The following is a 68622-nucleotide window of genomic DNA, read 5'->3' as shown; positions in this document are numbered from 1 at the left end:
CTTAGTGTCCGTGAATCTAAATGTTGAATCTCCTGGCTGTTTCACTGGGTCCATCACTGTGCAAGAAATAACAGACTCCAGACCTTTTAGCTTGATGGCGACCAGGACGCGTGCTGCAAAGGGGCAAGTCAAGGTGGTGTATAGATGATATCTATTGGCTTCTGGAGGAAATCGATGTGATCCCACCTTAATTTTACTGCAAAAACTTGTTTCATGCCTAAGAGTAAAAAGATTTTAAACATTTTTAATAAAGAGAGAGCTAAGAAAATCCTGGCATGAGAAGGAAAGGGAAGGGTGTGGGAAAAGGAGCGCGACCATAGCTAGCATATGTGAAAAGATTCTTTTGTCGCTAGTGGGCCCAGGGGCCCCTGCCCCCTCCCCCTATCTACACGAACAGTCGTTTGACAAAAGGTTGTCATCGACCAGCTTCGCGACTACCTGACAAGCTCGCATGTAAGCATGGGTAAAAACCACTAAAGCACTTAGATGCATGTATTAGCCACTGCATAACTTCAGACTTAGACGTGGTAGCAGTGGCTAATATATGCAGCTAGGAATATTAGTGGTTTTTACTCATGCTTACATGCGGACTTGTTGCATAAGCCGGTTGACAACAACCTCTTGTCAAACGACTGTATGCCTTCTACCACACTCACAGGGCCGTAGCAAGGGCGGGGCACTGAGGGAATGTGCCCCCCCCCCCCAAAAAAAACGGCCAGTAGGGCGTGGCTGTGCCCCCAATACTTTCTTAATGTTCGAGCTTTGCAACTGCTCTGTGTATCACTAACTACACAACTTTTTCTTATATGGCACATAAAAATATAGCAAACTGGGAGAGTAAAGTGAGTGACTCACGGGCATATGTCTTCTATTTCGTCTTCTTCGCTTTCTTCTGTAGTAGTAGTTGTGGTGTAATTTGCACACTGCTTTCTCACGAGTCTAGTAAAATTATCATTTTCCCGGGAACCTAAAAAAAGCATTCGTTGCCGCCCTAAATTACCATCAAGACAAATTCTGTGTGAACCCAAAAATGCACCAGGTTTCCTATAAGTAGAAGAGCTTGTCCTATTTTGCCGGGATGTCCTGTTCTCGTCGAGGTCATAACCTGTACTCATCGAAGGAAACCCTTTACCGGTGCGAGAAACAGCTACTTGGGAAGCCCCATAAAAATACTTGAATATCCATCTACGGGGCTTGAGCAGTGACGGTTGATGATGGCACTGTGGCCCGATAAAGAAGCGATAGCTCATGGTTGTTGACTTCGTTGAGGGAGAAGCCGATGGATGATAAATAAGAACGAAAAAGCCTGGGGACGAGTAATACAAGCCACGCATTTCGTTTTTTCATTGACGTGGCGGAATCTGTCACGATACTTTAATGTTTTACTCTATTGATAGCGTACAAAAAGGGAGCATAATTGTTTCCGATTTTAAATGTTAATTGCCTCCTTGAGTTTGCGGGCATTGCGACGTGGGATTCACATCCGGTCAGAATGATTTTCATGCTACCGGAAGTCGTTAGTGTGCGCATGCGTATGGCCGTGTTCGCGGGGGGTCGCGGGATGCTATATGTCTTAGGCGTTGTTCGCCATCTTGGTTTGACGGTTTTTAGCATTGATTTGAAGCCATTACAGCTTGTGAAATACTTTAAATTCTCTTGACACATATTGGAGCATACTTATTGAAGACGAAAATGTCGATAAGACGGCAACTGAAAAACGTTGTGAACAATTATTCGAACTCCGAAGTGAAAGTACGCGAAGCGACTTCGAATGACCCATGGGGGCCATCGAGCTCTCTCATGTCCGAAATTGCTGATGCGACATACAATGTCGTAGCGTTTTCCGAAATAATGGCTATGATTTGGAGAAGGCTGAACGACCATGGAAAGAACTGGAGGCATGTTTACAAATCGCTGGTGCTTCTTGATTATATTATCAAAACTGGGTCCGAACGCGTCGCACAACAATGCAGGGAAAACATATTTGTCATACAAACTCTAAAAGACTTCCAATTTATCGACAAAGACGGAAAAGACCAAGGTATGAACGTAAGGGAAAAAGCAAAACAACTTGTGGCATTGTTAAAAGACGAGGAACGACTTAAGAGTGAAAGACAACGGGCATTAAAAGCCAAGGAAAGATTCGCTCAAGCTAGCTCTGGCATTGGTAGTGATTCAGTTCGAAGCGGGCAGACGACGCTAGGTTCCGGTGGCAGTCTGACAGATATGAGAACCGCAGGAGCTGACGGAGGGGCTCTGCCTACGAGCAGATCATGGGAACCAGAGAGAAAGGTCACTAATACAGAAATAGAGCATTGTAGACCATCCAATGCCAATGAGGAGGAGTTACAGCTGCAACTTGCCTTGGCACTCAGCAAACAGGAGGCTGAGGAGCACAAGGAGTTAGATAAGAGAGAAGATGAGAGACTACGCTTGGCGTTGAACCAGAGTCAGACAGATTCATCCGTGCCCGGATATCAAACAGAGCAGGATGGATTTGGCGTCGATGCTTGGGGGGCTCCCATTTCACAAGCCCCTTCTCAGCAACCAGTGTCTGACCCCTGGGCTGGTGGTGCACAGGCAGCAGTGCCTCCAGATCCCTGGGGTGGTTCCATGCCGCCTGTGCCAGCAGCAGATCCTTGGGGTGGCATTGGGGTCTCAACTGCTGCACCCATTTCATCCGCACCTATAGTGTCATCAACTCCTCCAGTAGCTGACCCTTGGGGTGCTCCCCAAGCTGCAGCCCCTGTCGCCGCCGACCCTTGGGGAGCCCCAGCCCATGTCAGTAGTGCTGGGAGTAACCCATGGTCATCCACCAATGGCCAGTCTATAATAGCACCTGCAGTATCTATAAGTGACCCATTTGATCCATTTGGGCAGCCAGCGCCTGCACCTTCTAGTTCCGGCGACCTTTTCATGACACCAAGCCCAGTAGGAGCTCATCCAATGCAGCCTGCCTCAGACCCCTTCAGTATGAGTGATGTAGGTCAGTCCCTTCCCTCACAACAGCAGAAGAAGCCGGACGACTTCCTTGGTGGTCTTCAAGGGCTAGTGGATCTTGACAGCCTTGCAACGAAATCACATTCAGAACCAAACCCATTTTTACCATCTGTGAGTGACTCTAGTAAAACTAAGAACCCATTTATGCAGGACAAACCTCAGAAGCCAACATTGAATCAGTTGCGCTTGCAAGGACCAGAAGTTGGTGCAGCAGCGGGACCTGCATATTCCGGGGGAGACATACTGTTGCCAGCTCCCCTGATACCCAATACTTCTACAGCCAGCCAACAAGCTGTGAACAACCCATTTCTATAGGGCATCAAAGATGGTGAGTTTATTTTCATTTTACCTAAATCATAAAATTCTTACTTTTACAAGTATTGTCTGAGTTTTGTTACAGACATTACAATGTATTTTTCAAGGTCTTCTACAGCAAAGATAGTTCAATTATTATGGGTGCAATCTTGAAAGTCAACCTTCTATAGAAAACATCTAACATAAGATTGATTAGAAAGATAACATCCACATGATTTTAGATTCATAGTGTTTTCAATTTAAAAATAGTTTTTGACAAAGGCAGTAATGATGTAATGTCTGTAATGCTAACAATTTAAAAATCAGAAAATGTAGCTTTACTTATTTTTTCAACATGGGCATCTAAGGTTGATACAGCCTAAACAACTTAAAAACACAAGTATAATTTAAACACTTAAATGCAATATGGCAAGATGAAAATTAAAAAATGTGTTCCAAATGTAACATCTGTCATGAAAAACTGCTCATATAAGCCAGAAATTAATAAAAATTGAAATTAAAAAAGTCTGATACTTCCCTGACAATATTTGATTGGCAATATAGTATCAGGTACTCACTTCAGAGCCAGTGGAAATTGATGCCTAGGGGGACACGGATTGTTCGGGTGCCTAAAAATGGCCATAAATGTGGATATTTTTTTTTGTATTTTTTCTTTTTTTTATAAACTTTTAAAATGTCCAAAAAATGTTTTTTCAGACTCTATGGATTATTGATCTGCAAGGGTCTGAATTTAATTTAGTTTAACCAAAATAAATGGAGTTTTTTTTATGGCATCTTGTTATTGTATTGCTCTACTCCCTCTGGGGGGATTAAAGTATAACTGAAATAAATAATGAGCAATGACTAGACAGACTGTAGGCAAATGTAATCTGTATCAAGTCAAATGTCAAGTTCATTCCATCGAAACGTTTTATTTTTAACTAGGAATTGAGCCATTTCGAGTTTTTTTTAGTTTTTATAAGGTTATCCAGTAAAGATCAGTGCATTAGTAAATAATGCATGCTTTCATATTAAAGATGCTCACCTATTTACACTCATCACTTAGTACATAGACACTTAAAGAAGTAAGAACAATGGCATTGCAAGCAACAACTGCTAAAAAATTGAGGCGCAAACGTAAAACTGCACTCTTTCTGATATATCTTAAAATATAAAATAAAATATTAAAACATCAAGTTTCACGTTCTAGCCCAGAACATGAACATCTGGGCTGAAAACTCCACTATCCTTGTTGGCTGTGTTAGAAATAAGGTTCTATACGTTTTTGGACTACAAAAACAAGTAAATTTTAGGAAAGTAGCTAGAATCAAGCGGTATTCATGAAGTCTCTTTTGGGGTCACAGTCTTCTGTCGTCACTGCCGTATGTAGTCGCTTAATTTCCCTAGTAGGTTCAGATGGTGAGGTTCCTCTGGCAACTTAAAAAACAAGACATACAAAAGGGTGATGATGATGATAATGATGATGATTAATCATTATTATTATCTTGCAGACTTTGTGACTTGCTTTGAATTATAACCCAGGCTTTTTTATATAATTTTAGTATTAGTTGTTCATGTTATTAATAAAAAAGCATCAGCTCTACTGACTTATTTCTTATCACTCATATTTAATTACCCTTGCAATTTTGGTTAGTGAACTATTGTGGTTGACTAAAGAATAAAAAAAAAAACATTTTACAGTCTTTTGATATACATGCACAAGTGAGGAAAATTATTAAATATTGTTTACAACACTATTGTTGTATCGATAACTAATTTTGTGTTTCTATTCTTTCTAGTGCTATTATGATGCTGGGCTTAACACCATTTAAGTGGGCAGGGCACTGAGAACAACTGCTAGAGGACCCCTGTGCTGGTCCACAGGACAGGCTTATGTCCATTACTGGGCTTCTTTGTCCTTATACAGCAAACCTTGTATAGTAACAAAACATGTTTCCTGGGACATCAACCTCAAGACAGAACACAGGGTTTGATTTTACCTGGCTTAGTCTAGGTAACCTCAAATGTGCTCAGCATTAGCTAGCAAAGGCCATCCACCCTTTACTTGTCCTGTTTTCAAAAATAGGCTCCTTTGCTTCTTCATTTCTACTTGAATTTTATAAAGTTAGCAAAAATGTTTAAATAGCACCCTGGGATACTAGCAGTGTTTTGGTCTACTTGCGTTTTGTTTATCACCTTTAATTGTAAAAGTCAAGGATGTTTTATGTCAAAACCAGGAGATTTTGGCTTAAGACATACCTAACTGGGTATACCACCAGCTGGTAAATTTTGATTTAAATCTGGGGAACTACGCGTGAAGGCCAAAGTCGAGGAGAGTTGACATCCTTGTGGACAGAAGGGGACTCCACATTGTAAATATATTATGAAAGGTAATATATCTCAACTGGCGTAAAATAATGCCATAAAAATTTTCTGAAAGCTAGATTGTGGATTTAATAGAATGCTGTGATGGAAACGCCTTAACTCTAAATTCTTGCGGTTCCTCATTGAAAGTAGGGAACTGTTGGCAGTCACAGTTGACTCTCAAATTTTTTCTGCGAGGGGAGTTCAACAATTTTTTGTAACAAAATAAGATGGTCAAGGGTGCAAACTTTTAGGCCTATGTCTAAAGTAGCCCATGTAAATTCATGTGTCTTACAAACTTAAAGAACACCCTGCGACCTGCAACCTTTATAACTGTATCAATATCGACCTATATGCCTAGACCAAGCAGTAGCCAGTGTTTTGAATGTTGCTGCTTGGATGGGCCAGGATGGAGGAGTTTAAATAAATACTGATTTTTTTTAGATGTTTGTTTAACTATGATATTGTTCGTAGTAGAACGTAGAGTTAGAAGCAGCTGCAACATTTTGGTCCAGATTTTTGTGGGGAGTTGACTGTGACATGAATATTTTATTACGGTGTTTTTCCACTGCTGTCTGTATGTAAAATTCAAGGGTCCAGTCCTATTTAGTGCTAGTCCCTTGAATTTCGAACCACGATCTATGCTCTCAAATTAGACAGTAAAATGGAGGTAATAGTTTCACAAGAAGCTATTAGCAAAATTAGTTAAAGTAAATTAAGTGTTCTTACTGTAGGGTTAGACTGGGTGGTATTGATGTTATCACACCACAAAAAGGCTAGAAGAAGTCTTAGTGCAACTGGCCTTCTGCAGCCAGAGTTCCCTGTTCTAACACTTTTTGATGTGATATGGTACTATACTATTGAACCTGTTGGCTTGTAAAAAGAAAGCTTTAAGTGATGTGAAGTGACCGTCCTACCTTTGCTGCTGTGGTCACTTTATAAAGAACCAAGGGCCAAAGCATATGGACAAGGCCTGAGAAAGATTAGGGGAAAGATTGGACTTGTCCAGGGACGAGGTTAGGGAAAGGAGAAGTGTGTGAGAAGTGAAGGAAAAGTTTTCTTTCCCTACATACTCCCAAACTGCACCCCTGCCCCACCTTGCTCGTTTTTATCCCAATTATTTAAACTTAAAACTAGAGTGCACCAACTATATCTCAGATTTTTTGTGCATTTGTGTGGCTGTCAAGTAGTTCAATTATCTCATTTATACTGTATATAGAATGACAAGTTAACAAATAAAGTATAAAACAAGCTGCTTACTTGGCTATTTAGATTCTAAGCTATCTCCCTTTATATGCTTGGTAAATAAACTAAAAACTCCATAGGATAAATTAACCCCCCCCTCCCCTATCCTCTGCCAAACTCATAACTGTAGTTATTTTTGTTTCCCTTGCCATCCATATGCAGTAGCAAAACAACCTTAGTGTTGAAAATGGATCTTGAGTTATTGCATGCCTTATATTGACCAGTTGCATACAAGCACAGTTGGCATGTCAAAAATAAAGAAAGTTTTTGTGGTTTTATAGAGAATTGTTTTCCCAAAAAAGTTTGGCTTCGCAACAATCCACATGACAAAAAACAATGCAATTCCACAAAGAAGCATAAAGCACAGTCAACCTACTTTTAACCCCTGCCTTTATCCCCAAACAAAGCCATACCAAAGGAGTTTTTCAGTGTCTAAAAGAAGTTTGTCTGCTGAGGTTTTCTAAGAAAGTAAAGCAGACATTAGTACCCTGGTTTCCAGAGGTTATCTAGTCCAATACTAAAACTCTCCTATGTGGCTCAATCTACCTGTGGGGTAGACCAGAGGTTAAAGAGGCAAGGACTAGAGGTTCTCCACCACCAAACAAAACCAGAGAAAAGAGACTGAAAGAGCTTTAAGCTTGACTTGTGTTTATTGCTTGATATATAACTACACTAAATCCCATGTAACCCCTTTCTCTCTCAAGGCTTGACAGGGCTGTAGCAAGGGGTTGGGCACTGGTTGCACGTGCCCCCCATATTTTCAAAAATTATAAGGAAATGACCTGCAAGGGCGTTGCTGCGCTCCCCCCCCCCCCCCAATATTTTCTTAAATTTTCTTTTCTTAAATGTCCCAGAACCTTGAATGTAGCTTGTTAAGTTTACAAAAAGCTTTAAGACTTATACGGCATAGTTTAAAAAGTACTACTTTACTAAATGCAACATGCACGCAAATGAACAAAGTCGATTGGTTTATCTTTATTTGCATACATTAACATTTGTAACAGCATATGGAAACAATGGTGTCTAAACCAGACCTAAGGTCAAGGTCTGCTCTAATGAAATCCACAGAAAAGTCCAGCCACTTTCCTAAAATCCTTCTCACTTCTTCCCTGACTGGCACTCCTACTTCCACCCGAGATGCCACCATTTTCCCCTTGTAAAGACACATGAAATTATTTTACATGTAATCTGAAAAGAATTTGAAATACAGAATGAGGTCTGTAATAGTACTCTACATAATTTGGGTCTTAGAATAAAGTTCTGTGTAGAAACATGAATAAAAAAACTAGCCTGGGCTTCAGGCTTCTCAGGTATAAACTTCATAGGAGACCGGACCGGACACTCAAGATCAGCATTCTAAAGATGGCTGACATACTTTGGGGACTCCACTAAACATGTCTGGTATTATAGCAGAGCCAGCGTGGCCGTAGTATCTTATCCAGAACACCCTCTGCATCCACACACAACACATTCCACAATCTTGCCCTGCAAAAAAGAAAAAAGAAAAACAAATCTATATCGATCCAAGCATTGCCTAAAATTGAAATTGCATTTTATGGTTATTTTAAGAGATTATATTAATAACTTTATTAGATAAATTATAGTTTAGATATTCTAAAAAATATTAATCTGTAAAAAAAGTAAAACACCCTACCATAGCCGCAAATTTTATGTTCAAATTAAATGTAAACAAAGAAATTTGTTTTTTCTAAGGCCTTGGCTCTGCATAAATGACTGGTCTTTTTTCAAACTCTTTTAATAGGTGATTACAGTAGTTTTATAGTCATTGTTTTTTTGTATACTGTAGGTCATTTGACAATAAAAAAATAAACATAAATTGAACGGCATGTGTCGTTGAGCATCAAAACATGTGTTGGCAGCCCAGCAAAATAATAATAATAACAACAACAACAATAGTAATAAAACTCAATTTTAATAGCGCCATTTCCTAAAGCTCAATGGCGCTTGTTGATTCCCCCATATTTCATAAATTTAAAGAACGACCTCATCAATTCCAAATATCGAAGTATTATACACATGCCATCTACAAAATCAAAATATATAACATCTCTACTAGCACTGTACACCCTTCCTCACCTCCTCCAACTTGCTCTTGGGGACACGGCAGATACAATTAGCCCCAAAGTTAGTGTCATGTGTCTGAATGCAGCGTAAGCAACACAAGTTTTCATAGCCCTGTTTCTTCCACTTGGCAATGAGATTCTTGTCAGCATGTCCCTCTTTTAGACAGAAGTCATACAGCTCTGTAATGTGATCAAAGCCACTAGATATCAGTGCAATAGAAATACAGTAGAGGATTACCATACTGTAAGTGCTATGCAGGAAAATACACTATGACTTGGGCTATTTGCAAGGCAATATGGCCAAGAATGTACATGCTGTAGCTTTGCAGAGGGATTTAACTCTCTGAATGAATCAACCAGAGTAGATGAATGCTGTATTTCACATACAACAGGAAAAATAAACTTACTAAGGTCCATTAACTATGACTGAGGCTATTTGCAGCGGCTTAGCCAGGATTTTAACAGGGGGGTCCCGAAATGCCCTTTCAAGGCATTTCTGTATTTTAGATAATGTCTGATACAATAACTGTATTTGGGCTGCCGGGGGGGGGGGGGGGGGGGGGGAGGGACGGGCCCGCTGGCTACGCCCCTGATTTGCAAAAGTAATAGAATGGACATTGCTTTATACAAGTGAATTGAATTTGTCTTGCCTGAATTTTGCAAAAAAAAATAATAAATAGCAATTCCCACCTTTACTAATGGCTTTCCTTTTATAATATAAATCATAAACATATCTTGACTTCTGGTGATGAATTCTGGAATAAATAAAGGCATAAGGTCACAAAGCATGCTACAGTACATTGTGCTTGCCAAATGTTGGTGTGTGACCTCTGACATGTCCAGCACATCCAAGATAAAGAGCATACTGCCTGTTAGTATGTATTACTAGAAGAGCTAAAAGCAGGTATTTCAAAACTTGACTGGCCAAAAAAGTGGTTGGTAGCTAAGTCTCTCTTCTTGTTTCTATAGCAACATGAGTGACAACTGTAAGAGCACAGTTTTTTAAATCTATTTTAAAAAAGTAATAATATTACAGTAGCTGATTGCAGTTTAGACAATAGTATCTTGGGTTGATTTATAGCTATTTATAATACATCAAGGAAAGTATCTTACAAGGAATGAAAATACATACAAATCAAACTATATAAACATTCCAGGGTAGTGTGAGCAGTTTTCACATGACAGTCATAAACTCAGCAATTTGCTCTCAGCTCCAAAAACATATTTCAACTACTGTGCAATATGTTGTTTTCATACCTAAATATAGGCCATAATGCTTCCACCTTTCTCTTGCCCTCATGGGGGTCTGTCTCAGCTAAAAAAAAAATAAATAAAAATAAACAAGAGTTCTGCCAATTTTTTTAACACAGTTTTTACCAGGTAATAGCCAGCTGAATTACAGAAGACGGCAAACACTTAATAATAATAATAATAATTTAATATAGCATTATAAAAGTCTCAATGCTTTACAAACATCCTACTCTATTCTACTCAATAATTTCGCTAAAACCCTATCTTACACATATATAACTGATGCAAATATATATATATATATATACACACATACATATATATATACACACACACATATATATATAAAATGAAATGAAATGATGGTTGAAGGCTTTCATAGAAAGTGCTCAATACTCGAAAGTAGAGCGGTGTATAGTGTTGGTTTGAGAAAAATACAAACTACATAGGTTTCCCTACAGGTCTGTTTCATGGTTGCCCACTCATCAGGGGATGGTGCTATCCCCTGATGAGTGGGCAACCACGAAACAGACCTGTAGGGAAACCTATGTAGTTTGTATTTTTCTCAAACCAACACCATATATATATATATATGGCGGAGCTGGCGATCTCGGTAGCCGACTACCACTACCAACAACAAGACATGCAACTGCCGACAGAAAGACACCTGCCCTCTAGACGGAAACTGCCTACAGACATCTGTTATCTACCAAGCTACCGTAACTCGAAAAGACAACAACACCTCGGAAACATACGTCGGGCTCACTGAAAACAGCTTCAAGACCAGGTACAGAAACCACACCGCATCATTCCGACACGCAAAACACAGAAACTCCACCGAACTCAGCAAACACGTCTGGACTCTCAAGGACAGCATGATTGAGTACTTTATTTCATGGCGCATTCTTTCTTCCCACTCCGCCTACAACAGTACCACTAAGCGTTGCAACCTCTGCCTCAAGGAAAAGCTGACGATCATCTGCCAACCCAAACTATCAACTCTAAATAAACGCAATGAGCTTGTGTCCTCGTGCCGCCACAGAAACAAAGCCCTGCTACGAAACAATTAGAACTGTTAATCCCGTCACCGTTAAATTTTCGCGCTATCAATTTTTCACACGTTCCGCACTGTTAGTTTTCGCCCCGCATATTTAATGTAACTCGCTATTGTTCCTCTTACCGCCTTAGCTAAAACTATCAGTCTATTATTATGTAAATTTCAATGTTAATAGTATATATACGATGGTAGGAATATTCTCATTAAATCCCCTGATGAGTGGGCAACCACGAAACAGACCTGTAGGGAAACCTATGTAGTTTGTATTTTTCTCAAACCAACACTATACACCGCTCTACTTTCGAGTATTGAGCACTTTCTATGAAAGCCTTCAACCATCATTTTATATATATATATATATATATATATATATATATATATATATATATATATATATATATATATATATATATATATATATATATATATATATATATATACATATATACCTACATACATATATACATATATACATATAAACATATCATTCCAAAGTCAACTGACAAAGAAAAACCCTATGTCAGCTAAATGATTCCAGGGAGAACCGTAATTAACCCCATTCTTTTTTTTACTTTTTCAAGTACTCTTGCCAGTCTTTGAAATGTGTTCTGTTATATTTATGCTTCTTAGGGGAAGGGAGGCTCACTTGATAATATTGGTTTATGAGGGTATTGGAGAGGGAGATTACAGAAAATGGTTGTTTAATAGAGCTTTTACGATTACAATAGTAGTGTTCTCTTGTCTACCAATGTCTCTCATATCCTCTGCACTTCTAGATTTGCCAGTGCTCACAAAATTTGAGGATAATTAAGCATAAAACAGAACCTTGACGTGCGTTACAATTTTCATTATTCTACACACATTTACAGACTCCCCCTCTCTTTGGAAAAGTATACAGAGAACAAAATAAAGAGTGCTGGATCCAACAATGCTGAGCCTATAATAACAATGATCATAATTACAGTGAGCTAAGTTGACGACAGAAACAAACGTTTGTCGAATGATACGAAATAAAATACGTCAAACATATGTATCAAAACACTGTAGAATCGTTACCTAGAGATCCATCATTAACTTCAAATTTAGTGTCTGAGCGAACACAACTATTCGTTAAAAGAAGACAACAAGTCCACGTTGGATTTAAGTTTGTCAAATTGCGATTGTCATCGTTTTTATAATTACTTACCCTCTCGCATCTTTTGGTCCAGTTCGTCTAATGTAGGCTCGATAAGTTCCCACCCCTCTGGTGGAGGTTTTCTGCTTCTTCGGACTTTAGGCATGCTATATTTGACGAACTAAGCGAGTATAAACAGTGAGAGAACTCCGAAGAAAACGTGAGAATTTTGCTCAAAACTTCAGGCATGCGCAAATGTTTACTGCCGCTGTACAAAGCACACTTGCACGGAGAAGCACGGGCTTTAGGATCATTAGAGCAAAGGCCACCTCGACTAGATAGATCGAAACCTGAGAATTTGATGAATGGAAATTTAGTATCTTATTGTCGTCTCGAAATGCGACGCAGTATACATTTGAGAATGCATTTGAAAATTTGTGGATTAGCGTATTCTTCCCTCAACTGGTTGTACGGCTTGCTCATTCAGTGAACCCTGCCCGTCCTCTTGTCCTCGACCCTCGTCTGCCTTGTAAATGAGCAATTTGACCCCTAGCGAACAGTTATTTTCCTACCTCATTTATTTTATAGTTGGGTGATATATCTATAAAGACTACAAACAATCTCTAGATTAACTAAGTGGTCTGCGTAAGGATAGTGGAACCAAGGAAAACATCAACACACAAAAGGTTTGGTGTTTTGCGCCTCTGTAAAAAAAGAGTGGATTTCGCTTTAGTTTCAAGCGTTAACGTCGGGTCCAAAGGACATAACAACAGCTGGCTGGATGTAAGAAACATCAACTTTCCAGGCAGGGCAGAGGACCCCATAAAAGTAAATAGGGGTTAGGATCAAACTGGCAATTAACCAAAGTGAGTCGTTTTATAAACAATATAATATGGTCTCCATTGTTTATGGCATTTATTATTTCACTTCTAAACGCAAAGTAAACAAGAAGACCATTTATGCCAATTATATTGTTTAGACAAAATATTTTGATGCCAAATGAGAGGGCCATATCGAATATCTGGATGTATATCAGGATATTAAATTGGTGGCAGCCTATGTGTATTTAATATCCTATTCCAATACACCAAATGCTATCTGTTTGTGGGTAAAGGACATAGGCTAGCAAAGAGAACCAAGTCACAGTTGAGCTGGAGGAGCTTTAAATATGTTTCATATTATGGTAAATTTGCTGTAACACCCAAAATGAGCCATAACGTTAGTATTGTTTAATTGTTTTCATTGTTCATGGCAATTATTTCGTTTTTTAAGTGCAAAATAAACAATTAGATCTACTGTAGTTATGTTATCATACTGTTTGTATGTATAGAACATATCAAACACAACAGAATCCTCTATTTCTTACTGCAAATGTTTCATTTTTCATTAAAAATGTTTCATTAAAAAAATATGACAGCCGCCATCTTGGATTTTGAGCGAAAACGAAGAACGGGAAGGGGGGGGGGGGGGGGGGGGGGGGGGGAAGGAGGGATAGAGTTTGGTTGGTATTCGTACCCTGGCCCCGGCTGTGGCTGTGTGGGGTGTTAAAATGTGTGGTAATGGATGTAAGTGCGTGGGTTAAAGTGTGCAAGTGTGGTTATTTCATATGGTGTATTGCATTGGGGGATATTAGGGTTAGAGTTGTGGCTATAAATGGGAGGTAGAAAACGGGCTTGGAGTGAAATGTTAGCAGGTTAGGGGAGATTTTTATTTGACCTTCGGAGGAAGGTGATAATTACCTGTTTGTAACTTCTTGTGAAAATATATTATTCAAACTTGTGGAGTGTAAAGTGAGCTTGTGGTGGTAAATCAAGCAGAATGACAAGACCGGCGATGGGAAAAAATATATGAAAGCGTGCAGGGGGTAGGCGTTTCCAGATAGTGTTCCCAAAAGCCCAGAAAAGTGCCCCCAAAAACACCCAAAAAGTGCTTCAAAAGTGCAAAAAAATCAAAATAGTGCTCAAATAGTGCTCATTGGCGAAAAGAAAATTACCGTATACTTTTAAAACAATTGAAAGATAAGTTGTGTTCCAATTTAAATTTGAATAAAAGAAAAAAATATTGCTTTTATTAAATGTATTAGAGTATTAGAGTTATATTGTTGTTCATGAACGGGTAAATCACACTTTAGTGTATAACAACTTCTAACTGTATTTTAAATGACTTTGTTCTCTTTTCTGTTTGTTTACCTTTGTTATTTGGATACTAATAAAAAACAATGTTCATTTACAAATCACCAATGTCAATAATGTCAAACCTAATAACATACCTTAATTATAACAATATCCTAACGAGAAATAATTACAATAGATGGAAAACATGGTTTCCAATTTGCAAGTAATGTAGTGCTAACAAAGTAAAATGTTAGTAGCTAATAATAACTCATTTAGAGGTTTCTCTGGTTGCGATTGTATCTCACCATCACAGATGCCTCTATGTAATCTTTTACAGCTGCTTTAGAGCTGAACTACACAGGCTACCCAATATTTGTGGTTACCGTAGCACAGGCTACCCATTAAAATGTCGAAATCACCAGTCTTCAAGTTGAGATAATATCATTTGGTGGTTAAGGAAACTAGAAATGTCTATACTAGAAGTTTCTAATAGAAAGCGAATGCTCGGAGGACGGGACGAAGATGTTTCAGTACAGGGGTTCTCGAAAAAAGACCGCTGACAAGCATAAAATCAAAATACAAATAAGCCGACTGGGAAGCCTGTGGTGTGGACACGAAAAATTGCATCAACTATTTGAAATTCCCGCATGCGCTAAAAAGACCGCTGATCAGCATGAAATAAAATACAAATCAGCCGACTGGGAAACCTGTGGTGTGGACACGAAAAATCGCATCCACTATATGAAACTCGCGCATGCGCTAAAAAGACCGCTGATCAGCATGAAATAAAAAATAAAATTCAGCTGACTGGGAAGCCTGTGGTGTTGACACGAAAAATCAGGTTTTCGCATATGCGATACCAAGATTAGACTTGTTCTCCGGTCGCTGCGCTCCCTCCGAGCAATAAGACAACAAAATCTAGTAACTTGGGTTAAAAAAGCTAGTTGACTTGTTTACCCAAAAAGTGCTCTTTGATCAAAATAGTGCTCACTAACCCAAATTGCGCTAAAATAGTGCCCAGCACAATCTGAAAAGGCCTAGCAGGGGGGATAAAAAGTAAAAAAATGATGGCGAATAGGAGATACATAGCGGTTATATAAGTATAGGACAGTTGGCTCCTTGAGTACAGAGGGTTTTATTGTGTCGTGTAGAGAAAATGTGTTAGGGTACGTGCTCTAAGAAAGTAACTGATAAGCGATGAGCATATTGAGCGAAAATAATACGCGGAGATACAGGCAGAGAAACGGTAGGAATACGAAGCTACGAGTGAGGTGAGCATATGAACCTGGCGGGCTGATGAATGTAGAAACACAAACACACAGAAACAAAACAATAATGTGAGAGATTTCATAAGAGTTCTTAGAATGTGCCACCACTAATTCTAGCCGCGACTTACAAGATCGACGGCTAGTCAGACGCGGTTAGCAGGCCCGTACCCAGGGGGGTGCAGGGGTTGCGAACGCATCCCCCCCCCTACACACACACACACAACGGCCGAAAGTCCATTTTCGGTCCTCAATAGACGTGCTATTTGTAAAAAAAAAAAACTATAAAGCATAACCTAGATTCTGGTATGTCTTCAATTCATAAGTCAGACTTTTTTTTGTAGCCAAACCCGACAATAAACGTCCCTTGGAAATACTGCGAAGGCAAAACAAAAATCCCTTTTTGTTCTTTCGTGGGTGGTCAGATTTTTAACAGAATCTTACTTACCCCTCCCCCGCCCCCCCCCCCCCCCCCCCGCCCCCCCCCCCTCCCCCTCTCCCCAGGAAATTTAGGTTCACTCCTGGGTACGGGCCTGGTTAGTGAGGGGGATTGAGGTAAAAACTGATGGGGGCCGAGGGTATGATAGACGTGGACTCTCTCCTTTCTCTTGTTACGAGGTTTTGAGGTGCGCTCTTTTATGGTATAGGGTGGTAGCTGGGGATCGTACAAGCTGAGCAAGGTTTGCTCGTCTTCTTTGTTTTTTATTGCACCGCTATATTGTTAACAAATGGTAGAGCTACCAATGGCTAGCGGATGCTGAGCTTCTTTGTTTTTTATTGCACCGCTATATTGTTAACAAATGGTAGAGCTACCAATGGCTAGCGGATGCTGAGCTTCTCTGTTCTTTATTGCACCGCTATATTGTTAACAATTGGTAGAGCTACCAATGGCTAGCGAGAGCTGAGCTTCTTTGTTCTTTATTGCACCGCTTGAGTGTTTACAAATGGTAGAGCTACCACTGGCTAGCGGGAGGTTGGCTGTAGGAAGGCAAGTACTTTCGGAAGGTAGTGAAGGAACATCTCTTTCCCGGAAGGCGTAAACAGCGAATACGGCATTCTCTTCTACTTTTCCCCGCACTTGAATCACTGCAAGTTGAGATAAATAGCTTTGAAAGCACATAAACACATAGTACCTACCGAAGAGAGCACCGCTTAATCTTATCGTTTCCAAGTTTTCGTATTTCGAGCTGGATTCGTGCCGTTTCCATTTATCAACCAAACTTGTAGTTATCTATTTCTATGCATCTCTACAAGATTTTCACCAAGCTTGGACAACAAATCAAGTATCCATCATGTCAGGTGACCGTGTTTTATTTCCCAAGTCGAAGAAAAACCCCTATAAACGTCTATATTTTAAATAAGTCCGAGCAGGATTCACAGACCTCATCCGACATGTACAATTTGTGGGACTTTTGTGGGACATTTGGGTTGCATTTCGCTGGCTTCTTTTTGCTGCTTTCTGATTGGATATTCGTGCGCGCGTCGGATCTATGAATTGTTCCTGTTATTCGCATTCCTTCTTTGCATTCCTTGTACTATCGAAGAATAAAACGTTTTTGATTCAACACATCCTTAGACAGAGAAACACTCACTGAACACCATCTTGGTAAGATTGAAGGTTTGTGCAATTTGGGATTAAGAAGTGCTAGTTGTTATGACTGAGATTTAACCCCTTGATGTTTTGGCCATTTGCCACTAGCATACCTTTCAACCTCCGAAAATCTCAAGGCTAGAGGGGCTGGGTATATTTATTTTTTTTGGGGGGAAGGGGTGGGTTTAACCTTGCAGGCGTTTGCCGTATAGAAAGCTCCACGAACAAGTCCACTTATAGATCTCACGAGGGTGTTAGATAAATTGCGCTAAGTAAGGGAATTATTGTTTCAAATATCTTCAGAAAATAGGCAAAATGACGATTTCCCATAGAATAATTTTTCGGAAGCGATAAAAATCGCTAAAAAGCGGGAGATTTGGTGCTCAACGCGGGAGAGCGGGAGAAGGGGCCCAAAATCTTGAGACTCTCGCCTAATGCGGGAGAGTTAACAGGTATGGACTAGTGCTTAGCCAATGTGGGACAGTGTTGGACAGTATCAGTTTTGCTGACTGTGTAGTATATGTAGCTTGATAAATTATTTCCAGATACATTGTTTACATGAATAAATACAAATAGCCCAAATAGTCGTGTTCGTGAACCAGAAGAATAAATACAATGTTCCCGAAAGCCGAGTTAACACCCGATTAAATAACTCTGCGTTAACTCTGGGTTAGAAATGGCTTCCAAGCTAGAAACCGGCCATAAACCGGTTTGGCGGGATTTTCCGAGCAACCACAGGACTCCCAAGACGTAAACAAAACTACAAACGCGCTCTTTTCGCGCCCTTTTCGACTTTTTCGGCTTTTTAATTATTGTAAACATGGACTCCAAGAAGTCAAAACGCAAACCAAATTTTCCCTTTAGGAAATAACCATTATCACGGAGTCGGTGGCAGAGAAAAAAGAGATACTAAATTCAAAAAGTTGACAAATGCTGTCACAAACAAATTGAAGAATAGTGTGTGGGAGGAAATAAAGGATAAAGTGAACGCGGTGGGAGTTACCCCACGAAGCCTTGTAGACAAATGGACAAAACCTCCTCAACCAAGCGGGAGCGAGAGGGGGGAAACCGGAGGAGGTCTAGCACCCAAGCCTCCTCCATTCACCGCCGCCACTTCCAAAATCATAAAGGAGTACCGAGACACTCCCAGTTTTTCCGGGTCGAACGATTTTGAGACCGGTAAGACTAACATTTGTTTTTAGAATTATTCATTATCTGATTATTTGAAACATAAAAGGGTAGTGTCACGGCGATAAGTTCTATTAAGAACGAAGAAGGAGATAAGTTCTTTTTTTTCAGAACCTTAATATATTTTATATTTATTTCTTTTTATTTATTTGCTTATTTAGTTAATTTATTTTTCAGTCTTGTGTTTTCCTTGAGAAATAATTTCTTCCGTGCCGGCAATCCTCCCCTCCCCCTTCTCCAAATAAAATATAATTGTTACCAGTCTCACACGCTACAACTGTAAAACTGTCGGGGCCTGGAGCTTTACATACAGTCGCGTCAATACAGCCGATAACTCCAGGGAAGCCATGCTTGTCGTAAAAGGCCTGTTTTATCTCCCTTTGCCTCTCTGGCGAAGGCCATTTGATGAAGGGCCATGAAGCGGTCAGCTTTGCTAACAAGCGCGCTTGTCAAATCTGTGACGCATCGGAAAACGGTAGACTTTGAGAGGCCGAATGTAGCCGATGATTTGCAAGAAACTGTCCCCGAAGCGTAAAAGCGTAGTGCGACTAGAACTTGGACTATAGGAGAAAGTGCGTGGTTTCATCGCGTATCTATCACGTATCCCGGCTTAATTACTCCCTCAAAAACTCTGTAATATACTCAATTGTGTCTTTCCGAAAGAGGAACCTCGATTTGACCTCTTAGTCGTTGAGGAAGTCATCAAGGCTTCCGTTAAACAAACGAATGCGGCGAGCTTGCGGGTAAGCTTCCCCGGCCCGGCAAAACAACAAATCCGCCATGTTTTTTGCCAGCTTGCGCTAATCCATGGATTAGCGAGTTAACCCACATCGCGAGCAGTTGATAAACATTGAAGAAAACTTGAAGACATGTACAAAAGTGTAGACAGAATATTAGAAGATGAAAGCGAGTTGAATTGAATTGAATGGAATTAGTCATTAATTTCCTGCAGTACCAGCCCTCGCCAGTTAATGCCCTGCAACTCATGGGCTCCGTGATTAAAAGGGTTGAAAGCTACAAAATCCTCGGCGTCCACATTAGCTCAGATCTATCGTGGAATAAGCACGTAGACTATGTAGTTAAGAAGGCAAACAAAAGGCTCTACGCTCTCCGGCTCCTTAAGAAATCTGGAGTACCGGTCCAGGATCTTATTGCCATCTATTGTGTACTCATTAGATCTGTTGTGGAGTACGCAGGTCCAGTATGGGCTAACATAACAGGGTTTCTTGTCGACATTGTTGAGGGCATCCAAAAAAGGGCCCTCCGTATCGTTTTACCCCATCTACGATACAAGGAGGCCTTGGAAACCAGCGGGCTCCAAAGTCTTGCTGACCGCAGGCGCGAGCTTTGTATCAGTCTCATGACCTCCGCTAAGGAGCTAGAACCCCTTCGATCTGTAATTACTGGAGGCGTAATTAATAATGTGCATGGATACTCACTAAGATCCGGCAGTATGAATACCTACAAACATATTTCTGTAACTAAACGCTTTGGTGACTTTATTACTTATCGATTTCTGTAATAGTATAACGCTATATGTGCTGGCCCTTTGCCTTAATTCAGTCTGTAATACTGCCATGGCAATTGAATAAAACCCCTATCTATCTATCTATTGAAACTGAACGTCCAGAGGATAGTTCAGCTGACAGCACATGCAAGAGGGCAGCAGCAACATTCCAGAAGATTGATGGTGTACCCAGCCTTCACAAATCGCTCCAAATATCAAAATAATAATAATTCTTCGCGCAATCGAGGTGCTCTTGATGCATTTTCACGCATTCGGATTTTTCTGAATCGCCCATATGCGCAGCTTTCTGAAGCGTTAGAGTGTTTGACTGGCATGTTACGCACAGATCATTTCTGGGTTTTGCTACAACGACGTCCGGGTGTAACTGGTCCCAAAACTCCAGGAATTTCGTGTAGCACACCTTTCTCTTCCCTGCTGATTGGCTGACCTTGTTGTATTCTCTCAAGACGCTCTTTTTCGTCTCCAGGTCGTCTCCAGGCCAGGTATGCGTCCTAGTAGCGTGATGCCATTCTCTTCAACATAGTTCAGAGGCGGAGGAAGGGGAGGGGCAGGGGGGGGGGGGCAGCCCCCACTTTTCTGAGCGGATGTTTCTTTCGATATATATGAACTTTAGCCCCCAACTTATGGGACCACTCCGCCGCCCCTGATAGTTGGAAATAAAGTTTTTTACTTCTGTGGTGTATGGATGTGTGCCACGGCTGCCGTCATTTGTTCCCGTGTTGTCTGGGATAAATGCCACACGCAAGATACTGTTCTTTGAGCCGGTAGTATGGAATAACAATGATTTGTTTCCCTATCCATATTTGGCAGCCAAACACAGGGAACCCGAGTTGGAGCTTACAAATTCTTTGTTTCCCTATCCATATTTGGCGTTACGTTAGTGCGAAGCATGCTCGCCAATGCGACAATGAAAAAGTCAATAAACTCAAATACAGTGAGGACACTGCAACCGAGTAACAGGCCGAGATGGCCGCCGACAGCACCAAGTAAAGACTCCACTGGAAAGGCAGGAACTTGACGATGATGTTCGTACGAAAGCGACTCCATACCAACTTGTACGAGCACCAAATTACGCCTGGAACAAGAACATGAATTATGACATACAGTGTACAGGGAGGGAGGTGGTCCATGGGGATGCATCCACGGGGGGAGAGGGGAGCACTTTGACATTTTCAAGCATGGGAATTCCTTGAGTATGCCTTGGAGAATTATTTTGACATTTTCAAGCTGTTAAACAGCATCTTAGCTTCCTTACATAGACTGATTTGAGGAAACATGTGATAACTTAGTGATTAGTTTAATTATATTAGGAAAGCGCAAATTGGTATTGGTATTGGAATGCAGAAATTATTAAATGTAAACAATAACTAAGGTGTGGTTGACAAGGAATCGTCGCCATACTGCGGCAAGTTCACCTGAAATACTCGGCGCTGTAGTTATATGACGTGGTCTCCTGAATAAACCTGATGATGTACTGGTCCGGAAACCGGGCATAGGACACCTTGGCGTTGTACATAGTTCTATGGCAGGCGTTGTTACACATGCACCTCTGTGCGTCAAACGAACCTAGAGTAGAAGGGCCAGAAGTGTTTTAAAAAGGGGGATCAGAACTGATCAGCAACACCCAGCAAGGAGTAGCCTGCGAACAGGCTCTCTTTGTGATGAATCGGACTTTTAGCCTTTCGAGTGTTCCTCTTTGTGCTGAATCGGACTTTTAGCCTTTCGAGTGTCCAGGAGCCCTGTGCTTTGCACGTAAAGCGTCCACAACAAACTGCCCACACAAACAAACTTTTCGCTCGGCCCACACACTAGCGCCTGTGTGCAGGCTAAGCAAGGAGGGTATACGTTCCCGAGTTTATTATTCAATCTACTCCTTGTTTCCTGTTATCAGTGTTATCCAGGTGAATATATGTCCTGTGTTTTGTCTGTTCCCCTAAGCCCCTCTCAACTATTGTGCACTAGCCCATGGTACCCAGGCGACATGACGGAAAAACCTGGAAAATTCGCAATTCGAGATAGAGAAAGAAGACACAATTTCTTACAATAGCCATCGGTTCCTTGTATTCCGGACTGATTTTTGAAACACAAATAACGTGAGGCCGAAATGCACATACCGAGATTTTTGCTTTTTAAGATAATTTTTGCTTGATCATTCTTGTGCTATGTATAAGCTCAGGGACAAAAAGCTCAAATTTCAATGACACTTAACGAAGAGTCGCATCAATTTTAAAAAAGTCGCATTTGATATTTTGTTTGCTATTACTCACTAAGTACAGAGAAATTTTCCGCCTTATTAGATGTGAAATGAGCTTATTTGAAGCGTCAAGTCCGCGTTTTTCCGTCATGTCCCCCTAGGCATCATTGAACTCAAGATTCTCGCTAACTTGAGCCAAACTGAAATCCCTTGGTTTTGCCTCATCCATTTACAATATTTTGCCTACGGTAACTCGAACCTTCGAACACTCGTACCACTCGACGGTTAATAATAATAAGTTTAATTCAACCTTTCGCAGTAAATACTGGATTACAGGTGAGTCAGAGGTACAAGTAAGCACTACAATAAAGTACAATTAATCAAATGTAATCAGCATATTTAACAGTAACGAACTCGTTAAAGCGACTCTTATTAGTAGGCCTCAGATACGATGTAGATTTAGACCAGAGGCTATACCCTGAATCGTGTGTAATGTCGCCTTTTAATGACAGTTTACGGCAGTGTAATTTTTTTGGCTTTCAACGATAATTTTGTTCTCGCACATCTACCCGTTTAAAATCATTTAACTTGCTAGTAGCTAGGCGTCTATATATACACCATGACCGAGACCGCATTGAAGGGGGGGGGGGGGGGGAGGTGCAGCAAGAGTCGTGGTAGCGACTAACAGATTCCTTTTCTATGCGGTGGTGGATGAATCCCTTCAGCTCTTTACAACTGCTACTGATATGCAATACATTTGTGACCTATTGATAACATCAAGTACCTAGGCGTCGATATATATATACACCATGACTGTAGTCATACCCACCGAAAGTATCCATTGCACATGTCTCGTGTTTGAATGAACATACAGAAGCAGCATCGACGTCTGAGATGGAAGAATCGCACTGCTAATATGGTTACCACATATACATAGCACCAAATAATACGAAGGGACGTTCAGAACGTAGGGGCGCAAAGATCATTTTCTTTGACAGTATGAGAACAATACAAATGGGGGGGAAGGGGGACAAAATTAGACCACAATCTTTAGCAGTTCCATCCCCTCAGCTGGTAAAAGATGTTTAAGTTGTTTCTGGGACAGATACAGGAAATAACGAGGGGCACAGTAAAAAGTTTCCATACATTTCTCCTTTAAATTTCAAATGTACCAGGAGAGGGGATAGAGCAGCATCTCCCGGAAATGTGTTAAAATCGTGATCTGCACAAGGCTGTGAGATTCGTGGTCGCAAAAACTTTGAGAGACTTACATGGTAATCCCACTGGGCGACAGCCACATCTCCTCGTCAATTCTTGTGACGCGCAAAGGGCTACGCACCCCTCCATTGAGTACAACCGCAGGCCTGGTTTACTCTCTGTACAGTTAGACTTGTATGGAAGAGGTAGTGTGGTAGTCTAGTAAACGCACAGGCCAAGAAGAGAAACAAGAAAAGTCATGGAGGGAACACGACAAACACGGATGGACAGATGATGACAGATGATGAGGGCAAGCGGGCTAGTATTGCGGCAGATAGAGGGGCATGCAGGTTGTCTATATATAGCTTAGAATGATCGAAACAAAGGCTACAACGAGTGAGCTCAACTCGCGTCGCAAATGGAAATTATATCCGAAAAATAGTGGTGTTAGGCGGTGGTACTACAGAACAACACGAACAACGCTTTGTTGAATTGCGCAAAACATGTATGGATGAATACCTTTTGAGCGTGCACCAGGATAGCTGCATGTGCTCCAGGCATTACGTTCACTCCATGATCAACACTGAAGTACTCGCCAGGCTCGTGCACGACGGCCCGAACGCCCTCCGAACTTGTACCGATGGTATTCTCGTCCACTCGGGTATTCAGCAACACTGTCAATCCAAAATCTACGCCCGAAAAAGTCACTTGCTTTCTTGGCGCTGGGTTTCCATGGGAACCTCGGAATCCAGAGTTGAAAGTCCAGCACAGTGATGTAGATGTTATGACGGGAACAAAGTCTTCCTCGTTGCAGGGTTTTCCACGAAATGTGCAGAAGCGAGGTGTCAAGAGGGCTTTTATGTCATGACCATACTTGAGGGTAAATTTTTCGATGTCAAAAGCATAGTCTGAGTCATTGATAATTTTCCTTATTTTCTCCAAAGCCCACTTGCACCTCTCGTTAATAATGTAACCATATTTGCCCACAATGGCGCACATCAACGCCTGTCCACATGTCATATTACCGCTGACATTTTGTAAGGCGGCGCATTCCGGGATATCAAGCCCAAGTTTGTGGAAATATGAATGATTGCGCAACATATTTATCTTAGATTTCATGTATTTGTTGTTAGTACAGACGGAAACGGCAGGAAACCCAATGCCGTCATTTGGAGTCTCTATTTCAACAGTAACTTCAACCGGATGCGAGTGATACCTTTTCAAATTACCGTAAAAGAGATACCCAAAGTATCCCACCATTCCTAGCAGAAGTAGAAGCCACGTGACTCGGCGAATTAGAGGCTTGGTTACGCATGCGTACTGAGTTCCATGCAAGGTAGTGCGTGACAGAAAGTCACGCCATAGTGGCCGGACTTGTCCAACCCTGTTTGTTTCTCCTCTGGAATCATTTGTGAGATCGTCGTTTGCAGATGTCATCTTTAATAAATATATGATAAATTAGTAAATTAATCAATAAAAGAATAAATCAATAAAGGAGTGGCAGTTGCAACAAAGGTAATCAATGTTTATCGGTCAGTGACACTATGTAGAAATGAGGGCCATATGTTGGAAAACTCGAATGTGTATACACTCTTTTTATAAGAACGTCTTATTTTTAGTTGAGGCCGGGCCATTCTTATTTTTGGAGCAATTTATGGCTGAAGATGCTCTTAACGAGGTTTTTAAATTTTAGGGTATATGACAATATGAAACTCAATGAATTATTAGGAAGTGAATTACACAAATGATCAACAAATAGCAATAATATTTAAGGGTGTATTATGAAACCAATTCTATTCTGCTATATTAGCCTCGGCATGTTCTTAGCATGTTATTAAAATTTGGAAAAATCTACAGGCTGGAAGTTCTTATAAGTTTATCGTATTGTATTGTCAAATTCTCTAACGTAAAAAAATACAAACTCAGGGCTTGGTTCACCTGTGCAGTTTTAATTGCTTCATAAGGTTTCTTTATTAGAATTGTACTGGTACACGTCCATTATTGCGCAATGTCAATTGATCTCGGAAAAGTGTAACATGCACACGAAACGGTCACATTTGTTGTAGGGAAAAATCAACAAACATAGGGTTGAAGTTTCTCATCTCAAAAGAAGTATTATAATGACGTCTCTATAGCACCAGACCTTCGTCACTTCGGAGAAAAACTTTTTACTAGTTTTTTAAGTATTTTTGTTCATTGCTCTACCTAAATGTGTACAAGCACACATAAGAAAAATGACAAGAGATCGGGGAATGGAGAAATTCAATTACATTTATAGCTAAGATGTAAATGCGTATTGTTTTACGTTAATGTGTTACCAAGGCTTCTAGCCAACAGAATCCTGAAAAATAAGACTCATTGGAATAATGTTGAGATAAATAGTTCGATTGTTTTACACTGAACACAACTATACTGGATGATTATCTTTTTTCCATACCTCAGATTTAGACGCGCTTCTTTAGTCCGTTATTGCCTCACCAGTGCCCATATCAAGGCCAATATTCCTTCGTCATTTTTTTAAGTTTTGTTAAATTAATTTGTTTAATTATTTTAAGTTTTTGTTAAATTATGAATGGTAGCAGGTTCTTTCGAATTGTTTGTTCAAGAGGTTAAATATTGTTTGGGATTATCGATGATTTTCAGGTTACACTCTTTTTTTTTATAAGAACGCCTAATTTATTTTGGGGACATTTAAGTATTTTAAATTATTTTGTATCCTCATAACGATCACAGCTTGCTAGACATACACAGATACATACAGCATGCTGGACATACATACCCTTGTAGTGTCATCTCTAGTTATACAACCGATAAAAAAACATAAAGATTGGTTAATTTTAATATGCAAAGCTGAGAACTGTAAAATCTGCATACTCCCTGGGGAGATTTTGACATTTTGGAAGCATTCATGGTGGAAAATATTTCTTTTCACCGCATCTACTTATTTATTTGAGGACGTGTCGCCAACCTCTTAGTGACTCCCTTTTAATTGTATCTAATTGTATGTTTATGATATTTTTGGGGATTTCTTGATTTTAAGGAAAACATCCTTTACAAAAAAGCTTCATTTTTTTGTTTTAAAGTTTCTCCTCAGGCCCGTAGCCAGGATTTTGAGTGGGGTGGTTCGTTTTTCCATTTCAGAGGACCAAATTTCCGGTATACCCCTCTACTCGCCTTATAACATTAGGGAATCAATCTTGTATTTAAAATGTTTTTAATAGGGTATTTTTTTACATATAGTAATAATAATAAAGATATTTATTATAAAAAGATTTTTATAGTTATTTTAAAGACATATTGATGTGCACGGTATATATTTTTGTTTGCTCTGAGCGGACCTTCAAGCCGGGTGGGGGAGTGGTTCGTCCGAACCCCCCCTGGCTACGGGCCTGACTTCTCTTGTGTCGCGTTTTATTACAAATCTGGGGGCTGGATTATAAGAGTAACATTTTTTATGATGAAAAAGCGTTTGCGAAATACAATGCTAATGAATTCAGTATACTGCCCTGAGAGTCGTAAAAATGGCACACTCCAAAAATATCTCTCTGCCACATCATCCACAGGCTTACCAACCTCTCAGTCAGTCTCCAGTCAATCTCAGTAACTAGCTCGAATATTTTCACGATTGATCACCTCCTGTAATTGTCCTATAATTATCTTATATCCTAGAATAAAGGTCACAATAAACTCTGATTGCTTTGTGATGTGTATTTATTCAGAATAAGCGGTATTTCTAACGTTTGAGCAGTTGAGGGATTCCGTGTTACTATATACCTAAAAAAGGATATCTTTCTTTTCACCGCATCTACTTATTTATTTAATGACGTGTCGCCCAATTCCAACCTCTTAGTGACTCGCTTTTCATTGTATCTAATTGTATGTCTTTGATATTTTTGGGGATTTCTTGATTTAAGGAAAACATCCTTTACAAAAGAGCTTCATTTTTTTGTTTTGAAGTTTCTTTCTCTTGTGTCGCGTTTTATTACAAATCTGGGGGCTGGATTATAAGAGTAAATTTTTTTTATGATGAAAAAGCGTTAGCGAATACAATGCTAATGAATTCAGTATCCATTATACTGCCCTGAGAGTCGTAAAATCGCGCACTCCACTCTCTCTCTCTGCCACATCATCACAGGTGACCAAAAAGAACCAAAACTTGGTCAAGTGACGTCACGAACTCTAGCTGGCTACCCCTTGGATTGGAGATCGAGCCACTGCCTAAAAAGGCCTGATTTCTGAATAGAGGGGAAAACCACCAAACAATCGTCATTTTGTGTTGGTCACGCAACGTTCTCGGATGGAGAACAGGGCGGTTGGGGCTCCCTGTGGTGCCTGGCTACGTAGTTCATGCGTCACGTTCACCAAGCATAACAAAAAGAAAACTTCGATCGCTGAACTATGGAGGCTTCGAAAACTCGACTGTTTTTCCACTATTCCTGCTCTATGATTCATCTTATCGGCATTAGTTACCACTGTATGGAGGTCCATCTTCCAACTTACTCTCTCTTCGGCGGTAGATTCAGGTTTCTGACGTTCATAAATATGGTTTGGCAGTGGTTGTTCTTCACTATTTTAGCTGTCTTAGAATTCCAAGCCTTGACGAAAAAGCGGAAACACGAACTTGTGGCATCTCTCTGTGACTTTCTCTATGCTGGATGGACCTTTCCTCTTGGCATAACAGTAGCTGCTTTATTCTGGGGACTTTGTATAATCGATCCGCATGCGATCCAGTCGAAAGAGGACTTAGAACAAATCCCGTTATGGCTCAACCATTACATGCACTCATTCCCTGGCCTTTCGGTTATTCTGGAAACATTTCTCTTCAAGCATGAGTACCCAACCAGATCTAATGGTCTGAAGGCAGTGTTTGGCCTTACTCTGGGATACACCGCTTGGATGGTGGTTATTTTTTGCATGGGAGGCATCTGGGTTTACCCTTTTATGCGAAAACTCAATATTCTACAATTAGTGTTGTTCTTTACTGGGGCGTATTTACTGGTGGCCGTTGTGTATTTCCTAGGAGAAGTCTTGTCTAAATTCGGTGGCTTTCTAGAACGACCGGGACCAAAAAAAGATACTTAAAGTCACTTAAAGTAATTTGACAAATCATCTTGTTATGCCTAATATTATTAAGTTCTGAGCAAGCATTTCAAACATTCATTATCTTGATTCCAATGTACATTTACTGTAATTACTATTCCATTGGACATTCTCCTAATCCACCCCGGGATACAGTACAGTGCAATGAACTTTACTTTCCTTCTAAAAAGGGGAGTGTATCAAATATAATGCCATAGAGAATATTTAGTCTCCCACGCAGCGGCTCTTTAATTTGGTCATTCAACAGAAGCCAGTTCTTTGAGTCTGTCACACAATGGAAGAGTTGCGGACCAACACAAAGAATGGCTGCGTACGACATACAGCATCCAAAAAAAAATTGAAACATTTCTAGCCCGCCAAAATATGACCTTAGATCCTTGACCCTAAAATTCAATACCCGCAAAAGTACTTAAAACTTTTTTCAGATACCAATTAGAAAATAATGAGTTTAAACTTCATTGTGATAAAAATGTACCTAGCTATATAATAAAGCATCCTTTTGTCTCTTTTCTCCTTTCGTTTCTGTCATCCTTGTGTCATGCACAGCTAGGATAGAGTGTACTTGAAAATAAAATATTTATTCTGCATCTATTTATCACACGTTTTCATTTTTACAATACAGTAATTTCAAGGGTTAACGCTGAAACAACCTCTGCAGAAAGTCCTGATCAGTACATGTCACTCCACTGATATTGCTAATTAATCTTTGGGAGATTTCAAATGACTAAGCTCTCTGTCTCACACTTGGTTTATACTCCCAAGGAACTTACATAATTTCCAGACTTTTAGAATAAAAAAAAGAGCTTTGTTATATGTTTGGATCAGCTCATATCACTGTTGTTAAACAACAAATGTCTTTTTTTACATTGTGTAATATTTAAAACTATACATTATTTAGACTATATTTTATTCTTTTTAAGAATTATAGCTCTAGAAAACTATGTGGCTATCAAATAGAATGAGTCAATCCAGAATTTTTTTTTTTCATTTTTTTCATTTCAGCTAGGGTAGCAGTTCTGCTCACTGAGAGCCTCACTATGTTCTGCAATCTACATGTTATTATCAGGCGGAGGAGAGTAAGGGAGTGGTCTCTGTGGTCGCAAATCTGGACTGGACTTTTTTACTGACTCTTTGGTCAGTGTCTCCTCTGGTTCTTGACCTATATCCTTCTGACAGGCTGCAAGCGAAGAACTATCTTTATCCTTCCCCACTGCACAGCTTACCTCTTGTGGATTTGACAAACTTTTACTGGCAGATAAAACACTTGATCTGGCATTCACGCTATTATTCATTCCTATACTTTCATCAGTGGTAAGCTCATATGACACACTCCTTCTTTCTGGGCCACTAGAACGACTACTCCTCCCAGAGGACTTTACAGGAGTTGAAACCTTCCATACAAAGCACCCATGCCGCTTGCCTCTGATTGGATGGTTAGGGTCAAGTCTTGCATTGTACTGGTGCTCATATGAAATCTTTTCTATGACAGAAGGGTTTGATGCAGTTGTCGAACATCCAGGGACCAACCCTACAGTGGGCTTACTGTTGGATGTGGAATCATAATTGTATCTTGAATATCCCTTGTGTTGCTTAATATAGCTTGAAGTGTCCCTATAATCATCTCGCGATGTTGAATCAAAAGTGTAATGAGGTTGTGTCACTGGTCTTTCAACAGACTCATTTGGCCACCATGGATGCGTAAGTTCTTCAGTATTGATAGATGTATCAACATGGCATATTGGTTCACATATGAATCTTGGATTCTGTCTTAGGAAGGTTACAGCTGTAGGTTGTGGCTTGTTTTTTCGGTTTGCTGAGTTAGTCCTTTGTGGCGCTGGAGGAACGTTATGGCGGATGAACTGTGTATGATAGCTTGTGTCTTCTTGTTTATTGTCAGCTTGGAAATCTGCGAAAACCCTTGTAGTGTCATCTCTTAAAAAAAAACAGCAAAAAAATGTGACATACTTCTGATTATTGCCAAAATTAAAACATGTTCAATCACTTCAAGTTAGACTGGTAAACTGCAATTTTTTTCATAGGGGCAGGGTGTATTGCAGGGGTGTAGCAGGCCTTGAAATATTGGGGGACACAATACAGAAACATTAAGAAAATATGGGGGGGGCACAGCCCTCGCCCCTACTGGTCATTACCTTATAATTTTTCAATATATTGGGGGGGAGGTCACGTGCGCCCAGTGCCCCACCCCCTGCAACGGCCCTGTATTGTGAATTAATAGGACCCCATCCCATGTACTACGTACTTAATAGCACAACACCTTAATAAATGAGTTGAAGAAAATGAGGTGCTAATTGAAAGCAACTTGCACAGAATCGTTCATATCGTAATAAAAAATCACCCGGAGAACAAGCCAGTTTCGAGACCTAGCTTGCACAATGAATCAAACTTTCAATTTAGATATGAAACGACTGCATTTTTAAAATAGTTAAGAAGTTGTCCATGCGGTGACCTTGGTATTACTATAGCGACCATCAATGAAAACAAAATAATTGCACCCAATTATGAAAGTGATATTTTAATTGTCAAAAGTCTTCCTCAGGGAGCCGTTTATATTTTCAAGCTTCAAACAACGCTAAGTTGACTGATGTGAGCCCCTCTAAGCTACTGCTAGTTTACATAAGGATCCGAGATAAGTGTACAAATACCGAAGCATCGAAGCGTGTTCCGCATGAAATCACGCCTAATGCCGAAATGCTTTTCTCTAAAGCCTAATCTTATCAACGCGATCCCACTAACTGAACCGATACAAAGCTTCAAAAAGGAGTCAAAATAAAGATGTATATGCCTGTGAGTTTTCATGTATTTAAAGACTAAGAGAGTTTTCATTTTCTTTACAAAGTGTCGATAACCAAACAAATCCACAAGAGCAAATAGCGTCTTAGACCAATAAAAAAACAATAAACCCCAATAAAAATATACACGGCCTAAATTCAGAATAGAACATAGGATAATATCTAGTTCCCAGCTTGATTTCTTGAAATATTAATGTACATATTCTCGTATCATTGGTCACACGATACAAACATAACTTACCTTGGCCAGCCTTCGACTTTTTTCTTTCTCGCAATTGGCGGTAGATATATACTAGCCATTTGGTGCACGAAATAATGGAAAAAACAAGACTTGTAGATAGGTCTATAGGCCTCCCTTAGAAGTAAGGAAACTGGATGACCTGTTTTGTAGGCATTCTATCTAAGAGAAGCTCTGTAAAATGAGCCTCACTTCATTCCTTTCGAATCGAACTCAGACTTGATTACAGAATAAACTATGTTACCATAGTAATCCTAGCGCTGTTCAGAGCTTGGTCCGCAGGCTCACAAAAGGCGCCATTTTGAAAACAACACAGAAAATCTAACATGGTTGTTTTACGCGCCAAAGTGCTAGTTACAGGTAAGAAAAGCGCAATAAAATTGTTTAAAATCATAGGGTTAAAATATTTTGATTTTCGTTCTAGCAAGTTTGTTAAAATCCGCTTGAATCTAGACGTTACAGGGCCACGTTTCGTCGTCAAGGAAAGTTGACTACAGTGTACAAGAACCAAACTGGAATATCTTTTATTGGTCTTATATTCAAACGAACTAAGGTTAACAAATTGTTTGGAGATTTAAATTATACAATCTATGGCTCATTTGTAAACATTTTAAAGTTTTAAGATAATAAATGGGATTGTTTTTTTAAGGTAAAATTGTGGTCGTGCAGGTATTTTTTAGGGGTATTTTTCGAATTTTTTGACGAGCATCCCTATCATTTTTACCTTGAATCCCCCCCCCCCCCGGGGTATGGTGGTATACTGTAACTAATAATTAAAGGTTGGTTCCTGATAGGATGCAAGCCTAAGCGCAAACAGAAGTGCAACATGAGTGAAAATCAGTCAAACACAAGCACAAGAAAATCAACTAGTTGCATTCTCTTGCGCTTGCTGTTGTGGTTCCAGTGAGAATCGGGGAAAAAATGTGTGTTTTGTTGCGCTCACATCCAAGTAAGAACCAACCTTTAACGTTTTAAAGGCCCATAGTGGCCACATAGTAAAGGAAAGCCACATACTCCTTTACAGAAATACCCAAACTATTAACCTTTTTTCTATAGGTGACTCATGTGTTGGTAAAAGTGCGCTAGTCCAAGTATTCCAGAGTGATGGTACACATTACCCTAAAAACTATACACAGGTAACTAGAGAAAACCTTTATAGATAATGCCATACTATATCCTAATCTGCTTGTTGGCGGTGTTTGTCACAGGGGCACCCAGATTATAAACCCATACAGTAATTAAGTATTATACCTCCTAGTTTAGGGGCAGAGACGTTTCTTTTTCTTTGTTGGTGAAAAACACGATCCATTATACAATACAATACAATATTCTTTATTTTTGGAGGGTTACATTAATTTAACCGTGGAGGTTTTCTAACAAATGCCCCTCTCTTCCTACGCTTACCTAAAAAATGTATAAATATACGACGTCATTCGGCAGGACATTCAGCAGGACCATGGCGTCATGAGGCGCGCAGGTATACACATAATAAGCTACATGACAATGCAACGATGACGAAAAACACACGAAATATTCACATATTAACACTGACATATTGTTGAAAAAAAAGGAGAGAAGAGAGAAAAGAAAAAAAAAGTTAAGTTGAGTACCAATGGCAGTTGAGATAAAAGCGGCAGTTGTAACAAAATCCATTTCCTAAAAGCACAGTCCAGTGCTGGTACCACCTTCACCCTCTTGTTTTTGTTATTGTCAGTGCAAAAATGCTGTATTGATATTAAGTGGTATGTTTTTTTAGACAGTTGGAGCAGAGGTTTTGGTAAAACTTGTCAACATCCCTGAGACAACAGACAGTGTGGTAAGTAACAAAAAAAGTTAGTTTTAGGCAGCTATATCTTGCTGATATCCCAGCCACCAGAAAGGGTTTATTTACTGAATTATGTTTAATTCATAGTCAGTAAGAACTGTTTCATGTGTGTTTGTTTTTGCAATTCCAGGAGCTGTTTTTATATGATTCAGCAGGAAAAGAAATGTTTTCTGACACAGTACAGCAATATGTGAGTTATTTTGACAAGAGATATATAGTCAATGGCAAATTGTCATTTTTTTTTATTTCTTATGCTTTTTATGTTTTCTTTTCCACAGTGGGAACACCCTAATCTTGTCATTGTCGCCTATGATGTCAGTAATGAGCAATCATTCAATGCTTGTAATAAGTGGTTGGAACGGTGCCGCTCACTGGCCAAAAGTGATAACAACTTACCAGGTAAACTAGAAAGATACTGTACTTAAATTCGTAAAAGACACTATCAGCAGCACTCATATCGTTGAGACTGGTGACTTAAGAGAGTTTGGAGGTGCTCCATTTTCTTTAAAGGTGTCAAATTTCAGGGAAGGGTGCATCATCTCACGTATATAAATATCCACTTTGAACCAACAACATGCTCCTCCCATAAACACACACACAACCCCTGTATCCTCCAGACAGCCTCACTTTGCTTAGCACTATCCCCATGATTACCCTTTCCTTCTCACCCCTTCTACCAACCTCTACCCATACCACACCCATTATCCCTGTCTTATTCACCGTGGATACCATGGTATGGATACCCGCTCTCAACCCAACAACCTATCCCTGATTGTAGTTATTTGCGAGGGTTTTACATTATAAATTCCAGGCATTTACTTGCTGTCAGTGTAAACACAAACATTAATTTTATCTAGAAAAAAGGGAGCAATTGTATTTTTTTGCTGCAGCTCAAGTAGTCAGCTATTAGGCACAGGCACCCTTTTCCCGAAACTCCTATAAACTTTTTGGGCCTCTAAATATCTATTTAAGTTTTTCTGTTCCAAGAAAATTTGTCATTTTTTGCCTGTAAATTCTTGGGAGGTCTGGTACTTCCAAGAGCTGTTTTTGTGCTTTGTTGTCCTTGCCACCTTTACTTTTCTTTTATTTACTTGACTTGCAAGAGGCAAAGGCTTAAATATGAAAAAAAAGCAAAGATTGTTGATATCTTCATATTTGGTGCCTGCAAGATTGTGCTTTCTATTTCCCAGGTGCTCTGATTGCCACGAAGACAGACTTGAAGCAAAGGCGTGTCATTTCTACCAAGCAGGGCAAGGACTATGCTAACTCTAAGAACTTGGAGTACTTTGAGTGCTCAGCGGTAAGTGTTACACTTACTAATAATAATTAATAACCTCAATCTTCCTGCAGTGTTCCTGCTAAAATACGTAAATACTCAGGGGCTGAGCTAGGGTTGGCCAAGTGGGTCCTGGCCTCCTATTTTCAGATGCTTGACTTACAAATAACAAGAGATCCAAAGAAATCCATGGAAGAACAATAAATCTGGCCCCACCTTTTTTTTGAAAACCTTGCTTTTGGCCCCTTTTTAGAAAACCTGGATCCACTCCTGAGTACAAGCTGCCAAGCTGCCGCCATAATTGAGGGGGGGGGGGGTGTACCCTTTCGCAATAGATGTGCTATTTGTAGACAAAACTATCAAGTCTGATAACAAACATCCTGTGGAGATACTGCAATGACATAATAAATAAATTTTTAATGTAATGCTTCTCTTTGGGTTTCTAGAAGGAACATGAAAATGTGGAAGCTCCATTCTACTTCTTGGCGAAAGAGTTCCATCGACTTTACAAGGAGAAGTTAGAGGCCATGAAAGGAATGGCATGATAGATGATAGCAGACTCAAACTTATTTAAAGATAGTGTGCACACTTGAAAATGGTAAAGCAGCTTTATTGGTAAAATTCTGATGAAATGTCTAGTTGGTAGTAATTGAAACTACCCTCATGACTTCACATGGGATGATGCAAGATTTTTGCCTTATACATGTTTCAAGTTTTTGTCAAAAGGTGTTTTTCTGTCAAATTTGCTGTACAGAACAGCTCTGTTCTTATTGAAGTTCACTGATTGTAGATAACAAATCACATCATTTTAAACCAGGTTTTAGTCCTGTGATGTAATCAAGTCTCCTTAAACAAAGGTGTAATGCTGATGACTTTGATCAATATCACAAACTCTCCTGTCATAGTACATTAATGCAGCAGACCTTGCTGGAAATACCTGCTCAATACTTTGTACATAGCAATGATGCTGTCTTGTACATAATAAAGATGGATTTGAAAGTGTTTTTCTTTTTGTCATTTCCATGACCAAAGTGCATTTTAAAAATTTCGAAAACAAGAGGAAGTAGGCATCAAGGGATGGGGCAACAGCGGCGTAGCCAGGATTTTTAACAGGAAGGGGCCCAAAAGGGACTTTCAAGGCATTTTCTCCTGTATTTTAGTATCTGGATAATGTCTCATACATTTACTGTATTTTTAGCTGCTAAGGGGGTGGGGGGCTAGGCCACACCCTGGTTACGCCCCTGGAATATGCCATACACTTATGATGAGTTTAGGTGTGTATTGGTATTGGTGTATTGAACTTCCCCTAAGCTCCAACGTACGAATATTTCTGTTTTGAGCCTCCTGTGTTTGAAGATTGGAGGAAAACTGGGCCGAGAAAATCAGCAGACGATTCAAGATGGCGGACAGACATCATAACAAAAACAGAGATCTCCCCGAAATGCGGCCAATATAAGCTAGATGCGCTATGAATTCAAGCTATGCATCGAGGCTAGGGCTACCTATTTATCGTGCAACACGATATAAGGGCTCGTGTAGTCTAGGTTTGCTGGTAAAACATCCTGTTTCCAGATTCTGTTCAGTGACGCCCGCAAATAAGGGCCTTGAGAGAAACAGGGAAAAAGGAAAGAGACTGGGGCGGACACTGAATCTGACCGAGAAACAGCAACAGGTGCAGTATTAAACTTGTGGAATCGGGATGCCCGCCTCATTCCAGTCCTTACATTAATATTCAACGGTCATCCTGGCGTGTGCATATTGAGTATTTAATAAATATCAATTTCTTTCTACAGAGTATCCTCACTGAACTGAATACTAGATCACTTGAACAACTTAAAGCTACCAAATACATCGGGAAGAACAAAGCAGAGGCATTAATTCAACACAGAGACCAGCATGGCTTATTGTCCAGCTTACAGGATCTTTCAGGAGTCAGGGGATTTGGAAAAGCTTTCTATGACAGACTTGAGAAAGCCGGGGAGCTGCCTCCAATAACACAAAAGTTTTCAAGGCAGATGGAGGTGATAAAGACGTTATTGCCAGAGGGTGCTCTTCAGGTATGAGATGCAGCCAAACAGTTGCAGATACAGAAGCCCTCCAAGGGAGAGAAGGGGATGGGGATGTCCAAGGTTGGGAATCAGTGTATATAAGCAGGGGGCAAAGTCACTTGAATCAATTTCTTGCAAAGCATCATATCTCTCAACCCCTTCCTCCGAAGTCTGCCTTACTGCCAAAGGTTCCAATGGATGGGCGGAAAATAAATAATAAAAACAAACTGTTTTTTTAGGAAAAGTTATATTGCATATTGCAAAAGCCATCTTGATGGAGAGAGGGTAATTAGATATGAGATTTTTAAGAAAGCAATGCCACAATAAATATAGACAGCCGGATTTGAGAAATATTTGTATATTTTTGTTTTTTTCCTTCTATTCCAGAAGGTGGATAGCATTGTGTCAATTGATATTGGCTTACAAAATGCAGCATGGACCCACATTGACAGGGATTGTCAGGTGTTGGCATGGAAGCAGGTCCATATTACCAGGCCAAAGCCGTACAACCCTGCCATACTCAGACCTCAGGTGAATATGCCCACTTAGTTTAGACATACAGACTAAGAAACCACAACAGTGCTGTGGCAGAATCAATAATATTTTAATTTATTTTATTATATAGATATATTTTTTTTTTGGGGGGGGGGGGGGCATTGTCTTGATAAAAATCAGAGTTGAAAAACTCTGCTTGGGGATGGACATTATATGCCTTTCAAAAATTGGGTGGTCCTCTGGATAATTTTCCAATGATCATATTTTTTAAAGGAAAATGACTGCAAGTCTGTAAGCTTCAGAAGAAAAATAAATACATGAGACAAAGTTTAGTACTTTCTCAGAGAACTTTTTGTACAATCGAAACAGAAACCAAATAGCTTTTGTTCATGTATAACTTGGTAGATATTTAACAAGCTATGAACAAATTTGTTTGATGTCTCATTGGTAACACTTGGTTGATTGGATTTTAGTAAAAATATAGATATGTCATAGTAGGTTATAATCCAGGCAATGTAACAGAAAGGTCCATGAGAAGAAGAGCACACTACTAAATTCAGGCACAGGACTTGATACTAAATGTAAATTGATTTACATGAGTACACACTCTGTTTGTTTTTCTCCTCACATTCCAAGTATACACTTATTTCACAAAAGGTTGTCAGTGCAAATGGCGAATGGCAAATGGTAAATGGTTTATGGGTACTAATTATTCGTAAAATAAAAGGTGTTAAATAAAGTCCAGCAATGTCAGAGCCAGCAAGCGTTGGTAACCTTTTATGGATAATTGTTTTGATTTATCTCTTCTAGACGCATGGCTACTTTCGGTCGTAGAACTGTCATTTGCCAATCGCCATTTGCCATTTGCACTGACAACCTTTATTGAAATAGGTGTATGTGCACTCATAGTTTCCAGTTGCCCATAGACAGGTATGTAGTAAATAGACCAGTCTTTGAAATCAATCTGTATTTAGCGCTTATTACCTATTTATATTTACCAAACAGGGTGCCTAGAAATAATGTCTGATATTTGTCATATAATCTTACCCTTAGATCCAGAAGTTTGTAGACTCACTGCCGGCTGCAGATGCTCACGTCATAGAAATGCAGAGCCACAGAGTTGGCAAACACGCTGCAGCCCTGCTACCATTTGTCATCCATCTACGGATTGTAGAGAGCATGCTGCACTGTCTACTACCATCACCCTGCATACCCTTTGATCCCCACTATACTTCCAAGGTATTCGCCCTTCCGTCAGGCCACACCAAGAAGAAGAAGGCAGCCATTAGCCTAGTGGAGAGCCTCTTTCAGGAGAACAAACCGAATCCCATTGAAGAAGAATGTGAGAACTTCCTTAAGGAGCAGTCTGGACTGCAAGGGAGTAAGGACATAGTGCGTAATCTTGTGGAGGGTGTGGAGGGTGGTATTATTAATGAGAGTGCAGAGGACACCAGTGGGGATGAAGAGAATGTAGGCCATCCACCAGCTGAGCTGGACTGCAGTATACGGATCCCTGAAGAACTCATTTCGTATTTTGAATTGTGTAAAAAGAAGGACGACCTTAGTGATAGCTTGCTTCAAGCCTTGGCATTCTTTCATTTGATAAAGCAAGCCTAGAAGTGAAGGTGATTTAGGTCACACTCTATCCGGGCACTGCAACAAGAGAAAAAAAAGTCTGGTTGTTAGTCTCCTATACCCAGACTTTTTTACCTCTCTCATGCGATGCACTTGAGCTCAAGGAGAGTACCTCCTTGTTGGCGTTTTATCTAATATTAAAAACAAACTTAGTAGTAACGCAGTAAATTTTGCTATTAGTAGAGTGGTTTTTAAAATGCCGTAAATGTTAAAGTGTAATAGTCAAGCCAGAACAAAAGAGAGAAAAGACAATACAGTGTATTAGTTTCTAAATAAACTAAATAGTACTTCACAGGTTTTTGAAAACCACTCTAATGATGCTAAGACTTGGTTATAATAAACGAGTTGATAAACGCATGTTTTTAAGAACTTCCTCTACATCACCACCAGTAAGTAAAGCTAGGAACACCAGAAATAATTAAGGAATGCTTGGTCCGACCAATCAGTCGCGAGATATTCAAAAAGTCAAATAAAACATGTCTCGATTCGTTAAAAGACAATAAACATTCCACACATATTTTAGGTGTTCACAGGTTTACTGGTTGGGCTGCAAATTGGCAATAGTCACAGATTATTCTACACAGGTTACATCACTGTTGCTGGCTCTTGAGTCCTGATAACTCGAGATTCCACGAAAAATTAAAGAGAAGATTTGAGTTATTATCAAGAGTTCGTGATATTGGGGAAGATTTATTTATAAAAGTATTTGAATGGAGTCTATTGAAGCGAACAGGGTATTTGAAGTTATCAAGGGCGCGAGTTATATAAATGAAAATACGCTGTTTAAAATTCAATTTTCAGATATTGTAATATGGTGCTTGTAATTGTGTTTTCAGCGTTCAGTGAACAACAATAAACACAACAACAACAAAAGAATGCTTCGGTCATAGCACAAGCGAAACCCGGAAAAAAGTGTGAGGACAATAGAAAGTCAGCAGAAGATGAGGTAACCTGGGTAATCCAGCGCCACTGCCCTCACTTCGTGAATCTGACGGTACGAATACCAGGGATAAATAATGGAGAGATAATACAAGAAATTTACGATCCTACTCCTATTATTATGGAAAAAAACTGGGAAAAAAGATAATCTACTAGAAAAACAAGCCATTGGAAAAGGTGCTTGCGTTACAAAGGTTTCCTCCCTCCAGAAAAGTATACGGGGGTGATCGTTCTATCTTATAGGGTATAAACATTTCGATCAACTACCATCCCTTAGGGGTTGTTGAAGGTTTTTTTTCTGATATTGCTATCTTTTAGGGTAAAAAGTTCTACCTGCTATTCTAACTGCTATTTCTTAGTCCGCTGCAGCAGAAAATCAGCATAAAACGTTTCCTGCAAAGTCGATAGCCTATGTTAAAAGATGTTTGTTACGAACTGCATGTGTATTAATTCCATTATGCTAAATATATGTGCACGCATAGGTTTGAATAAAAACTTGTTTCCACTGAGCCGCCATGCTGTTCATGATGGCTTATGTCAATATTATTGTCAATTATGTGAAAATACAAAAATATTAAACTATACTAAAAACGCATGGAAATTTATGATATGAGAATTGACGAGAATGTACTGTTGCTGAGGGCAGTCATGGTTAAGGTAATTCCCTTGAATTGCACTGCGCACCCCTTTTGCGCAAAGTGGCGCGCGCTGTTTGTTCGAATTTTCCGGTATTAAGTGCGCGCGCGCCACAGTTTTACAAGAAAACACAGCAAAAGGCGCGCGTTTTTTACTTAAAATCGCTTTGACAGAAAAACGAAGTCGGTTACCCCAAAATTTTATCTGCTCAAATAGTTAAATATGTACGGAAAAATGATATACTGAAAGAAGAAAAAAAGTTGGGTTGTAGAAGTTTTGTTATTTCTCTTAAAAGCCGTAAAAATACTTCAAAATGGCGCTTTTTACCGTATGAATAGTGGCGAAAACAATCTCTTAAAATGTGATTTGTTTTGAACATTAGCTACTACGGGTTATTGTTTAGGAGATCGGATTTTGGCAGCTCGACAAACAGAACGTATTTTTTTTAAAGACTATAGGCACTCTTTTTGAAAACTAAGAGTTGGGATTTTTCCTCGCGCGATCAGTAAAAACGCGTCATCTCTACGCCCTTCTGTTGTGAAAATAAGGCCGGTACCCCCATTTTTTTATTACATTTTTTGAAAGCCCTTAACTTCATTATTGTTTGTGCCAAGTTTTAAAAAATTTTGGGTTGTAGAACTATTTCAAGGGAATTACCTTAATATTACGATCAGCATGCTTATAAATTGTTGATAAAAATCGGTAGTAATAGTGGTGATGATGATGTTTTGACGTGGATGATGATGTTGATAATGATGAAAGGGACGATGATGACGACGACGATGATATGATGATGACGATGACGATGATGATGATGATGATGATACCTATTGGTATTTTGGAGATGCCGATAAAGTGGAACCTGGATTTTGCGATAATGGATTTTACGATAACCTTGATTTTGCGATGACGTTCCTTTCTCCCGGCGGAAAGACAGTGAAATGTATGAGAAATTACCTTGATCTAACAATACTGGAATCAACAATATTCTTGATTGACAGATCTTGTTAAATGCAGATATTAACAGTTTACAGAGAGTGACTGTACATTCTTACAAAGGACAGTTACAATATTATTATTTTGTAAAAGTTGATAATTAACCCGACCTCGCTACAGCGATATTTTCAATAGAGTTTCTTTTCTAACGATACCTCGATTTTACGATACATTTTCTTCCCATATCAAGAAAATTTAACCAAAGTTTGTCGTTTTTCCCCGACGCGGTCACTTCCATACAAGAAACTAATATGTTCCTTATTTGGAAAACCGTCACGATTCTTGTCATTTTTAGGCTGCCGTACCGCAGATGCTTCGCAAACTTCGTGAATTGTATTCAGAAAAGAAAAACAGTGACTGTGACCATCTTTAGCAAATGGAGAAAGTTTCTGAAAATAAAATAAAATCCCTCGGTACCAGACCGCTTAAACGACAACGATTTCTTCATATGGCTGAAGCACATCGTAAAATCCAGCTGTATAATTATCAAATTATCTGTTTTACACAAGGCTAACAGCTTTCGCTTGCACGAGGAAAAGCACCCTTTCAAGAAGATGTCTCAGCTTTGAAGCAACCTCGTTCCCAATGCCCTCTTTTCCTGTTATTTGGGTCGGCGGGAAATGGGTGCAGTGGAGACAAAAAAAAAACCCTTTCCCAACCAAATTAACCAAAGCAAAATGTAGCGATACCTTTTATAACCTGTATTGCTCTTGACTGACTTTTGTACTAAAAACCTTTCAACCATAAAAGGCACGATACATGCAAGATTTTTAGGAAAATGCTTTTGTTCAAAGAAAAAAAAAAGTTATGCTGAAATTTAATAATCTGCGCGTAGAAGAGCTTCAAGCATCTCAAATGTGCAACATTTTTACTCCCCCCCCCCCCCCCCCCCACACACACACGCACAAAAAACGACAAATCCCCCTCCAAACACACACATTAAAGCTTACGCAAAATATGTACGTTTCAGGCGCGTACCCAGGATTGGTTGAGAGGGGTTGGGGGAGGTGCACAGAAGGTGTTATATGGAAAAAAGTTTAATTTTTGAAGATTCCTTAATAGGAAATAATGACCCATTTTTTCGCCAGCAGGTTGCGCGCGCACCCAGCGCACCGTCCTGTGTACGCGCCTGAGTTTATGTTACAACCGTTTTTCAGGCAGCAAACCCGTACCACCCGCAAGCAGGATACTTCAAATAAAAATGGAGAGCTTATAAACAAAAGACTCTTCATTGGTCTATACTGTCTGATACAGTCGTTGTCGCAAGCGCGCGATCAGAACATCCACAAGGCAGCTAGGCCGCATGCCATCAAAGTGATCCCGCTGGCCACAGGAAAGACACCCGCATTACAGAGGTTCCCACTACAACAGTTCAGCTCGCATTTGACACCATCTACAAAGTAAACATGAAAGAATCAATATATAATATACCTTAGATTGACAGTGATGTGTGATGTGTGATTGTGATGAAGATTATCATTATCATCGTCATTGTTACTGCTATATAGTGTGTTATTCTTATTTTTACTAATGTTAGTGACGATATACTGCAGTATGATGTCGGTACTACAACAAAATGGCAGTGACAATGGAGCTGACGGCAATGGTAATCAGCAATTAGACGACGAAGGCGAAACAACTATCGGTGAATAGTCTACGGTTTTTGCTTCTCGCCACTATCACTGGATTGATAGTGAGTATTGGACCAATCACATTTCAGATCGTGATTTTTACTATCATGTATAGTGTTGATGATGTAAATGATCTGGTGATTGATGATTGCTTGATGATTGCCTAACATTGATGGCAATACGTTGGCCATGCAATGTTGGCGCTGTTCGGCAACCGTGTTTGGGATGCTGACTGTTTGTGACGAGTGCTGGCGAGGTTTGGTTGAGGTCAAACTTTTCGCTAGTATTTCGCAGGCATTTCCTTTGTCTCGTGGTCAACCGAGCGTAGTACAGCTTTGCTGAGTCTGAACACAGCACTAATGGTCTTATTTGCATAACTCCAATAGCCAAAAAAGAACGTGTCAAATAATGCTGTCATTTTATAATAAGAAAATGTTCCTGGATTTTATAAATGACCTATCAAATTTTTTCGTTGAAAAATGGATTTGAATCATACGAAAAACGCAAACTCTATAGCCTACTTGTAGGCTTTGATAGTTTTTCCGGCACAAAAACCCCGAAAACACGAGGTTCGCAGTTTTTCAGGCACGAAAACCCCGAAAAAACGAAGTTCACATACATATGGCCGCACATGAATAATTGCCCGTATAACCACGGGCTATAGGATAATCTGACTCCGAAAATATTAAGTCTAATGTCTTATGCTAGTGTTGAAAAAAGCACGTATTTCTACGTTGACTGCATGTATTCGTCTTGGTTTCGCTCCTCCAGCCAGCTCTGTCCCTACCCGCTTTTGACCTTTCAAACGACGTGCTTTGTAACCGCCGCCGCCTGATAAATGAGTAACAAGATACAAATATCAAATGTTTTATTTTTTCAAATATCTTGTTCACATCCTGAATGATATATTTCATGTTGTCTTGATTATCTTCACAAATGGATTTTTTTGACATGCAGTCGTAAAATTTGTATGATTCTAAGGTGCATAACGCTATTTTCTAAATATTTTTTTTCTTACAATAATAGATTCAAGATTGATTAAAACAAATTTATCAATAGCATTCTTTTTATATATTGTATTTAACTTTTTATTTGAAACGGAATAGCTAAAATAATAAATCTAGTATCCAGTATCCTGCTCCTATAGCACGTTACTACTCCAGCGGGCCGACGGAACAGAATCTGCGCTATTTAACAGGCCATCCGCTTTAAATTATCAATCACATCCTCGAAGAAACTTCCAATAGACACACTGCTTTTACAATTTTAAAATATTTTCCCCATTTCCGTTAAAAATAACCGTAATTTTATCGGAAGTTAACCTGTGCGATTGCTATTTTAAATGATGGTAACTTGTAATTATTCGTTGATTGATCGGAAGTAACCGGTGCGATTGCCATTTTAAATGATGGTAACTTATAGTTATTCGGGGATCTCCCCCCTCAACCCTCCCCCACAACGGCCCTAGGTCCACTTTCGGTTTCCAATGGACGTACTATTTGTAGACAAAACTATAAAACATAAGCTAGATCACTCTGGTATCTCATAAATCCACAAGTCAGACTTTTTTTGTAACCAAATCCGATGTTCCGTTGAGATACTGCAAAGGTATAAAAATCCCTTTCTGTTCTTTCGGGTGTGGTTTTTTATCAGAACACCCTCCCCCCTCCCCCCAGAAAAATCAGTTCAACTTTTTCAGAAAAATCCTGGGTACGGGCCTGTCCTATACAACTATTCATTGATTGATCGAAAGTAAATAGGTGCGATTGGTTTACCTATGATCTGATAATAAAACTATTTATTGCTTCATCCAAGACCCCGTATCCCACAAGCCTCCGGGGCATGCGTTTCCCCGCCATTTTGCCTGTCTTCATCGCGCGCGCAAAAGGCTCCGTTTTGGACCGTCCACAGGGCCCCCGAAAGGGTATCTGTGTGGACACGTGTTTTCAGTGCATCAGCGGGGATGGACTAAGAAATCAGGTGGTTTTAAGGGGGCAAACTCGCACACGCCTCCGGCTTTTAGTTGCAAAATAACAACAAATAAGAAAAAAAAATAATCAGCGCTTACAAATGCGCAGAACGTTTCTTTGTCAGAAAGGGCTTATTCCATTAAAAGATTTAATTTTCTCCGTCGCTCTCTGGCGTGAAAGGCGCAGCCATTTCTGTTGTATGTTGGCTTGAATTAACAAAAAGTCACGCGACTTTGTAGCGCGCCTAAACGGCCAACGACAGCGGTAACCAAATACTAGAGGACTGTAAAAGCGAAATTTCCCGTTCAGTACAACTTGTGGCCATTTTTCCACCAAAACACAATCTTTTTTTTAAAAATCTAAAACACTTGAAAATAAAATACAAAAATGCATACCAGAGATCAGTTTCAAATCGAAAAATGAATCTAATGATTTAATAAAAATATTTTTGTTTTTCTAGTAATTTAATTTCCAACAGAGACTTGCCATCCTGAGTGTTGGAACCCCATCGCGAAAAACAACTTCGTGCAGTCGTCTTTTTCCTGAAGCTGCCAATCAAACGTCACTTGCTTGTCATCCACGCTGATGGACACTCGTAGTTTACCAGGTGACAGCTTACTGGCTTCCAGCGCGACCACACTTCCTCTTTTAAAGGGCGGAAGCCTCGTTTTCATGCAAGACCCGTTAACATAAACAAGACCTTTGGAGTTAATACTTGTACATCCGGAACATTGTAGACTTTGCTTGGGGTTACTGAAGTCGAAATGTGACGTGGTCAGTCCCAGTCCGTCGCCGTTGCTAGGGTCACCCGTCTCTGCAATGGTGAACTTGAGTGACGTATCTATGCGATAGCTCATCGTGCGAGAGCGGAGTAGCTTAGAGCTGTCGGGGAAAACCTTGCAAGTAAAAGACAGCAATAAAAAAATAATAAGCTTGCTCATAGCTAAGACGAAGAGAGCAATCAAACAATCGGTACATCGGTAGCCTGCGAGCCGGCTCTCTTGCGTGTTTTCGGGGAAATTATGATCGATTTCGGGTTTTTTAGATTCCTGTAGATTTCTTGATACCCACATTTATCCCGAAACCAGGAATTTTCGAATTAACCCACAGGAGAGCCGATCGGTTGGTCGAACGTGGACGAAGACGGCAGAAAACAGTGCAATTCCAATCAGAATTCAATAGAAGCACGTGAAAGTGTATTGTGTCTGATAAATTTCAGTCGTTTTTCACCAAAACACGACGTTTCAGCAAACTTCGACGTGACTTTCACGATCAATTGAGGACGCGGATGTCTGCCCTGTACATGTTTGCTACAGTAGAATAATTTTTTCAGCGTTCATACCTTGGTAGCCGTTCGTCTGTCGTTACTCAGTTGGTAAACTATTAGTTTGTTTGCGTTCACGCAGTCCTCCGTCGACCACTCTAAGATTTAAAGGCAAGTTTTAGCAAAGACTATAGGATAGCATATGGGGGTAAAGAATTATAAAGTTAGAATCCAGGGTCTTGTGTGCCATACAGTTCAGTCTTTAAATTTCTTCGGGCTGCACAACTCCTTTTAGTGCCAAAAAGTGTTTTTTTTTTTTTTTATTGAAGGATCGTAATGTACTAACTGTTTTAGATATGATATCTATGATGTCTATGGCTTTACTCAAAGTTAAAAATAGCCATAGTGACCTAACCATTCCTTGCTTCTCCCTTAATTGTCCCTCACAACTACCGATAGAACGCTGTTGCCCTTCCAACTCCAACAATTCTTATATCCCTAACGACCTACCGTGTGGCTCCGGGGTAGCTATCCCCTTCCTTAAATACTCAAGGAGCTCCATTTCCTCTCCTACATGACCACACCCAACTATTATTATACCCTTAATGACCTACCGTGTGGCTCCGGGGTAGTTATCCCCTTCCTTAAATACTCAAGGAGCTCCATTTCCTCTCCTACATGACCACACCCAACTATTCTTATACCCTTAATGACCTACCGTGTGGCTCCGGGGTAGTTATCCCCTTCCTTAAATACTCCAGGAGCTCCATTTCTTCTCCTACATGACCACACCCAACTATTCTTATACCCTTAATGACCTACCGTGTGGCTCCAGGGTAGTTATCCCCTTACTTAAAATACTCCAGGAGCTCCATTTCCTCTCCTTCATGACCACACCCAACTATTCTTATACCTCTAATGACCTACCGTGTGGCTCCAGGGTAGTTATCCCCTTCCTTAAAATACTCCAGGAGCTCCATTTCCTCTCCTACATGACCACACCCAACTATTCTTATACCCTTAATGACCTACCGTGTGGCTCCAGGGTAGTTATCCCCTTCCTTGGAATACTCCAGGAGCTCCACTTTCCATCCTTGCCAAACCTGCCACAGACCCTGAAGGTATATGACACATGGGGTTCAAGGTCTGTCACAATGTGGGACATCTCCTCGCCGCTATACACCGTACTGAACACAGCAGCTGCTTCATTGTTTCCCCTGTCCAGGGTGCGGCAGTATTGTAACATGTACTCTTGGATGCCGCTGTAGTCTGTAAATGATTCGTTGTCTGAAAATGTCTAAGAACATTATAAATGTTAAAGAGAGCACAGAAACAGCAATACTATAAGTATGACTTAGTTTCAATTGATTCAAAACATCCACTTTAAAGATAATGAGCAAGGTAAAGAATTGTTTTAGTGCACTAAATAATGCATGGTTTAGCCTTCCTACATGCTCTGAACTTTCAATCTTGAATTCATGCTTTTTAAGTATGACTAGAATAACTAGGTGGTCTGCATAAGCGTGGTTGAATAAGAGAGATAACACCAACACAATGTTGAAATGGTTTATTTTATGTGTGTAGTTTCACTGGTGTTTCAAGGATTGACACTGTGGAAACGTCAGCTTTCACAGTAAGAATAAACCAAACCATTCCACCATTTGGTTGATTCATTTCTCAATCAAATTTATTCATTTTTCGCAAGCTACATCACTTGGTGTGTACTACAACAAGATTGGCAAGGTTGGTCCTTGCTATCTAACCTCATCATCCCATTGCACAAGCATTCCACCAGGCTGTTCTGTCATGTCAACGATCTGTAGAGATCCCGTCATGGACACCTCGCCTATCAGCTTAACGATGTCAATCAATGGCTGTGTCGTGTCACCAAATGAGACTGACAGTGTATGGGACAAGCAAGGAATGTCAGGGTACCTGAAGAATGAAGTGAGAAGGTCATTGCCTCCCATTTGTTGCATGGGAGCAGCATAACGCTTGATGGAAGGCAGTGTGCTATGCAGACAGACCACACTTTAAAAAAAAACAAGGCACCTTCAAAGCTTATTCATAGGGACCATGTTGACGGATTGCACATAAAAAACAAGGCACCTCAAAGCTCTTTCAAAGGGACCATGTTGACGGACTGAATTTAAAAAACAAGGCACCTCAAAGCTCATCCAGAGGGTGAGCATGTTGACGCACTGCACATAAAAAACAAGGGACCATGTTGAAGGACTGAACTTAAAAAACTAAGACATCAAAACAGAAATGTGCCATAACACATTCAACATATAGTAACACCCCTAACCCACTAGGGGTACCTGGTAGACATGGCATCCCTAACCCACTAGGGGTACCTGGTAGACATGGCATCCCTAACCCACTAGGGGTACCTGGTAGACATGACATAACACCCCTAGCCCACTAGGGGTACCTGGTAGACATGACACCCCTAACCCACTAGGGGTACCTGGTAGACATGACACCCCTAACCCACTAGGGGTACCTGGTAGACATGACACCCCTAACCCACTAGGTTTATCTGGCAGACATGACATCCCTAACCCACTGGGGGTACCTGTAGACATGACATAACACCCCTAGCCCGCTAGGGGTACCTGGTAGACATGACACCCCTAACACACCAGGGGTACCTGGTAGACATGACATAACACCCCTAGCCCACTAGGGGTACCTGGTAGACATGACATAACACCCCTAGCCCACTAGGGGTACCTGGTAGACATGACACACCCTAACCCACTAGGGGTACCTGGTAGACATGACACACCCTAACCCACTAGGGGTACCTGGTAGACATGACACCCCTAACCCACTAGGGGTACCTGGTAGACATGACACGACACCCCTAGCCCCCTTGGGGTACCTGGTAGACATGGCACCCTAACCCACTAGGGGTACCTGGTAGACATGGCATCCCTAACCCCCTAGGGGTACCTGGTAGACATGGCACCCTAACCCACTAGGGATACCTGGTAGACATGACATAACACCCCTAGCCCACTAGGGGTACCTAGTAGACATGACAAATGACACCTCTAGCCCACTAGGGGTACCTGGTAGACATGACACCCCTAACCCACTAGGGGTACCTGGTAGACATGACACCCCTAACCCACTAGGTTTATCTGGCAGACATGACATCCCTAACCCACTGGGGGTACCTGTAGACATGACACCCCTAACACACCAGGGGTACCTGCTAGACATGACATAACACCCCTAGCCCACTAGGGGTACCTAGTAGACATGACAAATGACACCCAAAACCCATATGAGAAACATGGTAAACATGACACCCCCAACCCACTAGCTCACAAAGCTCCAGGAAAAGAGCCAAGCATAAGAGAGGAAGAGCTAGCCATATGACCAGCCAGCCTTATTGTGTCCTAAATTTTAAGAAAATACAGATTATGGCTAAGAGGAGACCAGTAACAGCTCAATCCAGAGCAAACCCTGCTCTAATTGCTCTTTTGTCCCATTTAGGCGTTTTTGTCAGCTCAAACAGGCAAGAATCTATGCCTGCTTACATATAGCATACTATAAGTTGCAAAAATAAGCAATAAATACATGTTTTCAACTCAAACTTGCTGTAAAGAGTGTCAGTGGACATGAGTACTGTCCAATCAGGGGTGGATCCAAGCATTCCAAAAAGGGTGTGCATAGGGGTTAAAGTAAAAAGTGGGCCAGATTCAGTGTTCTTTCATTGACTTCCTGTATTTCTTGTTATTTTCAAGCCAAATATCTGAAAATAGGGGAGCTGAGGCAAATTCGGTCTAGCCCCTGCCAATAGTTCAAAATGACTGATTGAATCTGCTAGCCAATATACAGTAGGTGCTTACTAAGGGATACCAATATCTTAACAGATATCAAAAGTAGATTTGCTATTTTTGCTAATGATAAGTGAGTAAAAATTACAGGTGGCATGCTTTTACCTTGTTGGATGAACGACAAGTTCAGATTTGACTTTTTCTGCTTCAGCCAGTAGAACAGAGTCTTCTTTCTCTAAGCAGGTATTCCCTGTTGGAATATTTTGGGTTGAATTTCAATGAATTTCTTGGTTGTTGTTGATAAAAAAGATAAATAAGTTATGTGACAAAGAAAGGTTTTTAAAACAGAACAAAGCAGGGAGACAATGATCTATAAACACTATACAATTTGCTTAATTAGCATGCTCATAGAAAATATAATGCTTCGCAAAATTTAAAAAGAATTTGAACAAAACAGCACCCAAGTCTGACCACACTTTTTTTTTTGGTGATGGATATTTCTTAAAGATAGCAATCCTTTTAACTTAGGGCACATTTTCTTTCTCATGATTCCAGAATGAGAAATATCAAGAATAGAAAAAGGGTGCATTTGTTTATCCTATGTTCCCAATATGGAATGGAATGAAGGCCATTCCACCCATTTTGCTACCTTAACTTGTGATATTGGAATGAGAATGATAAGAATAGAAAATGTGTGCATTCCTTTATCTGGCAATTTCATTTCGGAATGGAATGAAGGCCATTTCTCCCATTCTGCTAATGTTACCTGTGGCAAAAGCACTTTGCCATACCCCCCATAAAACAAATATTGTTAATACCCATGATGCAACAGTAGTTGAGGGGAATAAACATGTGTGGCTGCCATGTTTGTTTGAAGTGGTTTATTTTCAATATTCCTTGGGTCTTTAGGGATCAGAACTCGATTTGAAGGTAACACTTACTGTAAAAGAATGACTCAAATGCCATTCTGAACATTCTCTACCAACCATTCCTATTCCAGAATTATAGGGAAAAAACACACCCTTAGACTCCAATTGACAAGCATCCCCTATACCCAAACCAAGGTATACCCGTCCTTCAGAAAACTTCAAGGCTGATCTATCCCCTTCTTATCCTTAAGTCTGCAAGGGTTTTTTTTTACAAAGGGACAGGGACACAGGGTTCCTGTCTAGCCTGCAACCAGTACTCTGAGGTTTGGCAGGACCTACCAAATACCCCACAACAGACAAATTCTGTACTTTTTGGACATTTTTTTATCCAATGTATATCCCTAGCTGCGGGAATATAGCTTGTACACTGCCAAATGAATAATCCTTATTATGTTAACATTACCTTCAGCAGCTAGTCGCAACACATTCTCGAGATCACTGTTTATCTTCTCCTCTAAGTTACCCAGAGGCTCTAAGTCTTTGCGTTCAATATCACCAATAGCGTGGAGGATTTCCTTCTGACGTGAATCCAAACACTGCAGAACTTCATCCTGGATAGCAGCAAATTTCAAAGCAACCTCTTCACGAGCTTTATCAAGGCTGCACCTGACCCCATCTTTTGTAGACTTGATATCAGATAGTCTAGACCTGAAAGGGTATACAATGAAAATTAATTTTCGTCAACTCATTAACTCTACTACATAGACATGACATCATCTGAACTATGATCATTAGTAACTCAAAGATTCTTAAAACTTACAGTGGCTGTGTCAAGTTTTATCACTTGAACAAAGCTCATATCTTAGAACACTGTAGCGAATAATAGGGACCTTAAGCACGCAAAAACGTATAATGCTTCGGAAATTGGGTTTGTACGAGCACCTTCCTCAACGTTCCAACTACGTTGTCAACATATTCCAGTTAAGTTTTGAGCTATTAATAATACATTACACACAGCCCAAAACATTTTATTACAGTGGGTGCCAAACCTGAAAAAATATGTCCTTTGAGTAACTTCAATGATGGCTGGAAGCATGGGTCCTACTGTGTAAAGGGCAGTTTCGGACTTTTGATCTAGCTGGGTATCTTTTTGAGTTTGTGCCATTGTTCCAATTTGTTTAAGGTTATTTCTACTTTGTTTCTGGTCTTCTTGGATAAGTGCGCTTAACCTAAGGTCCTGTCACTTTTGGCACTACACTAATCCTGAATCAAAGGGACAACTGGGACACAGTTTTAAAACCCTCTGGCAGTAAACAAACTCATTGACAGTGCTTGAACAGTGATAACAAACACACACTAGGACACATTATTTGGAGCCTAGTTCTGTCAGGCCCGTAGCTAGGATTTTGAGCGGGGTGGTTTGTTTTTCCATTTGAGCAGACCAAATTTCCAGTGTACCCCTCTCCTCGCCTTATTACCAGACAATCAATACTTCAAATAAGTTCAATCCTATATTAAAAAAAACTATTAATAAAGGCTGCTTTATAACATATTGCGATAATAATAATAATAAAGATAATTATTTCAAAAAAGATTTCTAGAGTTATTTTAAAGGTATATTGATATGCACGGTATATCCAGCCAAACGTCATATTTTTTTTGTTAACTCTGAGCAGACCTTCAAGCCAGGTTGGGGGGTTCGTCCAAAACCCCCAAAACCCCCTGGCTACGGGACTGTGGAACACCCAAAAGTTATCTTAACAAAAAAAAAAACAACTCTGTAATCCACTGCTAAATTCAGCACTCTTTAAACAGCTGAATCAAACTTTTACATACATTAAAACTTTTGTAATAAAAAAATGCTGAGTAATCAAACAAAATCAGCAAAGTAACTGACCTGAGGTATATATCATATTCTTCCAATTTCTTCAAAGATTCCTTTATGCTTAGCCTGACATTTGTCACCTCCTCATCACCCATGATGGCATATTCTATAAAGAAACATTTATTACAATTATCATCTTTGATTACCGTTATCATCCCCTGATAAAGGGGAGGTGAACATGACGGAAAAACCTGGAAAATGCACAATTCCAGATAGAGAGAGAAGACACAATTTCTTACAATTGCTATAGGTTTCTTGTATTACGGACTGATTTTCAAAACACAAATAACGTGAGGCCGAAGTGCACATAACCAAATTTGGCTTTTTAAGACAATTTTTCCTTGATCATCATTGCCCTGTGTATCAGTTCAGGGACGAAAAGCTCAAATTTCAATGACACTTTACAAAAAGTTGCATCAATTTAAAAAAAGTCGCACTTGATATTTTGTTTGCTATAAGTTACTAAGCACTCAGAGTTACTTAGCACTCAGTGAAATGGGCTTATTGGAAGCGTCACGTCATGTTTTTCCGTCATGTAGGGGAGGTGGGGTTATATGTAATCTCAAGTTAAGACTTGCTGGAAGCCAAGTCAAGCCTGCTCTATAACTGAAGCTGAAAGGCTGGACCACACACTGCCTCATGACTAGTCAAATTAAAATAAATCCTGATCATTTTGTGGAGACCTGTTCCCACCTTTTAAGTACAGGCCATTAATACTAATAAAGACTAAAAAAATAATTGAATTGCCAGGTAACCTTGGTCGTATTGAGTCAAGCAGCAGAAAAAAACTGATTTTGGCTAGAAAACGATAATGTGCGGGGGGGGGGGGGGGGGGGCAGGACTATACAATATACATGTCTAGGACCCTGGGGATATAAGTTTAGTTTGGATGACAAGTAGAAGGCAATCTCACTTGGACGTAAGCGCAAGTGCAACCCACACTTTTTTCGATTCTCCCTGGAAAGCAAGTGCAAGAGGAAGCACAAGCAAAGGCAACTGTTTGATTTTCTTGCGCTTGTGTTTGAACGATTCTCACTTGTGTTGCGCTTCCATTTTTGTGTCCTATTTGGAACCTAGCCTCCTATGCAGGCAACTTTATTTGCAAGACAACACAAGAAAACAGTGAGCACGAGGACCGAACCCGAAAGAGTGCACGGGAACAGGAAGGGACAAGCGGGTAAGGAGGACTGGGGAGGAGGAAAAGAGAAAGAGAGATCTCTCGTCACCTCTCTCCTTTTCCCCTACCCCCTCCCCAAATTCCCCAAATTTGTCTCGCCACAGGAACCCCACTAGCGAAAAAGCGGTTTATACGCCTGCAGAGTAGGCTAGTGGGAGTCCCAGGGAAAACACCCCCCTGGACGGATGATGATAACTGTATAATACATGCAGTTACCAGAGAATATGGTGTCTCTTACTTTTACAAAACGCGGTTCCGTAGATAAAGAAAACTCACAAGTAATATTCAACAGTATCTATTAATTTAGAATGCGATATTTGTTAAAATATTGGACTATCGCCCGGTACAATGGAAAAAATAATCGACAAAAGATACGGCTCTCCGAATTTCATAGATAGCGACGATTGATCGACCAAAGATCATCCCATAACAATATTCGATTGCTATGTTTCATGTATTGATCGCCAAATCTAGCCTGATTAAATGCAAGGTATTAGTAGCGCACTGTTGATTACACGAAGTGAAAATGGTGAAATTTGACAACATAATAATTTTTTTATCAAACGTTAGATTAATTAAAGAACGAAACCGTAAACTATCCTACTGTATTAAACAACTTAATAAACAGTAACTGCAGTTTACCAGTAACCCCCGGGAAGTCTTCAAATGCAAGCCGCAGCCAAAATACACCTCTCAACTCGAAATCTTCAGTCCTCTTCGTTTTCGGCAACACCGTGGGCTCGTTATGATCCAGCGGTATGTCTTTCATCATGAGCCCGAAGCTATAAGCGGTGGATCTAAACAAGATGGCGGCCATGAATAGACCGAGATGCGACGGGTTCTCAGAATGAATGGCTTATAAACTAAGGCTCAATGTGGTTTGCCCCTCAAGAGATAAGAAGTTCCTTGTAAGTAGCTAGTTAACATCACAAAACCCAGAGATCTGGCTACTTCACTGGCCTGTTTTATCGTTAAGCAAATTGGTAGCTATAAAATTACTAACCTACAGTTGTTGGCTAAACTATAAAATTTAAGGCCACATCCAAAATTATTTCCATTGTATTTATTTGCATTCCCATTGTATTTTTTGCGCCGTTCTATAGAAATCAAGGTGAAAAGTTCAATTGGTCTTTGTATTCTATAGTTGCTCCCTTCGTCCGATTTAATGTTGTGTTACTTATATGAATTGAGGTACTCAAAAACAACATTGAGCATAGCTGTTAACCCAACTTGGACAGAAATCTTGTGAAATTAGGTGAAATACAGTAAATATGTGAAAAAAAAAACAAAGAGAGCCAATGCAGGTGAATACAGTGAATGTATGAACATTCTCACAAAAATTAGGCTTGTGATGAAGTCCAAAATCTTGTGACACCCGCCTAATGCGGGTGGGTTGACAACTATGATTGAGAGGGGTGGGGGTGGGGGTATCTAGGGGGAGAGGGGTGGCCAAATAGAGTTAACATACTAATGTTGACAGAAACAAAGTCATCCATTCAAGAACATTTTCGACAAAAATTTTCAACATTTTTGGGCATGATTGAAGGTGAAAATTGGATTTTTATTTTAAAATCTAGCAATTTTGATATTTACGAGTCTCCAGTATCCCAAACTGATACATTACACCAAAAACTGGTAGTCGACTCTGCCAAATTTTGGTCTTTAATAAGACTTCTTCAGGGCAGGTATTTATTCTGCTGGTTCACGAACACAACAGTTTGGGCTTTTTGTATTTATCCAATTTGATACATAATATATTTTTATCCAACATTTTGTTGAACAAAAACTATCCTTTTTCATGTTCTCCAGGTAATTGCTGATGAAGACTGGACTCTAGAAGATGTGAAATCCTGCACAGAAGTTATCTTCAGCAAGCTGTACCCAGAAGAGCCATCACTGACAGTCTCCAAGCTGCAAAATGAGTTCCACTTTGACCTACCCCTGGACTACTGTGCAGGAGATGCGTTGGTCGACTCTGGGCTAGTGTTTGCCATAGAGGATGAAGTGCCTGTTACACCAAGGTACACAAATTTTCTCTATAAAGCTTGAAGTCAAATCCATGAATTAAAAAAAAAAACAGAAACAAAGTTATTGAGTCTTTTTAGGATTGGTAGGTGCGCACTAGGATTTGCCAAGGGTTGTGCAAAGACATATATTAACATATTCAAACAGTCTAAAATGTCCATTTTTTTAAATAGGAAATTACACAGTTGTTGGTTGGGTGTTGGAGGGGAAGGGGGGGGGGAGGGAACCCAATAAAAACAGACAGGGATGATCGTCGGTGTGGTTGAAAAAAATTTTGACCCTAGGAAATAGCAGAATCGCACAATGATGTTAAACACCCCCTTACGAAAAGTGGCCGAATTTATGCCCAAATAGATAGCAAAATCGGAAAAAAAACTCCAACACCCCCTAATTCGCAAATTTTATACCCTTAAAGATGTGATAATCACCCACGCCTTCTTTTTCTGGCCCCCTCGGGCCTATTCCTATGCACATGTTTGAATTTTTCTGACAGGATTCTGTAAAGTCAGTAGCGTTTTGCATTTGTTTCCGAAACACTTTGTGCTAACTCGCACAGCATAGTCATTCTTCTGGAAAACTCAGAATTGTTCTTTTGACTTTAAGTCCCATGTACTGCCAAATGAACCTAACACCATTGATCTTGTATTATTGACCCTGTTTCAGGAATATTGCTGTATCCACTGCAACTCAGAAGCCTGAAAATCTCCTAAATAAGCCAAAAAGGCTTAAAAAGAAACACAAACCTCGCAGGAAGAAATTTTTGGCAAAAAAAAAGGGGAAATCAAGATGCATGTCCAGTGATAAAGTCACCTCCACAACAGGTCCCACTGCCTCACAAGCGCAACCTGATGTCCATCAAGGTATATTTTCCTACACCCTCCCCCCAAATGAAATTATGCTGTTAAGCTACATAATTGTTAGTGTTTGTCCTACTGAACGCAAAAATTTTGTAAAACATGACGATTATACAAATTCTATCTAAAAAAATCACGTGCAGTAACTGTAGCCATTTGAATTGTGTGAAACCTTACTTTTAACATCTTTTTATATGTCCTATAGATTGTAATTTATTACCTCAAGTTGTTCAGAGAATTTCCAGTGAAGACATTGAAGTTGACATAGAGGTAAGAAAAATGATGAATTGATGCACAATTCTGTACAGTGGGGCATCACACACCCCTATTACCCCCTGTAATACCATGCCCCATTTCAAAGGAGCAGGGAATTAGTTTCAAGAGGGAAAGGGATTTGGCAATAGGCCATTCCAGCTATAAGCATGAGTGCGCACTCACCATGGAAACCTACCTCAACTACCCTCATGCAGCATGCGCTTCGTTTGATGTAAGCTTTAAAATGTGTGCGATGCATTCTGGTAGTTGAGGTAGGTTTCTATGGTTATGCACGCGCAACTTATAGCTGGAATGGCCTATTATCTATCTGATCCTTATTCATCCTTATTAATGTCATAGACCATAGAGGAGGAACCTGCCCATGATGTAGACGTTATCAATTGATGTATGCAGTCATCAAATATCAAAAGTATAGATCAGTGGAAGTGGCCTACAAGGTCTGTCATGAAACTGAGCTGACCACTGACATGATGACAAAGCTAGCTTGGTTTACTATAAGATAGGTGCATCACATCAGGTTAAAATGATTTCACATCCCTTACCCGTTTTTGATAGATTAACAGAAAGTGATTCTTCTCTTATAATATTACTTATTACATAGCTTCAAACTAAAACAATTGTAAATTTGGTGTTGTTTTTATTGGTATGACAATTTTTAAAAAAAGTACTCGGGAGTTTGGTCTTGTTTTTTCCCCTATTTTTTTTTTTCAATTATTTGAAAAATGATTTAGATTTCTTCCAACAACTCCCAACAATTCATTTTAGCTCAACAGAGGATTTCACTAAAATTAACAAAAAAAAATGTGTTTTTTTTTTTTGCGTGCCGTTTAACGAACCAGCGAACCGTCAGCACGAGCAGGGGGGGGGGCTACTTTTCTGATCGGATGTTTCTTTTAATATGAACGTTTTTTTAACCAACGGGTACATATGCAACCAACAACAAATTTGTTGAACAGTTTAAAATACCGTCCATAAAAACCTAGGTTATCCCCTGCATTCTTATAAATAGCGCATAAGAATTTGAAAACACACCCACCCCTCCCCCCTGAACAACATACCACCCCTCCCCTAAAACCACTACCCACCCCTTCACCCCAACTTTCGTCCCCCACTTATGGGACCACTCCATCGTCCCTGTACTATTTCTTTTGCGCAAAAAAAAAAAAAAAAATGTAACCAAATCACACAAGCAAAGGTCGAAGACTAAACTATGAAGAAATCGACCCTTTTAAAAATGTGTCATACGAACACGGTTTCGTTGCATGCGTGCCGCGTGAGCTCCGCGTGTTTGTGGCTTGCGTGCAATTCACTGTATGTCAGGAATGCGGACTTCAAACGTTACTTTTTTAGGTAAACATGGTATCCCACAGCGCAATGCGTGCTCGATGTGTATTGTCATGATAGCTCATTTACATACGCTACCCGCCCAAGTGCCGTACTCCTAACCGCTGTATCTCGATGGTAAACAAACACTTCAGAAATCGACAAACGCTCCAGTTATCGGTGATCAAACGTTCGAATTGGTTTACTGGATTGACGCAAGCTCGCAGGATAACCTATATGAGCCGCTTATATTCGTGAGTCGCGCATTCTATCGCATTTACTCAAGGACTAGCGCCTCGGGTTTAGGGTGTTGACAATCGGCACATGGTCTTTTCATGCTAAACTTCCAATAACAAACAATCAGAATAGCGGAGTTCCATTCGCGTTTATTACTTAACGGTGTAGGTCCGATTTCAAGATGGAATTACCGTGGGTGGAAGCTGTTTTTGTGCTTTTTCTTTTAACCAGGAGGGCAGCCGTCGTTTCTTTGGACCCAGGACTTCTGGAAGACCAAACATTGACAGACACTCACTACTGTCCTTACTTCAAAAACCGTGGCCCATCGCGACAAGATAATTTGCGGAATTGTACGTGGTATACAGAGAATTCTTGTTGTCATGACTCTGAAATCGAGTTTGCGTTCGCACAGCTTACACCGATTCCGAAAGCTGGCGAATCATGTGTAAAACAGCTCAATTATCTCTACTGCTATATCTGCGCGCCGAACCAAAACACGTTCTTTCGTCGCTCCACTCTTACTGTCTGCGAGGAATTCTGCAATCGTATTTATAGTGCTTGCAAAAAGGCGTACTTGAAGGGTATGATGATAGGCGATATGTACTCAAATGGGAGGGAGTTCTGCGAAGGTAGAAGATTTGAGGTTTCCGATAAGAATTCAAAACAGGGTTGTTTTGATTTCGACCCCGACGCAAGGAAGTCAACGAGTGGAAGTTCTAGAACAGCTGATCGTCGGCCTCTTCTCTTTGTACTATTACTTATGATATGCCGGATTGCGAGCTAAAAGTGGTTGAGATCTCGAAGTTGAGCCGAGATTCTTTGTCAGTGCCGTTGTTAAAAGAAAAAAAAAAAACTAAGAGGCTGACATAGTTTCCTTCAAGGTCTCATAATCCAGTCATTTATGCTATTATTGATATCTAATATTTTCTAATGTACTTCGAAAACTGTCCCAAATCTGATTGTTATTCTCAATTTTTTCGTTTGTTAAAAAAAAGGATAAACAAAAAGTTATTTCCTAAATCGAGCTTTAGGAAATGTCGATATAAAAATTAAGTATTATTATTTTTATTAATGTGAATATCTTGTAAATCTGTAAATATTGCAATAGCATCGCATACAACGATGTAACCACAGATATAAAATATTATAATAGTCAAGTGTGAAGTGTAAATACAGTGTCACGCAACTCCTAGTGGAAAAACCTCTTTTTTAATTCAAAGTTGGTCACCTTGAAAGTGCAGTTACCCTAACTGCAGATAGGTGACCCTATGTACAGTATTTAGGGTGACACAACAATTGACTATTTCCAGTCTCTCACTCTGAAATCAGAATATAATGTAAATAAACTTTTAAACACTTATTACCATTTTTGTTCACAAAACTTGGTTTTAGGGGTAGGGGGTATTGGCTAAGCAGCTCTGGACAGTTACTAGGGAGAAAGGTGTCGGTGGATACCTATAAGCCCAAAGTCAGGTATACACAGTAGGAGTGCAGCCAAGAGTGCAAGCCTGGGCCTGTCCAGGGAAAGATTTCTGACATAACATACCTTGCTAGGACAAATGCCCAAGTTTTCATAGAAAACCTTTAATACCCCCTTAAATTCCAAGGCTCTATAAGAAAATTCATGAATGCAAATGTATTTTCCTAGTAATTTACTTGTGTGCATGAAGTATGTACAGACTTAACAATGTATCAAATATGAACACAAAGATGCTGAGAGTGCATAAACATTTCTTTTTTTTTTCTATGTGATGACACACCAAGTTCAGTAGCTCTTCTTTACCTTGCAAACCTGAGACCCTGCTAACACAAGCCTTTTCCCTTGCGTTTCTCATACTTGCCTTTTCAAAAATTCAAATAATACAAAAACTGCAAAACTGACACTTAAGTGCTAAAAAAGAGTAAGAATACCTCTGCAATCATTTTAATTTTTTGTTTGCAAACCAGCAGCGTAGCCAGGATTTTTAAGGGGGCCCAAAAGGGACTTTCAAGGCATTTTCTTCTGAGTTTTGATGTTTTGACCAAAATGGTGCATTTAAGGCAATGTTAACTCACTTTAAGGTGACTTTCGAAATTTCAACTGTTTTAGCTTATGTTCCAAGGCTTAACACACTTGAGTGTATTTTAGATGTCTCATACATTTACTGTGGCTGCTTAACTCACAACTTGAATTGCATTGAACTGTAGAAGGTTGATGTCAGTAAAAAATGTGATTTGCAAACCTAGTTGATCATATTAGTCGAATGTTGATAACAGCTCCAGCATTATACTCCTAACTTTAACCCTAAATGTTCTGACCTAAAATTAATAGATGATCCAAGGACTGATTTGTTGTGAGAGCACTGAAAGACCACAAAAAGTTTACACATGAATCAATCTGATCAGCTGATGACCAAATACTTTGCAAGCATTCACAAGTTAAAAAGGATTGATAACATTTTACTTGACAATTCATGTGAAAGCACAATTATAAAATTTTTAGAGCTTATAATATACATCTACAACATTTTCTAAAATGACAAAGCATTATATCCAGCAAGTTGAATTCATAGTCTTCAAGCAGACATGGGACCATTTGTATCAGTAATAAGTTTGATACTACACATCTAGACAGTGTGGACCACATCAGGTTTGCTAAACAAGCTGATCACCACATCTACCTACTGGCCCCATTTTCAGATTGCCTGCTGCAATGCATTTACTGTGTTCACGTAGTGTTTTTTGAATGATTGCCTTAACATGCTGCTTCAAGTCCTTTAGGTTTACGAAGATCTTGGAACAATTGCTACATTTTGCCAGTCTCTTTCCTGAGTGAGATTTAAGGTGGGTGTATAGACTTGAAATTTGGGAAAATGAATTTCCACATTGACTGCACTCAAACAGTTTCTGAGCAGAGTGGAGATAAAGGTGCTCATTCATAGAACTATTCTGAGTAAACTGCTTCCCACAAAAATCACATTTGTAGGGTCTCTCACCATTGTGAATTCTTGTGTGTTTCCTAAGGTCACCTTTGGTAAAAAAAGAAAAGCCACATTTACTGCACCTATGTGTTTTTTGTCCAAAATGATATTTTAAGTGCTGTCTGAGGTAAGCAGGGTCAGCAAAACTCTTGCCGCAATGATCACATTTACTTTGAGTTCCATCCTCTGGATCCTTGTGGGTCGCAAGATGCGCCTTAAGTGAGGAAATTTGAGTAAATCTTCTCCCACAGCGATCACAATTGTATGGCTTTTCACCACTATGGATTCGTAAGTGCTTGGTAAGGTCTCCTCTTGTGTAAAATTCCTTGAAACATTGTTTGCATTTATGTGGCTTCTTTTCTGCATGATATTTCATGTGTTGCCGCAGGCCAGAAGCAGAACCAAAACTCCTCTTACACAATTCACATTTAAAATCAGCTGGTTTCTTAAAATAATGAGTTGAAAGATGTGCCTTCAATGTAGTCATTCGAGTAACTCTCTTTTCACAGATATCACATTTAAATAGCTTCTCACCACTATGGGTTCGTAAGTGCTTGGTAAGGTCTCCTTTTTTGTAGAATTCCATGTCACATTGATTGCATTTGTGTGGCTTTATTTCTGTATGATATTTCATGTGTTGTCTCAGGCCAGCAGAATAACCAAAACTCTTCTCACACAATTCACATTTAAAATTATCTGGTTTCTTATCATGGGTACAAAGATGTGTCTTCAATGAAGTGCTTTGAGTAAACCACCTTTCACACATATCACATTTAATAAATGGCTTTTCACCACTATGGATTCGTAAGTGCCTGGTAAGGTCTCCTCTTGTGTAGAATTCCATGTCACATTGATTGCATTTATGAGACTTTTTTTCAACATGAAATGTCATGTGTTGCTTCAGACCAATAGCAGAACCAAAACTCTTATTACACAATTCGCATATAAATATGCCCATCCCATTTGAAACCTCCCCAGCAACTTTGCTTAGATCAAGAAGCTCTTGGTCTTTCACAGCCTGAACTACCCCTTCATCTTCACCTTGGTGGTCAAAACCTGATTCTGGTATAACATCACAAGAGCTTTGCTCTTGCTCTACACTCTTCTCTTGTTTAACTTTCACAAAAAGATTGCTTGCCTCATTGCCTATCCATTGGCCCTGTGAGGAATAAAATTTTCCAGTTAAACTTCTAACAAACCATAACAAGAAAAATTTGTCAGTCATATAATTTCCATGTCTAACCCACCATCTCTAAAGGTACAGTACTGACAGAAAGTAATGCTCAAAAGAAATTGGCCGAAGTTCGCTGAATTACCTCAAGCACATCCGAAAACACCAAAACTTCGGCAAATTTCGGCACGGCCGAAATTCTTTTATTTTACACGCTCACGATCTTTGGCGATTTTCGCCTGAGCGATGATTCTAAGGCAAACGCATTCTAGCCGAATTTCTCCGTATTTCACCTTCCCAAAATTTCGGACGGGCTAATATGTACAGCAGAAAATCCAGAGAATGTACAGATACTAAATGTTTGTTGGCAGAGCGACACAGGGTTTTATCATTATCAGCACCGAGGGATACCGTATATTGAACAAAGGGAAATCAAAACACGTAGTCACTTGCGAATACCGTTGTTCTTGTATATTTGCGGGAATATTTCTTTATGAAGAAACTAACAGGACCGAACAGTCGATGAAACTTCTTTTTCCAATTCTCAGTTCGAGTTCGATTTTAGAATCACTGACCCGAAAGCCTACAACGGACTACGAGAGATGTACGGTCCTGCAAAGCGTGGGTCAACCCAACTCACTGCTACTGACGGATGCACAATACTTCAGGAGAAATCGGAGATCCTAAACAGATTTGCCGATCATTTTGACCAACTCCTGAATGTATCAGGGCTTGTGGATGAGGGAGCACTCAACAGTCTCCAAACAAGACCAGAGGTAGTGTGCCTTTCTGAGCCGCCAGACATAAAGGAGGTTGTGGATGCAATCGATGCTACACAAGAGGGGAAATCACCTGGTAAATGTGGTATACCTGCGGAAATCTGGAAGCATGGTGGTACAGAGATTGTGTCCAAGCTGCATAAACTTGTCCTCAAAGTCTGGTCAGCGGAGAACACACCTCATGACTGGAGAGATGCCAGTATTATCCCTATTTTCAAGAAAGGTAGTCGGAGAGACTGTGGAAATTACAGAGGTATATCCTTGCTTTCCATCGCTGGTAAGATCCTCTCTCGTGTTCTGCTGAACAGGATTAACAGACACATAGCACCAGTCATACTGCCCGAGTCCCAGTGTGGTTTCAGGAGTGGCAGGGGCACAATGGACATGATTTTCTGTCTGCGACAGACCCAGGAGAAGTGTATAGAGCAAAACATGCCGCTATATGCAGTGTTCATTGACTTCTCAAAAGCCTTTGACACTGTATCGAGAGAGGCACTCTGGCAGGTCCTGGTCAAATTTGGCTGTCCACCCAAGTTTGTCAATGTTATACGATCCCTCCATAGCGGTATGAAAGCTTCTGTATCCCAAGGCGGAAACGACTCGAAGCAATTCGATGTCTCCAATGGAGTAAAGCAAGGGTGCGTCCTGGCGCCAACGCTCTTTTCTCTATACCTGTCGGCCATGTTGGAGATAGCCTTCAAGGACTGTGTTGATGGGGTGTCAATCCAAACAAGGCATAACGCCGACCTATTCAATGTTGCTCACTTCAAAGCGAAAAGGAAAACATGCCAGGTCATAGTACGAGAAATGCTGTATGCGGACGACAGCGCATTGGTGGCACATGATGTGGAAAGTATGCAGAGATTAGTAGACAGATTCTCCTCAGCTGCAGAACAATTCAGCCTGAAAATCAACATCAAAAAGACAGAGTGCTTATTTCAACCAGTGAAGCGTCAGACATTGACTCAATTCCCTGGCGAAATCCATGTAAGAAATGAGACCCTGGTCCAGACCAAAGACTTTGTGTACTTGGGAAGTACCATCTCTGACAATGCACGAATAGATAATGAGATCACCTTCAGAAAGGGGAAGGCCAGCGCAGCATATGCTAAGCTGAGAGAGCGGCTGTGGGACAACCATCACGTATCGCTCAAGGTTAAAGGCAAGGTCTATCGAGCAGTTGTCTTATCTGCCCTAGTATACGGTGCAGAAACATGGACTGTATATCGCAGCCAGGTGAAAAATTTACATGCATATATGATGCGACATCTGAGAGAAATAATGAAAATTACTTGGATGGATAAAGTCACAAACAAAGAGATATACAAGAGGACCGGATTACGGTCAATGGCTGACACACTCATTGAGAAAAATCTCAGATGGACTGGGCATGTTCACCGCATGGACACTGACAGATTGCCTAGGCAGCTGCTCTACTCTCAGCTCACGACAGGGACCAGGAATCAGGGTCGGCCTAGACTCAGGTTCAAAGATGTGGTAAAGAGGAACCTGAAGTGGAGGGATATAAGCTCAAACTCTTGGCAAACCACTGCTCGGGATCGTCCAGCATGGAGAGTTAAGATCAAAGGACCAACACAATAGAACAGTCATCGTCGCCTCGACGGACTGCCAATGAATGAATGATGACCCGAAAGCCACGCGAATCCGTCACGTCCGTAGAATAAACATGGAGATCAGTTGATTCGTAAAAAAGCTTCAAGACACTAGCAAGAAATGCGTTTCAAGCAAAACAAAAATTATTTCAAATCAAATAAAGATCCTTGTAAAAAACTGTATTTGTTTACAGAAATGTTATGTGTTTCTAAAAGAAAGAGTGTGATTCGAATGTCGCGACAGCGTGATGCAACATGGTCATAACAATTGTTCCCTGGGTCTTCCCGGGAGTTCCAAAAATATCAAGTCGCGTTTTGCAAATATGATCGAGCTGTATGATAGCTTTTAGACTAGGGGAAACCAAAATACTTTAAATTAACATTACATGATTGTTATAATAAAGTTTTAGAACAGCGAGATGAATGTAAAGATCTTGAGATGCGTGACATTTCCATTGTCTGGGCTACGCAACAGCGACAGGCTTTCCACGGTCACATTAAACATGTAAACATAAAACTCTGAACAATTTTTATACGAATGTAATCTATTTTCCATGCTTAACATCTTTCTTACGTCGCATGTGTTGTTTGATGATCGCGTGTGTGTGGAGCTTCGATAATAAAGCTAACATTAACGATACGAAGAAGTAAATTTCTCACGCTTAAAAGTTTTTAGACTTTTCGGCCTGTGTTAAATTTACGTTAAATTTAAGTTAAGTTAAATTTACGTTAAATTTACTTGCCTTGAAGCGCAAATCATCCGAAATTTCGGATTGAAAGCAAAAGGACTTAATTCGGTGAACTTCGGCCAATTTCTTTTGCATTACTTTCCGTCAGTACTGTATCCTTAAAATGAAGCTGCCATTGAATAAGCATTCAACTTAAATTACCATACACAAAAACTTATTGTGCTTGAAAAGAAAAGGGTCAACGATGCAAATTTGGGTAAAGGTACAGTAATATGAGCAGCAAAATTGTATAACTTTTGTGGCAGCCTTGCTGCAAAAATAGTTTGTAAGTAAAATTGCATGTTTTACTATGGGCGAAACAACTTTTGTCGCAGCAATTTTTGTTGCAAGTTGAAAATTTTTGCTTGCAGAAAGTAGATCGTTATACTTTTTGCAACAAAACTCTGGGATGCTTCCCGTATTTCTTCAACAACCAAACTTGTCTCGCAGCAAAGTGACGTCAGGCATACGCAAGCAGTTGCATTAGCGTTTATGATTGGTTGAATGAAAGTCACACATCAGTGTCACGGAGAAAAAAGATGGTGGATCAACAGCAAGAACCAGTCTATCCTTTTCTGGGCAAAAGTTGGTTTGCCGAGTAAAACGTGCAACATCAGAAGCTTAAGGTATATTGCCATCTACCTATTTTGTTAGTTGTGTGTAAAATATCGAAATTCAACGAGCAATAAACAGATTTTGATGCTCAGTAGGGCCTGGTCAAAATCAATTTCGAAAACTCAAATTAAAGAAGCGAAACGAACATAGAATGTGTAAAATCGTTTAATTCATGCAGTTGCCATTCCATCTCCTTACACTACCCTGCCATGATACAGTAAGGGACCACGTGATAAGCTTGAGTTAAAAGCTAAACTAAGAGATTTCATGCTTTTAGCAAAAATCGCAATATTCATATGATAAACTTTCCTTCTAGTATTGCGGACCTATAGCCAGAACTAAAAGTGTACCATTTTACTCATCGCAATAGATTCGAAAAGAAGACTTTTTCACAAATACAGACCTTTACAAGAGCCTCTCCTACCAAACACGCCTCCGCCATCTTTGAAAAAATAAATCACGATTTGAATACGGGTCTCCGCTGACCAAAGAGTGTAGGGCCGACGCAGGGAGCCCAACATTCAAAGAAAAAAGGATAAATAAAACATGAGGCTTCCTTTAAATAAGCGCCCTCCACCCACGACCTCGAATTTTGGAATAAGCGCCCCCCGCCCACCTAAAAAGGATACAACAAAAGTACCATGTGTAAATCTTCATTTTATTAAGCTTGCGTTTACATCCTCACACAACAACACGGGCCTATTATCACTCCAACTTCTCATACCAGGGGCTCATAAGCCCCTGCTCATACCTATTATGTGAGTATTAATATAATCCAGGCATGTACACTAAACAAAAGATGTGCAGGGTGCATCTGCAGCCCCCTTTGTGGACAAAAAGTGGATCATTTCTTATTGGAATCTTCAAATACTATGCTTTTTTCATATGAGGCAACGCATCATCCACTTTTGGTTCACAATAAACGTGCTATGTGTAGACAAAACTATAAAGCATAAGCTAGATCACTCTGGTATGTCATTAATCCATAAGTCAGGCTTTATTTGTAGCCAAAATCGTCAATAAACTCCCCGTGGAGATACTGCAAAGGCATAATAAATCCCTTTTTGTTTAGATTCTTATTAAACCCCCCTCCCCCACCTCCCCCAGAAAAATTAGGTCCACTTTTTCGGAATTCGCACCCCTCCAAAAAATCCTAGGTACGGGCCCGTGCACAAGTATACAACGGCTTATCACCAAAAGGTTTTCATTTTGGTGATCAAAGTATGCTAATGATTTATGGGGGGAGGGAGGGGGGGTGAACGTAATGGCTTCCTAGCTAACCTAGCAAGCTTAAGCTAGGCTATTCCAGCTCGGCTAACTAACAAGCGCCCGTTGAGCCGGCTACTGTTTCTAATGTATATGAAAGTCGTAACTTGGGTAGCCTTTGGATACACTACAAATAATCATATGGCTCAGTGCTTCTCTCTGTTGCATAACAATTTTTATTTTCCTGTGTGGGTATTTTCCAATAAAACTCGTGTTTCACCGTCCCTTCGGCTTAATGCGATGAAAAGACATCTTCTTCTGCACCATCGCAGGCATAGACCGAACGCTCCAAGCAAAACAACAGCTGAGAATGTCGCGCCTAGTGCGAGCAACGAAACCACAAAGCATCCGAACGGCAAACAAGTCCGGTGGCAACAGGATTCCCCTTCACTGCAATCAGATGTCAAGTCACATGAACGTCCATAGCATGATTTACCGAACACACAGCGATGTCCACAACAAGACTGCTCGAACGGCCCGCCGCAATCGGCTCGACTAGAACATGGCGACCCGACACAATCTCTTCCGACTTTACAAACAGACTGACAGCATTGTGAACCGAACGGACAATCGCTGGCAGCTTTACATGGCTGGATACTGGATACCGTGACGTTAGACGAGTTGGTATCAGGGCAATGTATAACAAAAGCCACAATGAAGGCGAGAAGTGATAATTTTAGGGACCGAACCATCGATCGACTGCA

At 40.1% G+C, this 68622-nt stretch overlaps 10 protein-coding genes across 14 annotated transcripts in view; 5 read left to right on the top strand and 5 right to left on the bottom strand.

Moving 5' to 3' along the window:
- The window catches only part of LOC5508452 (glutathionyl-hydroquinone reductase YqjG), a 4374-nt gene extending 2971 nt beyond the window's left edge, over window positions 1-1403 (bottom strand). The window contains exons 1-3 of one of the 3 annotated variants that reach the window (XM_032377211.2): window positions 856-967; window positions 187-217; window positions 1-113 (exon numbers count right to left, since the gene is read on the bottom strand). The exon at window positions 1-113 is cut by the window's left edge and continues 269 nt beyond it. In XM_032377211.2, the coding sequence (XP_032233102.1) occupies window positions 1-54 (54 nt within the window). In that variant the 5' untranslated portion in view covers window positions 55-113; window positions 187-217; window positions 856-967. Of the gene's footprint in view, window positions 218-855 lie in introns of all 3 variants that reach the window. The other 2 variants (XM_048720031.1, XM_001628977.3) reach the window with 2 other exon arrangements.
- A 138-nt stretch (window positions 1404-1541) lies between these two features.
- LOC5508468 (epsin-2) lies at window positions 1542-6913 on the top strand. The gene is made up of 2 exons (XM_001629004.3): window positions 1542-3328; window positions 5094-6913. Exon 1 carries the CDS (start codon window positions 1693-1695, stop codon window positions 3313-3315), a length of 1623 nt encoding a protein of 540 aa, XP_001629054.3. The 5' UTR covers window positions 1542-1692; the 3' UTR covers window positions 3316-3328; window positions 5094-6913.
- A 950-nt stretch (window positions 6914-7863) lies between these two features.
- Window positions 7864-12667, bottom strand: LOC5508467 (protein BUD31 homolog). The gene is made up of 5 exons (XM_001628976.3): window positions 12482-12667; window positions 10245-10302; window positions 9678-9742; window positions 9001-9167; window positions 7864-8388 (listed from the first exon to the last, which is right to left on the bottom strand). The coding sequence occupies exons 1-5, from the start codon at window positions 12573-12575 to the stop codon at window positions 8338-8340; spliced, it is 435 nt and encodes a 144-aa protein (XP_001629026.1). The 5' UTR covers window positions 12576-12667; the 3' UTR covers window positions 7864-8337.
- A 6009-nt stretch (window positions 12668-18676) lies between these two features.
- On the bottom strand, window positions 18677-31864 carry LOC5508466 (acid-sensing ion channel 2). Its single transcript, XM_001628975.3, has 7 exons — window positions 31638-31864; window positions 25924-26281; window positions 24006-24923; window positions 23561-23705; window positions 23119-23178; window positions 21511-21661; window positions 18677-21170 (listed from the first exon to the last, which is right to left on the bottom strand). Exons 3-7 carry the CDS (start codon window positions 24921-24923, stop codon window positions 20933-20935), a joined length of 1512 nt encoding a protein of 503 aa, XP_001629025.1. The 5' UTR covers window positions 25924-26281; window positions 31638-31864; the 3' UTR covers window positions 18677-20932.
- Window positions 27674-29099, top strand: LOC5508465 (androgen-induced gene 1 protein). Its single transcript, XM_001629003.3, has one exon. It carries the CDS (start codon window positions 27885-27887, stop codon window positions 28566-28568), a length of 684 nt encoding a protein of 227 aa, XP_001629053.2. The 5' UTR covers window positions 27674-27884; the 3' UTR covers window positions 28569-29099.
- Window positions 31865-31898: 34 nt separating the features above from the next.
- LOC5508450 (intraflagellar transport protein 27 homolog) lies at window positions 31899-35737 on the top strand. Its single transcript, XM_001629002.3, has 7 exons — window positions 31899-31994; window positions 32691-32770; window positions 33391-33450; window positions 33590-33649; window positions 33738-33858; window positions 34650-34759; window positions 35182-35737. The coding sequence occupies exons 1-7, from the start codon at window positions 31961-31963 to the stop codon at window positions 35278-35280; spliced, it is 564 nt and encodes a 187-aa protein (XP_001629052.1). The 5' UTR covers window positions 31899-31960; the 3' UTR covers window positions 35281-35737.
- Window positions 35738-36098: 361 nt separating this feature from the next.
- Window positions 36099-39786, top strand: LOC5508464 (transcription elongation factor, mitochondrial). Its single transcript, XM_032377202.2, has 4 exons — window positions 36099-36407; window positions 36529-36792; window positions 37171-37314; window positions 38332-39786. The coding sequence occupies exons 1-4, from the start codon at window positions 36204-36206 to the stop codon at window positions 38893-38895; spliced, it is 1176 nt and encodes a 391-aa protein (XP_032233093.1). The 5' UTR covers window positions 36099-36203; the 3' UTR covers window positions 38896-39786.
- A 4182-nt stretch (window positions 39787-43968) lies between these two features.
- LOC5508462 (cytokine receptor-like factor 3) lies at window positions 43969-54888 on the bottom strand. The gene is made up of 8 exons (XM_001628972.3): window positions 54714-54888; window positions 52907-53000; window positions 51473-51717; window positions 50306-50390; window positions 48113-48284; window positions 47382-47646; window positions 46428-46507; window positions 43969-45981 (listed from the first exon to the last, which is right to left on the bottom strand). The coding sequence occupies exons 1-8, from the start codon at window positions 54886-54888 to the stop codon at window positions 45550-45552; spliced, it is 1548 nt and encodes a 515-aa protein (XP_001629022.2). The 3' UTR covers window positions 43969-45549.
- On the top strand, window positions 54847-59621 carry LOC5508449. The gene is made up of 5 exons (XM_032377200.2): window positions 54847-54979; window positions 55881-56092; window positions 56760-56956; window positions 57156-57220; window positions 57566-59621. Exons 1-5 carry the CDS (start codon window positions 54923-54925, stop codon window positions 57608-57610), a joined length of 576 nt encoding a protein of 191 aa, XP_032233091.2. The 5' UTR covers window positions 54847-54922; the 3' UTR covers window positions 57611-59621.
- Window positions 59622-60500: 879 nt separating this feature from the next.
- LOC5508461 (gastrula zinc finger protein XlCGF57.1) lies at window positions 60501-67107 on the bottom strand. 3 transcript variants are annotated; one of them, XM_001628971.3, is made up of 2 exons: window positions 67056-67107; window positions 60501-62905 (listed from the first exon to the last, which is right to left on the bottom strand). In XM_001628971.3, the coding sequence occupies exons 1-2, from the start codon at window positions 67092-67094 to the stop codon at window positions 61421-61423; spliced, it is 1524 nt and encodes a 507-aa protein (XP_001629021.3). In that variant the 5' UTR covers window positions 67095-67107; the 3' UTR covers window positions 60501-61420. The 3 variants fall into 3 exon arrangements, with proteins under 3 accessions (XP_001629021.3, XP_048576316.1, XP_048576315.1); XM_048720359.1 differs by lacking the exon at window positions 67056-67107 and adding an exon at window positions 63377-63491; XM_048720358.1 differs by lacking the exon at window positions 67056-67107 and adding an exon at window positions 63063-63313.
- Window positions 67108-68622: the final 1515 nt, after the last annotated feature.

This window comes from Nematostella vectensis, chromosome 12, assembly GCF_932526225.1.
Source record: "Nematostella vectensis chromosome 12, jaNemVect1.1, whole genome shotgun sequence".
Lineage (NCBI taxonomy): Eukaryota > Metazoa > Cnidaria > Anthozoa > Actiniaria > Edwardsiidae > Nematostella > Nematostella vectensis.
This window is presented reverse-complemented; position numbering and strand designations above follow the sequence as displayed.

What these genes read in the sequence shown, in the direction of transcription:
- LOC5508468 (XM_001629004.3), top strand. Translation starts at nt 1,693, where the DNA reads ATGTCGATAAGACGGCAACTGAAAAACGTTGTGAACAATTATTCGAAC.
- LOC5508467 (XM_001628976.3), bottom strand. Translation starts at nt 12,575, where the DNA reads ATGCCTAAAGTCCGAAGAAGCAGAAAACCTCCACCAGAGGGGTGGGAA. An exon ending in GGACCAAAAGATGCGAGAGG is followed by an intron (nt 10,303 to 12,481) that starts GTAAGTAATTAT and finishes TTTTTTTTTTAG; the next exon opens with CTGAGACAGACCCCCATGAG. An exon ending in GCATTATGGCCTATATTTAG is followed by an intron (nt 9,743 to 10,244) that starts GTATGAAAACAA and finishes TATTTATTCCAG; the next exon opens with AATTCATCACCAGAAGTCAA.
- LOC5508466 (XM_001628975.3), bottom strand. Translation starts at nt 24,923, where the DNA reads ATGACATCTGCAAACGACGATCTCACAAATGATTCCAGAGGAGAAACA. An exon ending in TCCTGGTGCACGCTCAAAAG is followed by an intron (nt 23,706 to 24,005) that starts GTATTCATCCAT and finishes TGCGTTTACTAG; the next exon opens with ACTACCACACTACCTCTTCC. An exon ending in ATGTGCAATGGATACTTTCG is followed by an intron (nt 21,662 to 23,118) that starts GTGGGTATGACT and finishes CTTCTACTCTAG; the next exon opens with GTTCGTTTGACGCACAGAGG.
- LOC5508465 (XM_001629003.3), top strand. Translation starts at nt 27,885, where the DNA reads ATGGAGGCTTCGAAAACTCGACTGTTTTTCCACTATTCCTGCTCTATG.
- LOC5508450 (XM_001629002.3), top strand. Translation starts at nt 31,961, where the DNA reads ATGGTTGTTTTACGCGCCAAAGTGCTAGTTACAG. An exon ending in AAGTGATAACAACTTACCAG is followed by an intron (nt 33,859 to 34,649) that starts GTAAACTAGAAA and finishes TCTATTTCCCAG; the next exon opens with GTGCTCTGATTGCCACGAAG. An exon ending in AGTACTTTGAGTGCTCAGCG is followed by an intron (nt 34,760 to 35,181) that starts GTAAGTGTTACA and finishes TTGGGTTTCTAG; the next exon opens with AAGGAACATGAAAATGTGGA.
- LOC5508464 (XM_032377202.2), top strand. Translation starts at nt 36,204, where the DNA reads ATGAATTCAAGCTATGCATCGAGGCTAGGGCTACCTATTTATCGTGCA. An exon ending in TGACCGAGAAACAGCAACAG is followed by an intron (nt 36,408 to 36,528) that starts GTGCAGTATTAA and finishes TTCTTTCTACAG; the next exon opens with AGTATCCTCACTGAACTGAA. An exon ending in CTGCCATACTCAGACCTCAG is followed by an intron (nt 37,315 to 38,331) that starts GTGAATATGCCC and finishes TCTTACCCTTAG; the next exon opens with ATCCAGAAGTTTGTAGACTC.
- LOC5508462 (XM_001628972.3), bottom strand. Translation starts at nt 54,888, where the DNA reads ATGGCCGCCATCTTGTTTAGATCCACCGCTTATAGCTTCGGGCTCATG. An exon ending in GAATATGATATATACCTCAG is followed by an intron (nt 51,718 to 52,906) that starts GTCAGTTACTTT and finishes ATACCCTTTCAG; the next exon opens with GTCTAGACTATCTGATATCA. An exon ending in AACTACCCTGGAGCCACACG is followed by an intron (nt 46,508 to 47,381) that starts GTAGGTCATTAA and finishes TTTAAATCTTAG; the next exon opens with AGTGGTCGACGGAGGACTGC.
- LOC5508449 (XM_032377200.2), top strand. Translation starts at nt 54,923, where the DNA reads ATGGCTTATAAACTAAGGCTCAATGTGGTTTGCCCCTCAAGAGATAAG. An exon ending in CAAGAGATAAGAAGTTCCTT is followed by an intron (nt 54,980 to 55,880) that starts GTAAGTAGCTAG and finishes CATGTTCTCCAG; the next exon opens with GTAATTGCTGATGAAGACTG. An exon ending in GAAGTGCCTGTTACACCAAG is followed by an intron (nt 56,093 to 56,759) that starts GTACACAAATTT and finishes ACCCTGTTTCAG; the next exon opens with GAATATTGCTGTATCCACTG.
- LOC5508461 (XM_001628971.3), bottom strand. Translation starts at nt 67,094, where the DNA reads ATGGCGGAGGCGTGTTTGGTAGGAGAGGCTCTTGTAAAG. An exon ending in TAGGAGAGGCTCTTGTAAAG is followed by an intron (nt 62,906 to 67,055) that starts GTCTGTATTTGT and finishes TATTCCTCACAG; the next exon opens with GGCCAATGGATAGGCAATGA.